Source organism: Myxocyprinus asiaticus, chromosome 31 (assembly GCF_019703515.2).
Source record: "Myxocyprinus asiaticus isolate MX2 ecotype Aquarium Trade chromosome 31, UBuf_Myxa_2, whole genome shotgun sequence".
Lineage (NCBI taxonomy): Eukaryota > Metazoa > Chordata > Actinopteri > Cypriniformes > Catostomidae > Myxocyprinus > Myxocyprinus asiaticus.
This window is the reverse complement of record NC_059374.1, coordinates 4,084,486-4,156,574: the sequence shown is the minus strand read 5'-3', so window position 1 is coordinate 4,156,574 and position 72,089 is coordinate 4,084,486. Positions and strand designations below refer to the sequence as shown.

At 38.6% G+C, this 72,089-nt stretch overlaps 5 protein-coding genes across 5 annotated transcripts; 1 reads left to right on the top strand and 4 right to left on the bottom strand.

Moving 5' to 3' along the window:
• Positions 1-8,678: 8,678 nt before the first annotated feature.
• LOC127421794 (serine/threonine-protein kinase pim-3-like) lies at positions 8,679-11,596 on the top strand. The gene is made up of 7 exons (XM_051664922.1): positions 8,679-8,692; positions 10,043-10,269; positions 10,361-10,437; positions 10,540-10,912; positions 11,011-11,181; positions 11,295-11,418; positions 11,578-11,596. Exons 1-7 carry the CDS (start codon positions 8,679-8,681, stop codon positions 11,594-11,596), a joined length of 1,005 nt encoding a protein of 334 aa, XP_051520882.1.
• A 28,716-nt stretch (positions 11,597-40,312) lies between these two features.
• Positions 40,313-42,129, bottom strand: LOC127422302 (claudin-like protein ZF-A89). The gene has a single exon (XM_051665727.1). The coding sequence runs from the start codon at positions 42,043-42,045 to the stop codon at positions 41,416-41,418; it is 630 nt and encodes a 209-aa protein (XP_051521687.1). The 5' UTR covers positions 42,046-42,129; the 3' UTR covers positions 40,313-41,415.
• Positions 42,130-42,675: 546 nt separating this feature from the next.
• Positions 42,676-44,007, bottom strand: LOC127422293 (claudin-4-like). Its single transcript, XM_051665715.1, has one exon. The coding sequence runs from the start codon at positions 43,997-43,999 to the stop codon at positions 43,247-43,249; it is 753 nt and encodes a 250-aa protein (XP_051521675.1). The 5' UTR covers positions 44,000-44,007; the 3' UTR covers positions 42,676-43,246.
• A 2,372-nt stretch (positions 44,008-46,379) lies between these two features.
• LOC127422301 (claudin-4-like) lies at positions 46,380-48,846 on the bottom strand. The gene has a single exon (XM_051665725.1). The coding sequence runs from the start codon at positions 48,821-48,823 to the stop codon at positions 48,191-48,193; it is 633 nt and encodes a 210-aa protein (XP_051521685.1). The 5' UTR covers positions 48,824-48,846; the 3' UTR covers positions 46,380-48,190.
• Positions 48,847-57,495: 8,649 nt separating this feature from the next.
• LOC127422303 (claudin-4-like) lies at positions 57,496-58,617 on the bottom strand. Its single transcript, XM_051665728.1, has one exon. It carries the CDS (start codon positions 58,551-58,553, stop codon positions 57,933-57,935), a length of 621 nt encoding a protein of 206 aa, XP_051521688.1. The 5' UTR covers positions 58,554-58,617; the 3' UTR covers positions 57,496-57,932.
• Between the last annotated feature and the right edge of the window lie 13,472 nt (positions 58,618-72,089).

Sequence of the window (72,089 nt, the reverse complement as noted above, 5' to 3'; positions counted from 1 at the left end):
TATTTTTTCATGTTCAACTATGAAAGCTGTTTTGAAAAGTGAGACGTCAGCGATGGTCTAATGTATATGAGTTTAAACGTCAGGTTTAGTCAATCTGTGATCTCATCAAGAGATGCCCTAACACAAACCTCTTGGGTCTTACTATACACAGAATGAATGATCTTTCTCTCATTATTCTATCAAACATCAAACTGAATGTTGGCAGTCGGTAAATTTTACGATCTCTTGGCTTTTTAAATTTATTTTTACACTTGTTTCAGATGACATATTTCAGAATGTTTTAGGATGTTAGGAATAGGAAACTATTCAGAGTATCATCAATCAATTATTCACGGAACTACGGAAAGAGAAGAACATGTTGTGAAATCTGCACAGTGATGAACCGCAATTGCAAAAATAATGATGGATTTCAAACAGGTTTCCTAAAACACTCCCCTCATCTGTCATTGGACTCATTGTCTATGTTTACATGCACATCAAATTCTGTTTAAATTCAGGTTGCAGCCTTCTGCATATATGTTTATATGCAAACAGGCATCTGAATATTCCTGTAAACTTGCTTGTTTTAAGTCTGCACGTGAATGCTTCCTTTCCCGCTGTTATTTCCCCAGAGATTAAAGATGCCGCCGTTGGTTATACAGTAAGTGCTCAGTTATTAGTTTTATTACTACTTTATCACAAAATGCAATTAAGAAATGTCCAAAAACACCGCCACCAAATGGAAAGGTATGGCGATATTTAATAACAATAATAATAATAATGATAATAATAATAATAATAATAATAATAATTTTATATATTATAATTATTATTAATAATAACAATAATAATACTATTGTAATAATAATAACAATAATAAAATAATTATTATCATTATAAAATAATAATTATGAGTATTATTGTTTTTATAATAATAATAATAATAACAATAATAAAGGTTAATGTCATTTTGTTTTAAATAATTCTATAAAATTGTTCTCCATTTAGCCTCAGTTGCCATTTCTAAATATCTAGCCTACAGCGAAGCATCTGTTAGCACCCACAATTCCTTGTGGTCTGAGCATGTGCATATATCTGCTTTCAGTGGATTCTCTGAAAAAAGTGTTTACATGCAACAGATTTCCCATTAAAACAGGCATATATAAAACATTAAAACAGGCATATTCTAGAGGTGGGAATCAGAATTTGGGGAATCAGAATATTGTCTTATACTGAGTCAGGCAATCGGATTGCGCTATTTACATGACTCAATACTTATCATAATATTTGCTAAATTCCAAATTAATATCAGAATATTGATGTGCATGTAAACGTAGTCATTGGTTGAGTCAGAAGTTGTCATGTCGGGCCGCTCAGACAAAAAAGCTTCATGTTTTGAAAATGTCACAGTGTTTCAAACAGGAAGTCAAACAACCAATGAATGTAGCTTTTCAGATCAGAACACACATTTTTTATTTTTTTTTACATTTCTGTGCCGTTTATGTTCCTCTGTTGATCCAAGATTACTTACAATGTTACTGCTCAACATGTTTGATCTATCTGAGGAGACCATCAGCAATGAAAACATCAGCGCTTGGATCAGTCATTTGAACTACACTCATCCTGAGAGGTTTGTGGCCATCGCTTCAAAGATCGAAGACTGCAATCTGGAGGCTGAACTAGATTAATTTATTACCCATCACTGTTAAGATCATTGTACACATTACTACACAGCAATAGTAATCAAAGACTGACCAATTTACCATCAAAATGTTATATACAGTAGGTTATCTGTTTTGTTTTGCTTGTAGAGCCTGTTTCTGCTATATTGTATACATACATTTTTTTGCTTGGATTTTTGTACTTGCTCTATATTTGTATTTTTGTTTCCAATCTCTGTTTACTTTTGTCCACTTTTTCTATGTTTATTTTTCTTTTCTCCTATTCCCTTGTATAGCGACCTTGCCCATACAGCAAAAAATTATATTTTCAGATATATTTTTAAATATATTCCAAAATATACAAGAAAGGTCAATATGGATGGTAAAATATTTGTATAAATATATTTTTCCAAGCAAAAAATAAATAAATAAATAAATAAATAAAAATTATGTAATGTAGCAGAAATGGAGTGTACAAGCAAAACAAAACAGATATACAAAAAAATAACCTATAAACTTTCTATGGTAAACTGGTCAGTCTTTTGACTGTGTAACATTTGCTGTGTAGCAATATTTGTATAAATATATTTTGGATACATTTACCTATATTTCCTCATACATATTTGGCAATATTTGCAATATTTATATTTTTCATTATATTATATATTTTTATATATACTTTCTCCTATTCATTTGTAAAGTGACCTTACCCATACAGCAAAAACATATATTTTCAGATATATTTTTAAATATATTCCAAAATATACAAAAAAGACTAATTGATGGTAAAATATATTTTTGATAAGTTTCACTATATTTTTCTCATATATTTTTTGGCCATTATTTTTTATATATTTTCAACGTAAATATACTTATAGTGTCCAAAATATATTTTAAAAATACAGCTGTGCTCAAAAGTTTGCATACCCTGGCAGAAATGTAAAAATATGACTGATCATGCAAAGAAACTGCAAGTCTTTCATTTAAGGATAGTGATCATATGAAGCCATTTATTATCACATAGTTGTTTGGCTCCTTTTTAAATCATAATGATAACAGAAATCACCCAAATGGCCCTGATCAAAAGTTTACATACCCTTGAATGTTTGGCCTTGTTACAGACACACAAGGTGACACACACAGGTTTAAATGGCAATTGAAGGTTAATTTCCCACACCTGTGGCTTTTTAAATTGCAATTAGTGTCTGTGTATAAATAGTCAATGAGTTTGTTAGCTCTCACGTGGATGCACTGAGCAGGCTAGATACTGAGTCATGGGGTGCAGAAAAGAACTGTTAAAAGACCTGCGTAACAAGGTAATGGAACTTTATAAAGATGGAAAAGGATATAAAAAGATATCCAAAGCCTTGAAAATGCCAGTGAGTACTGTTCAATCACTTATTAAGAAGTGGAAAATTCAGGGATCTCTTGATACCAAGCCAAGGTCAGGTAGACCAAGAAAGATTTCAGCCACAACTGCCAGAAGAATTGTTCAGGATACAAAGAAAAACCCACAGGTAACCTCAGGAGAAATACAGGCTGCTCTGGAAAAAGACAGTGTGGTTGTTTCAAGGAGCACAATACGAAGATACTTGAACAAAAATGAGCTGCATGGTCGAGTTGCAAGAAAGAAGCTTTTACTGTGGCAATGCCACAAAAAAGCCCGGTTATAATATGCCCGACAACACCTTGACACACCTCACAGCTTCTGGCACACTGTAATTTGGAGTGACGAGACCAAAATAGAGCCTTATGGTCACAACCATAAGCGCTATGTTTGGACAGGGGTCAACAAGGCCTATAGTGAAAAGAATATCATCCCCAGTGTGAAGCATGGTGGTGGCTCACTGATGTTTTGGGGGTGTGTGAGCTCTAAAGGCATGGGGAATCTTGAGAAAATCGATGACAAGATGAATGCAGCATGTTATCAGAAATTACTGGCAGACAATTTGCATTCTTCTGCACGAAAGCTGCGCATGGGACGCTCTTGGACATTCCAGCACGACAATGACCCTAAGCACAAGGCCAAGTTGACCCTCCAGTGGTTACAGCAGATAAAGGTGAAGGTTCTGGAGTGGCCATCACAGTCTCCTGACCTTAATATCATCGAGCCACTCTGGGGAGATCTCAAACGTGCGGTTCATGCAAGACGAACAAAAACTTTGCATGACCTGGAGGCATTTTGCCAAGACGAATGGGCAGCTATACCACCTGCAAGAATTTGGGGCCTCATAGACAACTATTACAAAAGACTGCACGCTGTCATTGATGCTAAAGGGGGCAATACACAGTATTAAGAACTAAGGGTATGCAGACTTTTGAACAAGGGTCATTTAATTTTCTTTCTTTGTTGCCATGTTTTGTTTTATGATTGTGCCATTCTGTTATAACCTACAGTTGAATATGAATCCCATAAGAAATAAAAGAAATGTGTTTTGCCTGCTCACTCATGTTTTCTTTAAAAATGGTACATATATTACCAATTCTCCAAGGGTATGCAAACTTTTGAGCACAACTGTACATTGCATTTACCCAAAATATATATTTAATATTGAAAATGTATTTTCTTGCCACTTGAAGTACATTTTATAATATATTTTGGCATTTGAAGGTTTAAATGAAATATATTAAAAAAATATATATATTTTTTTAAGCCATGCTGTTTACAACATGTATTTAGCATATATTCTACATATATTTTGTCCAGAAAAATATATATTTATGAGTGAGGTCCTATATAATTAAAAATAAAAATGATTATTATTATTACCTATCAGTATTTTTTGAGAAGTGTGTCTTTGTGCATGCAGGCGGTGGAGGGCACCAGTCTGGCATTCATTGTGTACGGCGAGGCCATTAAGAACATGCTGCCGTCTCAGCTCTGGTTTGTGCTCTACTTCATTATGCTGCTGTTGTTCGGGATGGGGAGCATGCTGGGAAACATCATGGCCATCATCACCCCGCTTGGAGACCACAAGCTTCTGTCACGCACCCTCAGCAATGAGACCATCAACGGTAAGAAGGACACGTCAGTCTTCTGTTTAGACCAGCTTAAATTTCAAGATTAATGCTAGTCTGTTACTGGAACAAGCTGGTTAAGATGTTTATCATTGCAGGTAGACCAGCTAAACCCAGCATGAAAGTGCCCTAAACACGCCTTGTACTGGTCAATTATATAGTTTTAACTAGTTTAACATCAGCTATGCTGATAAATCGGCTGATATTTGGCCACTTTCAGATTACCGTCAGGTGAAAACCTTGTCTGCTTGGCTGATTATCAATGTCAATAGAAAATGGATGATTTTATGTTATTATTTTTTTTTCAAATATTTATAAATTTGAGTTAAATATTGTATAAAAAATTTTCATTTAATTTCCATGCATATGTGCACATCTCAGTTGCCATAATTAAATTGTATTAGACTGCATCACAAAACCATCCCAATATTCTTGATGTTGCTTAATTGTTTATTCATTCATTTGTTCATTTATTTATTTGTTTTTTCATGTGTTTTTATATTTATTTATTTATTTATTTGACAGGGACATTACAGAATAACTTTATTGCACAATTTTGATCAGCAGATGCTCTTTATATTAATGCTTCTTTCTAATACCTGAGTGAAATCTTGTATGTTTTGCAGTTTATGCATTTCATGAGTGATTCTCTCAGGTCTAGTCTGGTTTCTGACTGTAGTTTTCCTCTGGTTTTAGGCAGGTGGATCTCAATCGACCTTGAGTCGAGCGGCCATCTAGGACCGCACCCCAGCCCGTGAGGGAGGCATCTGTCCTTAGCATTTTGCGACAACAAGAGGCTCCCAGCACGGGACCTTGGGCAAGGAACCAAGGTTTCTTCCACATCACAAGCATACGAAGACATTTGCGTGTAACCCTGATGATGCGGAATCGGTTGCCCCTCGGGGAGAACCCCTTGTTCTTGAGCCACCACTGCAATGGTCTCATGTACAAAAGGCCAAAAGGAATGACATTGGATGCAGCTGCCATGAGTCCCAATAGTCTTTGAAACTGTTTTACAGTAATGGCTTGGCCTAGCTTGAGCTTGCCTACAGCTGACAGGATTGACTTGATATGAGCAGGAGACAGATGTGCCTGCATCGTAGTCGAATCCCATATTACTCCTAGAAAGGTGGTTCTCTGAAGTGGAGAAAGAACACTCTTCTTGGAATTTAGTCTTAACCCAGACACCTCATGTTCGCGAGAACGACATCTTGATGTTGAACCGCCGTCTCCTTGGACTGAGCTAGAATAAGCCAGTCGTTGATATAATTTAGTACACTAATGCTCTGGAATCGCAGAAGAGCCAGAGCTGCATCCATGCACTTTGTGAAGGTGCGGGGTGACAACGCTAGGCCGAACAGAAGAACCCGATATTGGTGCACTTTGCCCCCGAAAGTGAACCTCAGGAACTTCCTGTGCTGAGGAAGGATGGAAATATGGTAGTAAGCATCCTTTAGATCTATTGTCACAAACCAGTCCTCAGACTTGATTTGGGAGACAATAAGTTTCAGCATTAACATCCTGAACCTGTAAGTCCGCAGAGTACGGATCAGATGGCGCAGATCTAAAATCGGATGAAACCCCCCATCCTTCTTTGGCACTATAAAGCACCAGCTGTAAAAACCGGAGTCTCTCTCTGAAAGAGGAACATTTTCTATGGCCTCTTTTGCCAAGAGAGACTAGACTTCTTTTTCCAACACCTGAGCCTGCTCGGAGTTGACCACTGTGGATAGTACTCCGTTGAAACGAGGTGGGGGAGAACTAAACTGAATTCTGTACCCCCTCGCTATGATCTGCAGGACCCATGGAGACATGTTTGGCAGAAGTTGCCACACTGCCAGATAGTCTGAAAGGGGTATCAGTCTCTCAAGACTGACCTCTGGTGAAGGGAGAACAATACGCACGGTGCACCGAAACGGCTCGCCGGCAGGGAACACCCAAACATAGTCACCCAATATCCTCCTCGGAGGGAGCGAGCCACCCAGTTCCGTGACTTTTAAGGGTGAAGACTGAGCGAGGAGCTCACTGGAGATCGCCGCGCCCTGAAACACCTTCAGTGGCGGGGTCTTATTTAGAGAGATTTGCACTGCATTACTGTAAAACAAAATTTTACAGGCATATTTTTAAGGACATCTCAGGATAAAAGTGCATGACATTTACCTTTATTTAAAGAAAGCCTATTTTTTTGTTTTTTTTTCTCAGTAACATATAATCAGTTAAATTGCGTGAAAAAATTGGTGTATATATATATGTATCTTTAGGAGAATTTAACAATTGTTACATTATACTGTATTTTCTCTGTTAAAATACCTAAATACTAAAAAAAACAAAAACATGCAGAGGTTTTTTTTTTACACATACAGTATCTTAGGTTAACGTTACATTTTTTTGCACATGAAAATCATGAAGTTCAGTAAAAAGGCCTGTTTTTTCCGATAGCACACATAATCAGTAAATTACTGGAAAATGTAAATTTGGTGTGAATGTATGAATTTTCATGGAATTTCGCGCTTCTAATAAAAGTGTAAAAAGTAATATTACATTCTATTGCATTTTTTTTTTTTCAGCTCTGGAAACTATATATATATATATTTTTTTTTTAACACACATCTCAGGTTAACGTTACATTTTCGCACATCTAAATCATGACAGTTACCTTAAGGAAAATGCCTGTTTTTTTTTCCAGTAACACATATAATTGGTTAAATAACTGGAACAATTTACATTATGTGAATGTATGCATTTTATTGAATTTCTTAATTCTAATAAAAATGTGAAATTAATGTTCAATTTTACTGCATTTTCTCTGTAAAAACTTTTTTTTTAAAAGTGAACAAAAATATAATAAATAAAAACAATGACAGGGGAATGATTAAAATAAGACTTAAGCCATTAAATTTGGTACATTAAAGTCATAATTAAATGTGAATAAGCAGCAAAATCTAGTACGGCATGCATTTTAATACGTGCCCTAAATCGACAACATAACCACATAAATTATGGTCATTTATTTACTGTCACTGTTGCCACAGAGTCCATCCTTGTAATGAAACATGACTATTAAGCACGCGTACTGTATGTAGACAAAATTAACTTGTGCATGCGCATTAAAACCCATACATTTTAAAACCTTACCATCCTTACAAACATGTCACTAGTCAGCATACATTTGTGAAGCATGTGATATGTTCCTCTGTTACTCTTGTACATGCTATTTGTTGATAATAGAGCATAAAAAAAAAAAAAACATTTGTCAGCATACATGACGTCACCAAAACACACGACGTCATAGCGCTACAGTCTGCAGCGCAGGCATGAATATGCGTAAAGCCCCGTTCACACAGCCAGCGACTTTGTGGCTTGGTGTCGCTAGACTCTGTGATCTGTGTTGCTAGTGGGCATTCCTGCTGTTTGTCACTGTAACGTTATTGGAGGACTGCACGTCTGGCAATAACGTTTAAAAATTTGATCACGGATGAGACCTAATACTAGTTAAATTAAAATATAATTACAGTTTGACAAGGACTCAGTTCTCTTGTCTCTAAAATTTTACATTCAGCAGCGTAGAGTGTTTTCTAAAACGTGCAGCAGTGTTCAGTGCATTAAATCATTAACAAGATGATCGATTTATCATGAATGAATGAATCAAACTCACTCGGAATGCAGACCATTTCTGATACGCTTTTCCACGCGTCATTGTTTTATTATATACATGCATGTAGATACAGACAAATTATATAGAACAATAAAAATCCCTCACGACGCTGAAACTTCTCCTCCGTCTTGCATGCACTCGTCCCCAGTCTGCCAGGAGACAGATGACGTGAACTCTGCTGTCTTCGCTCTCATTGGCAGTCGCTCGTGAATGTCGCTCGTCATTTGCATAAAGTTGACATTTTCTCAACTTGTCTTGTCGCTCTCCACGGTGATCTCTGTCGCCAACGGCCATGGTAGCTCATGTCGCCGGAAGTCCCTGTGCTCTCATTGAAAATGAATAGGATCGTGTTGCCGTCTCGCACGATGTCGCTGGCAGTGTGAATGCAGCTTAAATCGAATTTTCGAATTTTAGCGACGCGTAGTATGACGTGAATTCTAACAGCAGCTATATAAGCTTCAACTCATCGATTTCTGATTGTTGGGTTGATTGCAAGACTTTTGGAGACAGACTTTTATGTGCGGAGAAAGTGATTTTTAAGGAGTCCGGACCATTTCTGTGAGGATAGTTTGGAGGATATTTGTGTTTGTAGTTTGGAGAGTATTTTTGAAGAGTTTTATTTCATTTATTTGTTTTTGTTTTAAAAAAGGTTGGAAGGGGTTCTTTTACTTTTGTTTTCTTCTTGTAAAGGAGAGATTTTTTATTTTTGAAAAATTAAAACACTTACCTCGTCTTTCACCAATGTGAGCCATCGAAAATATTTTTAATTTGTTTATTATTGGTATGTTATGGTATGATTTTGTACAATGTAATAATGAACAAATGTGTGCAAGTTAACCAATTTAACCTCAAATTGTCCCAGCTAAATAAGCACATATTGTACTCCTTAGATATATATATTGAAAAAAACGGCATGTCTTTAAAAGTGAAATATACACTAGTTCATATTTTACACTGTATTTTTATTTTTATCTTTTATTTCACTATTTAATTTTGCGCTACTTTTTCTTTGTAAACATTAAGTATTTGCACTAATGTTTTTGTACTTTACATTGCACACATTTTATACACAGCCTAACTGCCATTGCTTTGGCAATACAAATGTACAGTTTTTGTCATGCCAATAAAGCACACTTAAACTGAAATTGACAGAGAGAGATCAAGTGTGTGTGAATTACCTGAGTGTGTGTGTGTCTCTCAATGGTGTTCGACAGCTGCATCTCTACTAAATAGCGAAGCTGTAAATTTAACTGCTTCAAGAACAGTCACGTTACTACCTCGCTACTGGGAAATGTCATGCAGCTTTTCAGTTGCGAACTACATTATCGACAAGTTTCTATGCGCGTGTTTGTTCCCATCTGTGTGCTTGTGTGTCTGTACAGTATGTGTATGCGTGCAGAGAGAGGGAAAGAGCGGGAGAAAGAAAGCGTGCTTTCCATAGATAATAAAATGTAATTTAATTGGAAAAACATGTAAATTGTTTGTTATTTTTATCCTATTCTTTGTCATATATGTTTGCTTGGTCAGTGTCTTTGTGGGTTTTGGTTCTTTTGCCGTTGTAGTCTGTAAGGACCTGTGAAATAACTGAAATAATGTGTCAAAATGATATGGACCAACCAGAATCAAGCATTCAACAGCCCTGTGTTATAATGATGATGTCAAAAATAACAACAACAATGTAAAACTGTGTGAAATAGATTCTTAACTGCTGTTGCTCTTTCAACCTCAGGCCTCTCCAGATCCAGTGCAGCTTTCACCCAGATGGCTGGCCAGGAGGTTGGGTTTTGGTGACCACATTCAGAAACCACTGTCAAACCCAGCCATGGAGTCAAGAGCTGCCTGGCAATATCGCTCCCCTGCATTCTGAGTCGATTCAGAGGAAGAGGAAGCGGCAGAGCTCGGAGGATGAAGATCTCTCCACTTCATACGAGAGACCTGCCAAACGCTCTCATAAAGGTCAGGGTTATTCTTAAGACATTGCTGAATTATTACATGATTTGCCAGAGCATGAGGTTATTGTCAAAATTAGCAGGTGTCATTTAACTGTGGTTTATCTGTCTGCAGGTTGCCATCAAGTACGTCTCTAAAGATGAGGAGCACGAGGAGATGGAAGTTGAAAGTTCAGTCTTGAATCTTTTGTGGCTATTTGACGTCCTATTGGTTTGCAACTGCATTCAGCCCTCCGCCAATGATTAAAGAATGTCATGTCCTCCTCTGCCACTGCAGGATGGTCAGGGTCTGCTGCCGCTGGAGGTGGCATTGATGACCCGGGTCAATTCAACTCCTGCCTGTCCCAATGTCCTGCAGCTGGTGGAGTGGTTTGATCATCCTGGCCACTATGTCATGATCCTGGAACGCCCAGATCCTTACCAAGATCTCCACAGATTCTGTGAGGATAACGGCTGTCTAGATGAGAGCCAAGCCAAGAAGGTGCTGTTGCAGCTCAATAATGCCTTTAAACACTGCGAGAGCAGTGGGGTTTTCGACCGGGACGTCAAGCCACAAAACCTGCTCATTTGCACCGATTCACACGAGATCAAGCTGCTGGACTTTGGCTGCGGACACCTGCTGAAGCACTCGGAGTACAAATCATTTGCAGGTGGACGTTCTTTTACGTGGATATGTTTGTGTTCATCAAAAGGGAGTCTCTGTTTTGGACCTTTCCAGCTGATTTCTTCCTCTTCTCGGGTCTCTCAGGCACTTTTTCATATGCCCCTCTTGAGTGGTTTCGTTCCCACAGCTATCGTGCAGGACCAGCTACTGTTTGGTCACTGGGTGTGACGCTCTACAACCTCCTGAGCGGTTCTTTACCTTTCAAAAGCGCACAGAGGGTTCACAGACTGCAGCTCCCTAGTCACCTGTCTGCAGGCAAGAGATAGCAAACATTCAGTTGTTCGCGAAGAGGAGACAGAAATCGTGGCCAGAGCAAGGAGAAGTTCATGTTGTGTTATTGAAGTCAAGTACTGTGTTCTATGTAACAGATTGCCGTCAGTTGATTAGATGGTGTCTTAGAGCAGCAGAGGACGACCGTCCCAGCTTACAGGACATTGACCACCTGTTCAGTGTAACCAGGGATGCTGCTCAATCACATATTCCCCTTGATTGGTTAGTCTAGTCTGTTATACCTGTTTGTTTACATTCCCTGTTTTTGCAAGTTTTATTTCTGTTCTAGTTTTGCCCTACTACGGGTCTTTTGTTTTCCAGCCCTGTTGGCTGAAGTCTGGGCTTTTTGTTGTAAGACCTGTTTTGTGTTACTTTTTACAGTTTTGTCAATAACATTTAAAAAAAAACGTAATTGCTATTCTGTGCTTGGGTTCTGTCCGCAAAACCTGACACTATCTGTAGTGCCCTGTAGAAAAATTATTTGACAATTAACTTTTGCTTAAAATACTTTGCGCTTCAAATGCATACTTCACATGTGTGCCCTCAATTACAGAGAGATAGAAATTATCCTAAAGTCTGTCCTAAATATATGGTCACTTCTGCACAGCTTTCAAGATACAGGGGGTGGCTCTACTTACCCCATTCATTTTTCAGTAATCTGTTATTAGGTCAGATCCACTGCAACCATTTAAAGTACATATATTAATGTGTCATAATTTATTAGTTAACTTCATCCTTTCTCTATAGCTAAAACTCTCAGATATACAAAGTTCTGTCATGAAACTCTAAATGGCACAGGCTGAAAGGTCCTTAATCTACAAGCAATCACATCATTCTCTACATGGTGCAGCTGATTGGTTCCTGTTGCATCAGCAGCCAATGAGCCTGCTGCTCTACATTCAAATACTTGGTCAGTATTTGCTGTTGCAGTTTACAGCACGCATTCAGAAACCCTCCACTTTCCCCAGCTCCACCTGTATAGATTTGCTACTGTTAATTCACATATGCTATATTGTGCAGCAGCATGTCTTACATGCTCACAGCAGCGTGTCTGTGTACGTATTGGCAGTAGCAGCAGCAATAATCAACAGCAGCAGTGTAGCAGAACAATTCCGCCAAGACCAAATATATTAACATTGTCATGCCCATTATGATGCTAAACAGTATTCATGATAGAACTAAAGTTTGCTGGTACTTTATACATTCGTCCAGGGAATTTGTGTCATACATTTTGACACTTATGCCACACTTGATATTTCATACAGTTTTCATTTCAAATACATGGCCAGTAAGTGCTTTATCCTTCAGTAACAGTTCTTTTGAAGGATCCTTAGGCTGTTGATGGTGTCAATGCCTAAAGGGCCCAGCAGAGGGTATTTATAGACTGTATTCCAAACTACATTGGAGCCCATTGACTTTCATTGTATGGACAAAAAAACATTTGTTCAAAAGATCTTTTGATATCTTTTTTGAAGTCATACAGCTTTGGAACGACACAAGGGTAAGTAAATGAAATAATTTTTATTTTTGGGTGAACTATGTCTCTAAGAATCACCTCACAGTTTATTTCAAATGATGTAAAACTGAATTTTTATTTAAAATGAAAATAGTTTACATTCATCATACATCAAAAAGGCAATGCACTTTTTAACCCCCCTCCCAACCCCCCCCCCCCCCCAAGATAATTAATAAAGATTTAAAAACTTTTTCATCTTATTTGCACTAGTTACAGTTCACAAGATTTTATCTGTATTTATTCCATATTAGAGAGCTCTACTTTTAGAATGAATATAGTAATGTAGCCGAGGCAAAATATTCATTCAGTACATCAAATTAATTCATATTACTTGAAAACATCGCCTTTGATTTTTTTTAATTTAAATGCCGTGTTGTAAATATAACAGACACTTCACACTGCCAGTGAATATTTAACGAGAGTTGGTGACTTCTGGTGACATGAGTGACAGCGATCAACCAGTACACAGCGAGAGCACTTCTTGAGGGATCATCTTCGGGGTGTGTTTGGGGTCTTTAATGAGGCGATATTTCTTCAGTGTCAGCGCCACTTTATTAGGTGTTTACCTATAACTGTTATAAACACCATTTCTTTCTTTTAATGAACACAATTTCTTTTTCTATCTGAAGCAAATATGTTTGCACTAGTACTGACCAGTAAACATTCAGAACAATTTGTTCACAAATCAGACAACACTATTTTGGGTATAGTAGCACAATGTACTGGGCAGTTTTATAGCAGTTAATTCAATCACAGTCATAGGAGTTCAGAAATCATTATATTTCACATAATATATACTAACTGCAGAGACAGTCATAGTCTTAATAGTGATAGTATTTGTCTAACTGGGGCCCAGGTCAGGAAGCAGACAAACTGGTTAATGCGAACATCTGCTAGCTGCCTTGAGACGTCACACAGGTCGCATAAACTACAACACATAGAGACTGTATCAACTAGATATCATATAGAGACTGTGTCTGTTCCCCAAACTACCAAACACAAACCCCTCACTAAAGCATTTACAAAAAATCTGATTAAGGTGAAACTTATTAAATTATTACAGATCATAGTTTGGATGTGCTCTGTTTGACTGAAACCTGGCATAAACCGGATACATATATTAGTTTAAATGAATGTACTCCCCCAGGTTATTGTTATAAACATGAGCCTCGTCTGAAGGATCGAGGAGGAGGTGTTGCTACAGTGATATTTTTGGTGTTACTCAGAGGACAGGATATAAATGTAAATCTTTTGAACTAATAATGCTTAATGTGACACCGTCAGATATAGATACAGTATAAATAAAAAAAACTATGTCATCTTTTACCCTTGCTACAGTATATAGATCACTTGGGCCTTATTCTGATTCCCTTGATGACTTTTGCAAATTTTCTATCAGATTTAGTAGTTACTGTAGATAGAGCTTTAATTGTTGGTGACTTCAACATTCACATAGATAATGAAAATGACACATTGGGATCAGCATTTATTGATATTCTCAACTCTGCTGGAGTCAGACAATATGTGACAGGACCAGTTCATCACCATAATCATACACTAGATTTAATTCTGTCATATGGAGTTGATATTGATACTATAGAAATTCTGCCATCAGAGCGATGACATTTCAGATCATTACCTCGTCTCTTGTATGCTGCGATCAGCTAATGTTACTCAGTTCTACCTGAATGATAGTGTGGTGTAGATTATTCTTTCGACCACTAAAGATAGCTTCACTAATAAACTTCCAGATCTATCTCATACACTCCGTAAACCCCAAAGCCTAGAAGAACTTGATGAAATAACAGAAAATATAAATACAGTCATCTCTTGCACTCTTGATAGTGTCACCCCCCTTCGATTAAAGAAAATTAAAGAAAAAAGCCCCGCACCATGATACAATGATGACACTCATACTTTCAAGAGAGCAGCTCGGAAAATGGAGTGCAAGTGGAAGAATACAAAATTAGAGGTATTTCGCGGTGCATGAAGGATAGTGTCTGTAGCTACAGACAGGCACTAAAAGCTGCCAAGTAGCATATTTTAGCAAACTCATAGAAAATAACCACAACAATCCTAGGTGTTTATTCAGTACTGTGGCTAAATTGGTTAGGAATAAAGCCTCAACAGAACCTGATATTATGTTGCAGCACAAGAGTAATATTAAAATATTAAAAGAGATAAAATTGAAATAATCAGAAATAAAATTGGAATTATGCAATCATCTGTCACAGTACCTCAGAAAACAGTGTCTCATAATTTTCCTCACGTGCAACTTCAATCCTTTGCTGTCATAGGTCATGAAGAGCTAACAAAACTTATCAAAACATCAAAAGCCACAGCATGTATGTTAGATCCAATACCAACCAAGCTCTTAAAAGAGGTATTCCCTGTAATCTTAGAACCTCTTCTTAATATTATTGACTCCTTGCTTGTGTTAGGGAGACTATTCCATAATTTAGGAGCCAAATATGAAAAGGATCTACCTCCTTTTGTGGATTTTGATATTCTAGGAACTATTAACAGGCCAGAATTGTGTGATCATAATGAACGTGATGGAATATAGCGTGGTAGAAGGTCACTTAAGTATTGCGGAGCTAGACCATTTAAAGCTTTGTTCGTAGTTAACAGAATTTTAAAATTAATACGAAATTTAACAGGTAGCCAATGTAACGATGATAAAATGGGGCTAACATGATCATATTTCTTGGTTCAGCACTCTGGCTGCTGCATTTTGAACCAATTGAAGTTTATTTATTGATCTTGCTGGACATCCTCCCAGTAATGCATTACAATAATCTAGTCTTGAGGTCATGAACGCATGAATTAGTTTTTCGGCATCAGCAACAGAGAGCATGTGTCGTAACTTAGCAATATTTCTTAGGTGGAAAAATGCTGTTCTACAAACATAGGTGTTATATTTGATACCAATCTATCCTTTGAAAATCAAATTACCAAAGTTCTTCACTGTTGAAGACAATGTAACAGTACATCCATCGAGAGTCAAATTATATTTTAGCAGCTTAATTTTAGAGGTTTTTGGTCCAATAATTAGTACCTCTGTTTTGTCAGAATTGAGTAGAAGGAAATTTCTGACCATCCAATCTTTTATTTCATTGATACCCAACTTTATATTTCTTCAAAACCTGATGAGATTTCACAATTCTCCAAATTAGCAGAGTGTATCGTCGGCATAACAGTGGAAACTTATTCCACGATTCCTGATAATATCTCCCAGGGGAAGCATATACAAGAAGAAAAGCAGAGGCCCTAAAACTGATCCCTGTGGCACTCCATACTTTACTTTTGTTTGTTTTGTCAAGTCCTCATTTACATAGACAAAGTGGTAGCAGTCTGCTAAATAGGACCTAAACCATGCTAATGCCTATTCAAGAGAATGTCGTGATCTATCATGTCGAAGGCAGCACTAAGATCTAAAAGCACTAGAAGAGAAATGCAGCCGCGATCAGATGATAAGAGCAAGTCATTTGTAACTCTGATAAGTACAGTCTCTGTACTGTGATGAGGCCTAAATCCTGACTGAAATTGTTCATATATACTATTTCTCTGTAGAAATGAAAAGGTAGTATCCTCCCAAATATGTTCTAGTATTTCCGACATAAACGGGAGATTTGAAATCGGTCTATAATTGGCCAGTTCTCCAGGATCAAGTTGTGGCTTCTTAATAAGCAGTTTGATCACTGCCATTCAAAGTTTCTAAGGATAGAAAGGTCATGGCTAAAAGTACATTTCCAAGGCACTTCAATTTCCAATAGACAAAGCTGGCAGCACCATTCATAAATTTTTTAAATATGGTACAACAGCAACCTTCTTGGGGTGTGGAAGAAAGCAAAACTTCACCAAGGGAAATGTTGACTCCAGTTGACTGAATATTCAAGAAGTAATTAGGAAAGACCTGTGGAGTCCTGGAAGAAGGTTTTATAGATGTATGACACTAAACTGAAAATGAGTTTCAGGCTCAATGGTCAGCAGTACGTCTGGAGTAAGATGACAAGGTGATGACAAGAACAACACCATCTCCACAGTCAAGCATGGAGGTGGGTCAGTCCTGTTATGGGGTGTTTTGCGGCTGCAGGAAATGGCTATCCTGACTTTGTGATTGACACCATGGATTCTTTCAGGTATCAGGCCATTTTGGCATGAAAAATGTGATGCCTTCAGTGTGTAAATTGAAGCTCGGTGATCACTGGACATTCCAGCAAGACAAGAACACCAAGGATACATCCAAGTTGTCCAAAATCTGGTTCAGGGATAGGTCGTGGAATGTCCTTAAATGGCCCTTTCAGTCCATCATTAAAATCCCATTGCAAACCTTTGTTGGGATTTCAAGGAAGCAGTGGCAGCACAGAAACCAAAGAATGTCAATGAGCTGGAAGCTTTTGCTCATGAGAAATGTGTAAAAATTCTAATAGAGAGGTGTCCAAAGCCTGAGAACACTTACCTGAATCATTTATTTGCTGTTATTAAAGATAAAGGATGCACCACAAAAATATTCAACCCCCAAAGTCAATCATTTGACATGACATTTGTGGAGAGAAAATTTGGGTAAACTGAACTCTTTGTTCTCAAAATCACTCAAATGTGTATTAAAAACTTACTTTGACTGTTTACTGAGGTTTTAGTAGATGTGTTTTAATTCACATCACCAGAATGTATTGCTGGTCAGAGGGTTGAATCATTTTGATTGCAACTGTACTTCATGTCATTTCTGAAACTTATATGTCATGTATTTAAATATATTTTAAATATGCTTGAAATTACACATTTGTAATTATGAAGTTGCAATTTAGCATAAGTAAGGGATAACCCATGGCTAGCTGTGCATTATACTATTTTAATGCATGACGTGGAGGCAAATTACCACCAGATGCAAAGCCTCCACGTGCATTAAAATCGTGTAATGCACACCTGGCCATGGATTATCCCACTTATACCATGGTCATTTGCTAGCATTGACAAGTTAAAGCTGTTGATGTTTGCAGTGCAAAATTTGACTGGACGGGATAAAATGACGGAGTGTCTATTTACACAAAGTGCTAATAGCCCGCCTTGTTGGCAGAGGATATTTACACAAACTCAGCCCACCGTCTGATTGGGCCAGACAAAATTACAAAAGAAATCTATATGATAACAGGATCAGTGGATGCAACCAACCAGAGTTCGAATCTGCCATTTTCCAAACTCATTCTTCTCCCTTTTCCCATTGCATATCAGCTCAGAGAGGAGTTTATTTTAAATAAAAATTAAGAAAATATTTGAAAAGTGGAAATAAAGTGTCTAACGGGCTCTTAATAGCGGGAATAAAGTGTTAAACGGGTAGGGTTAGGGGTAGGTGTAGGGGTGGGACAAGTAATGTCTCATTAAAGCAGCATCCATTTATGATTTTAATAAATATAATCATATACACTGAATATTGTCACATTTGGTTGCTGTTTATTGGACTTATTAGTATGTACTTGTTTTGCCTGTGTTATTTTCCTGTTTCCTTTGTTCCCTATTTTCCCGCTTCTCATTTGTCTCCATGGTTTCCGATTAGATTCACCTGCCCCTCCTCGTTATTCTCTGTGTATATAAGCCCTCAGTTTCCTCAGTTTGTTTTTCGGTGTCGTCAATGTTGAGTTGGTTTGCTTTATTCCTGCGGTCCCTTGTTCTCCTGTGCACCTGCATATGTTTTTGTTTTGTTCTCCTGTGCGCCTGCATATGTTTTTGTTTTGTTCATTGTTAAATAAAAGTGACTGCTATATAAATAGATCCTGCCTCAACTCTCCCTCGCTGCAACCCAACCATGACAAATATGGTGTTATTATTGCATACTGTTTTATAATATACTACAATACACAGAGGTGCAAATATTTTCTGCCAATATTTGCACTAAGGGCAAATAGCATTTAACTACTATTTATACTAAGGGTAAATAGTAGTTAGATAGTATTTACACTGTGAAAATAGCAGTATATTTTTCTTTACACTAAGTGTAAATAGCATTTAACGTTATTTGCACTGTGTAAATAGCAACAAAAAGTATTTTCTTTGCACTAAGTGTAGTGTAAATAGCATCTATAGTACTTTACATGTGCTTTAGTATGTTAGTCAACACATCAAAATAAGTGTACAACAAAAGGTTGTTAAAACATAATTAAAAGTGCACGTTTTTTAAAAAAAGTGTATTTACATGAGTTAAGAAACAGTCAGGAAAGTGTACTCTCTTTGAGTACACTTAAGTGGCCTTTTATTTCATTAATATTATATTATCTGCAAGTACAGTTTTTCTTTTGAGATTTGAAGTACACTACAAGTGCATATTCAATACAATTAAGCACACTTCTTTTAGTGGCTTAGCCAACTTAGTAAATCTTTTCGAACAAAATCACTGTCAAAATGACCTGCATTATCAGTAGCTTTATTGCTATTTGCTCTCATCAGGGTTGAATTGAGGTCAGAGACACAAACGCTCCAAAGTGCAGACATTTAAAGAAAAGTTCACACAAGTTCTGTTCTTCATGCAATTCTTTTCCAAACAACAGCAGTTTATAGTGACGTGTGTCAAGCTGTTAGAAGGACAAAAACACCATGCATTTATCATAAATGTAGTCCATATGATCTGCATGCTACATTCCAATACTTGTGAAGATTTTTAGTTAATAAAAACGTTTGCTGCGTTCCCCACTGAAAACTTATAATATTCCATGTTCCATTTGCATCTCTGTTCAGGCTCCAAAACAGTGTGCTAAGGCAGTATGTCAGGATAGGACACCACTGATTGCAAATGCTATTGCTTTTTGCAATTGTTTAAATATGCATAATGAAGAATGACATTTGAAGGCTGCAGCAGAGGGGAAGATTTTTTGTGAATAATGACTTAAATTTCAGTTTGTTCCTCTACTATATGTGTTCAGAATTCTTGGAATATAGTGCAGGAGTCAATAGGCTACTTTTATGGTAATTTTATGTTTTTTTTTTTTTTTTAACTTGACAGACGTGGTTACTATGAACTGTTATTGTACAGAAAAAAGAGCTCCCTGAAGAATCTTCCTTTTCTGTTCAACAGAAAATTCAGCATGCAGGTTTTGAACTTAAATATAGAATAGTTCACTCAAAAAAACAAACAAACAAACAAACAAACAAAAAAAAAACAGCATTACTAAGCATCTCATTGCTATTTGCTCTCATGAGGGTTGAAATGAGGTCAGAGACCCAGACGCTCCAAACTCCAAACCAAAAAACAGCTCTGTTATGTGTGACTGAAATGTGAGTGAATGGCCCACTTGCTAAACCAGTCATGTCTCTTCAACACTCGCTGGGTTACAAACCTGGGTCCAGCAGAGAAGGGCATAAAAGCATGACCTCTTAGCAAAGTTCTCAGGCAGAAATCTCAATGGATTAAATACCTGTGGACAACACAGTATTTAAAATACATTTACAGACTTTTAAAATAGGTCAAAAGTTTTGAAACACTTGACTGAAATGTTTCTCTTGATCTTAAAAATCTTCTGATCTGAAGGCGTATGCTTAAATGTTTGAAATTAGTTTTGTAGACAAAAATATAATTGTGCCACCATATTAATTTATTTCATTATAAAACTAAAATTTAATAAAAAAAAATAAAAAAAACGTTTTTGAAATTGATGACTTGGACCAAATAATAAATAAAAGCAGCCAATAAGTGCCCAACATAGATGGGAACTCCTTCAGTACTGTTTAAAAGCATCCCAGGGTGATACCTCAAGAAGTTGGTTGAGAAAATGTCAAGAGTACATGTCTGCAAATTCTAGGCAAAGGATGACTATTTTGAAGATGCTAAAATATAACACAGTTTTGATTTATTTTGGATTTTGTTTAGTCACAACATAATTCCCATAGTTCCATTTCTGTTATTCCATAGTTTTGATGACTTTATTATTTTTTTTTTTCACATTTTAGAATAATAGTAAAGGTTGGGTTAGAGTGGAACCCTCTGCTCTCCCCTGAACCCTCGCGGCTTGATGATTGGTTTCTGGGCTCGCGGTGCCGCTCAAAGCAGCCACGCCCCGCTCCAGTGCCATTCTTCCCGGAAGTGCATGAGGAGCTGACGAAGTCATGGGAGGCACCTTTTACTGCCCGGCCCCGACTCCGCAGTTCCCCCGCTCTCACTACCCTCGATGGCGGGGCGGCCAGGGGCTATACGGCAATTCCCCCTGTGGATAAGGCGCTCACGGTGCACCTATGCCCGCAGAGCGCCGCCACCTGGCGCAGACACCCTAAGCTCCCGTCCAAGCCCTGTAGGCTCACGTCGTCGCTGATGGCTAAAGCCTACAGTGCTGCTGGACAAGCCGCCTCTGCCCTGCACGCCATGGCTCTCCTGCAGGTCCACCAAACCAAGGCACTGAAAGAACTGCACGAGGATAGTTCCGCCCCAGATTTGATGCAGGAACTGCGCTCGGCAACTGACCTCGCTCTCTGAGCGACGAAGGTCACGGCGTGGTCTCTCGGGTGGACGATGTCCACACTAGTGGTCCAGGAGCGCCACCTTTGACTCAACCTGGTCGAGATGGGCGAGGCCGACAAGACACGGTTCCTTGCTGCCCCCATTTCCCAGACGGACCTATTCGGCGACACCGTCGAGGCCCACCACAGGAAGCCGACACCACCCGTCTCGCAGCCGGCGCCGAAGAACCCACGGAGGTCCTCGAAGCACCCCTGAGACGGGCGACCCAGCGATGAAGGAACCCACTCACGTGGAGCTGGTAAGAAGACCACTCCACCCCCCGGTGGAGGGCCAGGTGGAAAATCTTTTGTTGCATTTTTGTTTGATTTTGCCGCATGCCCAAGTGGCTGCGGTACCCAACAGTTCAGCAAAAAAGCGGCTTCCTTCCTCCCTGGGTCACATACCCGGTGTGTATGATCGTCACCACGACTATCATCCACGGGCTTTTTCTTGCAGGATTGGCGCTCCAGCGGTGGCCATTCCACCCAAGCGCCCAGCTGTGGCACACAGCTGCCCCCGATGCGGCAATCTCCACGGGTTACGAAGACAAGCCTCTTCCTCCCCTGTCCCAGGCTGTTCCGGGGGTGGTCACAAGGAGCCAGGTAAGTGCTTCGATGTCCCTAGACTCAGCACGGCCACGATGTGGTGTGGCACCTCGCGCACCACCCCGCCATGAGGCCCCACCTGCCGGTACGTCCGATGACGTTGTCCCCTTGGTCCCCCTCACGTGGAACTTGGACACGTGGCTCGCGCTTTCCAATCCGTCGCGATGGCGGATCCGGACTGTCCGGACTACGCGATTCAGTTCGCCAGGTACCCGCCCAGGTTCAGCGGTATTCACTTCACCTTGGTCAAGGGCAAAAACGCTGCCACCCTGCACGCGGAGATCGCTACCCGCCTACGGAAGGACGCGATAGAACCTGTCCCTCCAGCCGAGATGAAGAAAGGGTTTTACAGCCCCTACTTCATCGTGCCGAAAAAAGGCAGTGGATTAAGGCCAATCTTGGACCTGTGAGTACTGAACCGGGCTTTACACAGACTCCCGTTCAAGATGCTGACGCAAAAATGCATTCTGGCGAGCGTCCAGCATCAAGATCGGTTTGGGGCGGTAGACCTGAAGGATGCGTACTTCCACGTCTCGATCCTTCCTCGACACAGACCCTTCCTGCGGTTTGCGTTCGAGGGTCAGGTGTATCAGTACAAAGTCCTTCCTTTCGGCCTGTCCCTGTCTCCTCGCGTCTTTACGAAGAGCGCAGAGGCTGCCCTTGCCCCGTTAAGGGAGGTGGGTATTCGTATTCTCAACTATGTCGACTACTGACTAATCCTAGCTCACTCTCGAGACATGTTGTGTGCACACAGGGACCTGGTGCTCTCACAACTCAGCCGACTAGGGCTTCGGGTCAACTGGGAAAAGAACAAGCTCCTCCCGGTTCAGAGCATCTCTTTTCTCGGATTGGAGTTGGACTCAGTCTCCTTGACGGCGCGCCTTACGAACGAGCGTGCCCAGTCGGTGCTGGCCTGTTTGAAGGTGTTCAAACAGAGAACAGCGGTTCCACTGAAACTTTTTCAGAGGTTCTTGGGGCATATGGCGTCCTCGGCGGTGGCCACCCTGCTTGGGTTGATGCATATGAGGCCACTTCAGCACTGGCTCCAGACTCGAGTCCCGAGATGGTCATGACGCCACGGGAGACATCGCGTGGCCATCATGCCGGTCTGTCACCATCTTTTCAGCCCTTGGACCGACTTCTCGTTTCTACGAGCAGGTGTTCCTTTAGAACTGGTCTCCAGGCACGTCATGGTCATGACAGGCACCTCCAAGACGGGCTGGGGCACTGTTTACAACGGGCACGCAGCCGCCGGCCTCTGGATGGGCCCGTGACTGCACTGGCACATCAACTGCCTCGAGTTGTTGACAATTCTGCACGCCTTGCGGAGGTTCCAGCCGTTGATCCAGGGCAAGCACATGTTAGTTCGGACAGACAGCATGGCAACGGTAGCATATGTCAACCGCCAAGGCGGTCTGTGCTCTCATTGTATGCCACAACTCGCCCGCCGTCTCCTCCTCTGGAGTCAGCAGCACTTCAAGTCGCTGCTAGCCACTCACACCCCGGGCAACCTCAACACTACAGTGGACGTGCTGTCAAGGCAGGTTACCCTCAGGGGAGAGTGGAGACTCCACCCTCAGGTGGTCCAGCTGATTTGGAGTCGATTCGGATGGGCACAGGTGGACCTGTTCGCCTCCCAAGAATCCTGCCATTGCCCGCTCTGGTATGCCCTCACCGAGGCTCCCCTCAGCATAGACGCGCTGGCCCCCTGGCCTACGCAAATATGCGTTTCCCCCAGTGAGCCTGCTTGCACAGACCCTGTGCAAGGTCAGGGAGGACGAGGAGCAGGTTGTCCTGGTAGCACCCTACTGGCCCACCCAGACGTGGTTCTCGGTCCTCACGCTCCTCGCGACAGCTCCCCCCATGCGAATTCCCCTGAGGAAGGACCTTCTTTTTCAGGGACGGGGCACCCTCTGGCACCTGCGCCCAGACCTCTGGAATCTCTATGTCTGGCCCCTGGACGGGATGCGTAAGACCTAAGCGGTCTACCACCCGCGGTGGTAGACACGATCACTCAGGCTAGGGCCCCCTCTACGAAGTGCGAGTATGCCTTTGAGTGGCATCTGTTCGCTAAGTGATGTTCTTCCCGACGCGAAGACCTCCAGAAATGCACAGTCGGATCAGTGCTTTCCTTCCTGCAGGAGAGGCTGGAAGGGAGTCTGTCCCCTTCCACTTTGAAGGTGTATGTTGCCGCCATAGCAGCACACCACGACGCAGTCGACGGTAAGTCCTTAGGGAAGCACGACCTGATCATCAGGTTCCTGAATCCCTCCAACCGCACCTCGTTCCCTCATGGGACCTCTCCGTAGTTCTTCAGGGTCTACAGAGAGCCCCCTTTGAGCCTTTGCAGTCAGCTGAGCTTAAGGCACTCTCCTTGAAGACTGCCCTCCTGACTGCGCTCACTTCCATCAAGAGGGTAGTGACTTGAAAGCGTTCTCTGTCAGCGAAACGTGCCTGGAGTTCGGTCTGGGTTACTCTCACGTGATCCTGAGACCCCGACCGGGCTATGTGCCCAAGGTTCCCACCACCCCTTTTAGGGACCAGGTGGTGAACCTGCAAGCGCTGCCCCAGGAGGAGGCAGACCCAGCCCTGTCATTGCTGTGTCCGGTGTGCACTTTACGCATCTATTTGGATCGCACGCAGAGCTTTAGAATCTCTGAGCAGCTCTTTGTCTGCTTTGGTGCACAGCGGAAAGGAAGCGCTGTCTCCAAGCAGAGGATCGCCCACTGGCTCATTGATGCCATAACTATGGCATATCTCGCCCAGGATATGCTGCCCCCAGTAGGGCTACGAGTCCATCCTACCAGAAGTGTAGCGGCTTCCTGGGCCCTGGCCAGAGGTGCCTCTCTAACAGACATTTGCAGAGCAGCGGGCTGGGCAACACCCAACACCTTTGCAAGGTTCTACAACCTCCGGGTGGAACCGGTTTCGTCCCAGGTAGTGGCACGCAACACAAGCAGATAAGCCCGGGATAGCTGGCTGGGTTACTCGCTTGCACATTGCGCCTTCCACCTCCCTTGGAGCTGAAGACGTGCGCCATTAATTCCCAGTAGTGTTCACAAACTTTGTTCCCTGGTTGACTTCCTCCAAGCCCTGTGGCAGTCGAGTTTTCAGAGAGACTCGCTGCCGGCCCAGTACACATGCTAATTAAGAGTCCTGTTCTGGGGTAGGTGCTCCGCATGTGGTGGTTCCCTGTAAGGTTAACCCCATGCGATTATATATCTTCCGCTAGTTCGTTTCCCTGTTTGAAAACTGCGTCTTCCTTGGGAAGAGCCCCTCTGCCCCAGTCTCCATGTTTGTAGTAACTCCTCCCCCATTGGGCAGGATCTACCTTGAAGACTCTCCACATGGTTGGAAAGACCATGTGACATATTCTTCCTCTTATATATCCCCCCCCTTTGGGCGAGGTGTGGTCTCCGCAGTGTCTTCCCCTTGGGAGGGACACCCCCCGACTAGACCTGGCGGCCCAGTCGGATAATCCCCCTTCTTTTTTAGGGAGTGGAAAAAAAGAAGGGGAAAAGAGGCCACGACTGGGTTAAGCCTGTCTCTATCTTTTGGGTAGTCGGCTTGTCCCCAAAAAGGGCCGTTTGACACTCATAACTATGTTGGGGGAGGTTATGTGTCGACCTGGTGTGCTGGCTATGAGGCACACAGTAGTCTGTCCACCACACACTGCCAGATCACATAACACAGTTCAGCCAATTGTGGCGTTTCGTATAGGGACCCCTAGTGTCACTACATTGACACAACATCGAGTGAGTGACAGATAGGGAACGTCATGGTTACTTGTGTAACCTCCATTCCCTGATGGAGGGAATGAGACGTTGTGCCCCTCCTGCCACAATGCTGAACTACCCGCTGAAATGGCCGGACCTTATATCGGCTCCTCAGCATAAAACCTGAATGAGTGGTTGCATACCAGCTCCTTTTATACCCATATGTCCAGAGGAGTGGCATGCAAATACCACTCGCCAATTTTCATTGGCCTTTTATCAAAGACCAGAGGTGTCTCGGGCTCCCAAGTGTGACCCCTAGTGTCACTATATCAACACAACGTCTCATTCCCTCCATCAGGGAACGGAGGTACACAAGTAACCATGACGTTTTGCATCGATTCTATTGGACCCCCTCTAGATTGTATAGGCTTGGTCTTAAAGACACACCCACCAGCTGGCAATGCCATTCAGAAGACAGGGACACATCCCATGTTTTTTGGGGATGTGTTAAGATCCAAGAGTTTTGGTTGAGGGTTCAGAGCTTCATGTGTGAAGTGGTTGACACTTAGTTTTCATTTTGCCCCAGATTGTGTGTTTTGGGGGATGGGGTGGTCCTCACTGTGGATGAAAAAACAGTATATGGAGAGCTGGGTCCTGACCGGAGTGATGATTGGCAGGTGGTTAATCCTCAGGGGATGGAGGTCATCTGGTGCGTCCTCGTTTTGTGAGTGGTGCGTCGAATTGGGCAGGGTGGCGGCATTTGAGGAGATGGTGTGTGGGCAACATAGATATTTACATTAGAAAGTGGGGCAGCTATCTGGCCTTTTTGGAGGGCTCTCGGGGAGGGGCAGTGGAGAGGGACTAGTGTTTTTTTTAATTAATTTTAATTTTATTCTTTATTTTTTCTTTAATTTTTATGTCTCTAAATATTTTCTGGGGGGGTGATTTCATGTGGTTTGATGTTGCATTTTATGTTATGTCTATGTGATTTGCTGCATGGAATCAACAAAAATTTAAAAAAAAAAAGAAAAAAATGAAATATCACATTGACATAAGTATTCAGACCCTTAACTCAGTACTCAGTTGAAGCACCTTTGGCAGCGGTTATAGCCTCAAGTCTTTTCGGGTATGATTCGACAAGCTTTGCACACATGGATTTGGGGATTTTCTGCCATTCTTCTCTGCAGATCCTTTCAAGCTCTGTCAGATTTAATGGGGACTGTCGGTGGACAGCCATTTTCAGGTTTCAAGATTGAGTTGAAGTCCGAGCTCTGGCTGGGCCACTCAAGGACATTCAGAGTTGTCCCTAAGCCACTCTTGCATTATCTTGGCTGTGTGCTTAGGGTCATTGTCCTGTTGGAAGGTGAACCTTTGGCCTAGTCTGAGGTCCTGAGCATTCTGGACCAGGTTTTCATTAAGGATATCTCTGTATTTTGCTGCATTCAGCTTTTCTTCAACCTTGACCAGTCCCCCAGTCCCTGCCACTAAAAAACACTACCACCATGCTTCACCATTGGGATGGTATTGGACAGGTGATGAGCAGTGTCTGGCTTCCTCCAGACATGATGCTTGGAATTGAGGCCAAACAGTTCAATCTTCGTTTCATCAGACCAGAGAATCTTGTTTCTCACAGTCTGAGAGTTCTTTAGGTGCTTTTTATGTGTCTTGCACTGAGGAGAGGCTTCCGTCTGGCCACTCTGCCATAAAGCCCAGATCGGTGGAGTGTTGCAGTGATGTTTGTCCTTCTGCAAGTTTCTACCATCTCCACATATGATCTCTGGAGCTCATCCAGAGTGACCATCGGGTTCTTAGTCACCTCTCTTACCAAAGAGAGGCCCTTCTCCCCTGATTGCTCAGTTTGGCCGGGAGACCAGCTCTAGAAAAATGGAAGAAGTTTGGAACAACCAGAACTCTAAGAATTATGGAGGTCACTGTGCTCTTGGGAACCTTCAATGCAGCCGAATTTTTTTGTAGCCTTCCCCAGATCTGTGCCTTGACACAATCCTGTCTTTGAGCTCTGCAGGCAGTTCCTTTGACCTCATGGCTTGGTTTTTGCTCTGATATGTATTTTCAGCTGTGAGACCTTATATTGACAGGTGTGTGCCTTTCCAAATCATGTCCAATCAATTGAATTTGCCACAGGTGGACTCCAGTCAAAGTGTAAAAACATCTCAAAGATGATCCAGAGAAATGGGATGCACCTGAGCTAAATTTCAAGTGTCATAGCAAAGGGTCTGAATACTTATGTCAATGTGATATTTCAGTTTTTTCTTTTTTTCCAATTAACATTTTTTATTGATTCATAAATACACAACAAAGAAAAACACAACACATATACATCGAATCAACATTTAACATTTAACCCCCACTAATATCCCTCCCCAATCACCAACCCCACCCTGACCCCCAACAAACACCCCTATAGTCACATATTATAATACACACACACACATAAAAAAGTACATAATTATATTAAACTTCTCTCTCCACATCCCCTCCCAGAGAGTCCCCCAAAAATGGTAAATAATTGCCCCATTTCCTAACAAACATGTCCCAAAACCCCAGCCATCTACTTGCCACCTCCTCGAAATTTGCCACCCTCCCCTATCTCTGCACACCACTCTGGAAATCAGGGCACTCCTTCCGACTTTCATCCCCTTCAAATAATTTGCCTGCCAATCGTGATACTGGTCAGAACCCAATTTTTTTATGTGTTTATCCCCCAAACTTATGACCACCCCATCACCCAAAATACAGAGTATGGGGCAAAGTAAAATTTGAGTGGCCAAAATGTCACACATACAACTCTGAACCTTCAACCAGAATTCTTGGATCTTAACAACAACCCCCCCCCCCCAAAAAAAAAAAAAAAAAACGTGGGTTGTGTCTCCATCTTCTGATTGGCATCACCAGCAGGTGGGTGTGTCTTTAAGACCAAGCCTATACAATCTAGAAGTGGTCCAATAGAATCTATGTAAAATCTTGAATTGCATAAGGCACACCCTTGCATCTCTAGATGCAGACTTGACATTTTTTAGAATCCTAGCCCACACTCCCTCCTCCAATACCAAGTTTAAATCTTTCTCCCATAATCTTTTGAAAGAAGTTAAAGCTCCAACCCCCAGACTCTGAATTAGCAGGGAGTAATACACTGATGCCTCATGACCTTTTCCAAAAGCGTGTGCTACTCCCAAAAACAATACAGAGCAGGTGGCGCAGCTGTAAATACCTATAGAACTAAGATCTGGGAATCTTAAAATGTTGAACCAAATTTTCAAAAGATCTCCACACTCCACTCTCATATAGGTCACCGAGCATATTAACCTCCATCACAATCCACTCTGACCAGCAGAAAGGGGACTTATTAATACATAAATTAGGGTTCATGCTTGAGGCAACATTTAAATAAATGTCAGAACTAAAAACTCTGGACACTTCTTTCCATACCGAGTGCAAATGCAGGATAATGGTGTAACTTAACTTCTCCGATCAGTTTGATAGAAAGGCTTTGCAATGACAAAATAGGGGCAAGAAATTCCTGTTCAATACAAAACCTAATGCATAATAATAAAACAAAATCTTGGGCCTAGCCCACCTTTGTCAATCGGCCTATGTAACTTATTAAAATGTAATCTAGGACGTTTACCATTCCAAATGATGGACTTCACTATGCTATCAAACTGCTTGAAATAAGAGGGGGATATCTACAGGGAGAGATTGTAACCAGTGATGTAGTGGTAAAAAAAAGGTGGGTTAACTATGAATTTCTCCGGATAATTTTGATACGACAAATCATTCATCAATGTAATCGAAAACGTATTACATTTTTAAACAGTATCAATTAATTGCATTTGATGCAAGTCTACTAAAAAGGAAGGCCTAGTGTAGTATTAATTAACTAAACACAAATAGACAATAAATTAATTAATAAGTATTAATTAATCAGGTTATTAATAAAATAAAAAAAATATCATCTGGACTGAACACACATCCCACCAAACATATGATTTGCATATGTTGATATTAAAATATTTTTATTCACATTAATAATTATCTGATATGAGCTACACTGCAAATACAGTAAGTATTTTGAAGCGCTAAAGAGCACTAGTGTGGATACAATATGTGATCATAAACAATGTATTAATGTACAATACATAACTGTTACACATGAAACCGGTGACAACTAATATTTGCAGTTCATCCCATTTGCTTGCAGACCTCATTGTCTGAACACTTGCCGGAAAACCAAATAAAACTAATAATTTTGACTAATTGAAGTCAGTATTTTGGCCACATTCAAAATCCTTGTCTGCATGTGTGTGTGTTTTTAATCACAGATTTCAATGGCTAACTACTGTAGGTGGCTAGCCAACTAACTGAAATATCAGAAACTACAGTATTTTATTTACCATTTGATACCTCCTTATTCAAGAGCCTGGGTTTTTTCGGGGGAGGTGAAGACAAGGAAGTCGCAGGAGATAATGGACATTTAAAAAAGTTTCGTATGTCTGTCATCTCTGTCTGAGTGAGACCGATTGTTGCCACCAGCGCTCGCTGGTTCTAAGCCGAGGTTAGGTAGTTCTACATCGTCAGTGTATAGCGTGCATGTGGATGAGCGGAGTTTTCTGTTGGATAGATGAATCAGTGCACATTTGCAAGGCAAATCAAGCATGCGCAGGCGAACATAACGAGCATACTTCACCTGCATGAGCAATGCTGGGAATGCGGTAATAAGTAGGTAAATGATAATTAATTAAATTAAAATGTGAGTAAATGCTATTTCACAAATAAAAAGGTGCGTAAACGGCGTTTACCTGATACAATCAGGGTTGTAGTGGAGGGTAACCACACGTAGTTACATTTTGGAATACAATTCATTTTAATAACATTACCCTTCCCAATCATAAATAAATGTAATGAAGCCCACCTGCCCACATCGCTCGAAAACCTTTTTATTAAGGGGTCAAAATTAACTCTAAATCAGACAAATTTGCTAGGAATAAAATGCCCAAACACTTAATGCCCTGTTTGGGCCACTGGAAGGCACCTGGCTGGAAAGCCGTTACTGGGCAGTACACTGTCAAAGCCAAAGCTTTAGATTTGTATCCTGAGAATTTAGAAAATTGATTGATAATTCTATGGAGGCAAGGCATAGATCTAATGGGGTCGGAGGCGAATAATAAAATATAATCTGCATAAAGCAAAAGCTTATGCGCCAAACATCCTGCCACCACCCCTGGAAAATCATCTTCCCTTCTTATCGCGGCTGCTAATGGTTCCAGTGCAAGACCTGCCGGTTGCCCATATCCAGAGTAAAATCTGAAATTAATCCATTTGTTTGTACCACCGCTACCGGGTGTCTATAAAGTAACTTAATCCATCCAATAAAAGTATTCCCGATCCCATATATTTCCAAAATCGTAAAAAAAAAACAATCTGATTCTACCATAACATACGCCTTTTCGGTGTCAAGTGAGATGGCAGCGACCGGAGTCTGATCGTTTGCCACTGACCACATGATATTGATGAAACGCCTAATGTTATCAGAAGAGATGGGGCCCCGAATAAACCCCACCTGATCTATATGTATAAGAGATGTCATAACTTTACTTAATCGGTTAGCCAGAATTTTTTGACAATATTTTTACATCTAGCTGGATCAGGGAAATTGGACGGTAACTCTTACACTCGCTTGGATCTTTTCCTTTTTAAGAATCAGACTGATCCATGCTTGTGTCGTGGTTGGCGGTTGCTTTCCATTCTTTAATGATTCCATCTAAACTTCGATCAAAACTGGAGCCAGTTCTGTAGCATAAGATCTTAAAAATTCAGCAGCAAAGCCATCTGGCCCCAGAGCCTTGCCTGTAGGCAAGGCCTTAATAACCTTGGAGGAGCTTGGTGAGGTAATCTCAGAATCAAGAGAATTTTTTTGCTCAGTCATCAGTTTAGGAAGTTCTAATGGTTCCACAAAGTTTCTAATATCTTCATCAGTAGACGATGATGTGGAACTATAGAGATCAAAATAGAATTCTTTATAAGCATTTCTAATATCAATGGCTGAGGTAAATATTTCACCACCAGCAGATTTCACTGAGGGAATGGTAGAAAAACACTCTCTCTGCTTTACATATCTAGCCAAAAGCTTCCCTGTTTTGGACTCAAAATATGACTGTCTTGCCCTGAATAGCCAAAACTCCACCTTCCGCAACAAAACAATATTATATCTGTATTTCAGTTGGGCCATCAGACGACATTCGGTGCTTCAGCTCTGCCTTGGCACTTTTAATATTCCCTTCCAACTCCACAAGTTCTCGTGCTTTGGATTTTTTGTTGAATGAGGCATACTGTATGATCCGACCCCTAAGAACCACCTTAAGTGCCTCCCAAGACACGCCCACAGAGGATACTGAGGACCAGTTGGTCTTCATATAGACACTGATTTCAGCCTTTAGCATTTGTTGGAATTCAAGATTTTGCAAAAGGGATACATTAAAGCATCAACTATATGATTTCTTTTTCTCTGTATGTGGCAACACCTCTAAACTCTCCAGAGCTTGATCTGACATATTTTGCTTTTCTATTTCCCATAAAAGAGCGTGAGCTGCAGAAAAAACTGCTGACACTAAACGACACTGATAACAGCCACAACGAACATTTATCATAAAATTAAAAATAACACATTCCAGCGCCGGATCACCAATCAAAACATACACAGATCAGATGAAATAGAAAGTCCTACTCAAGGACTGGAGATGTTTCATCTGGATTATATACACACCTGACGAAAGCTATTTCAGAAAGTGCTGTGTCTCAACTGACGGCAATATATCGAATAATAATTCAGTGAAGTCTTGGAGAAAACAGAGGTAAGCGATTCATTTCTCATGTTTTTTTCATGTATTTGTCCATATTGTCATATTGTTGTTGTGGTTGAGGAAATAAGCTCAATAAACCTAAACCCGTGAGTACCCAAACACTGCACATGTGCTGCAGTAGCAAGTACGCGATTGGCTACTGCTGATACCCATCACACCATTGGCAACTTCTTTAACCCATCATGCAATTGACCACTGATATACATTCATGTGATTGGTTGCCTCTGTAATAAATCACATGATCAGTCTGTTTAGTCATTTGTGTGTCCGTGAGAGTTGAGGCAATTTGACATGAATAAACCCCTAAACAATGTCAACATCTTACATTTATATTTTATACATTTGTATACTTATACTGGGGTGGCAGATGAGATGGCAATGCCTTTTCTTAGGGTGGCATTTGCCACCGTTTGCCACCCCAGTACATCTGCCCCTGGTCTATGCTCAAACTCGGTCTTTGCGATCTATGAACAAGTGGTGCCTGGTGGTCCCATCATAAAGAGGCTCAAAGTCTATTTCATGATCTTTCACTTTCTCTGTTCCACTGTGGTGGAATGAGCTTCCAACATCCACACGATCTGCTGATACAATCTTATACATTCAAGAACCAGCTGAAATCACATCTGTTTCATGAGCTCTTAACCAGTCCACACTAATTGCACTTACCATTGAACTTGCTATTAATGTACAAAAAATAAAATAAGTCTCTTTCTTCTGCGCTTATGACTATACTACTCCAGCCACTTTGAAAACCTGGCAGTACAACACTGCAGATGTTGTTGAACTTTGTATGACACATTGCTTGCTATGTTCCTCATTTGTAAGTCACTTTGGATAAAAGTGTCTGCTAAATGACTAAATGTAAAAGTAAAAAAGGTTATCTGGAGCCTGGTGTGCATTTGGGTAACAGGGTGGTTTCTCTCATATTTTTGAAAAGTAATTATTCCCTTTCAAGACATGAAGTTATAGTAGAGTACGACTGTACATTTTTCTACAACTGCACTATTATATTCCATCCATTGCAAGCCAAGTAAGCATTTCTGATATACAAAATAAACACATTAAAAGGAAAGGTTTCGGTTCACTTACTGCATTAACAGTTTACATTTAGTACATTATTTTTAATTTTTTAATTTTAGTTATAGTACAGTAATACTGAATTTTATGTAGCAGAACAGTTTACTTGATTTACAGTGTATGGAATAATAATAATAGTACACTTAAGCTGGTAACCTTAAGCACCTTGCACCTTTAATTTGAGTTTTTTACTGAGATATTGTTAACACTGACATGTCATAACTGCATTAAAATCATGTTCACTTAACCTAGGATATGGCATTTATTTCATTTTTATTCTGTTAATATTGTTTAAAACAACATTATCATAAGCAAATAATATGAGGTATATTTGATAGCCTATATGATGAGCTTAGAGTCCATTTAGTTGTTTCTGGTGTACATTTAACACATTCATTAATATTTCATTAAGTCGATATGAGTCTTGTCTCAGTATGAGCCTCTTCAGGTCTCGGTCTTAACTCGGACTCGGATGAGCTGGTCTCGACTACAACACTTCCCTCAAGTTCACACAGTTGTCCTAACAGAGTAACCACACATGTAGTTTAATTTGGAAATGTTCTACTAAAATTTCACAAACGGAAAGTGTCTAAACACGTTTTTTGAACAACATAGGCCTATCTATTTTATTATCTTTTAAAATCTGACACATTTATTTTCTAATTAGTTATATAATGCAATGACAATTATCAATAATAATCAATAATCAAAACAAACAAGTACAACCCCCCAATATTTATATCATGACCAATGGAAACATGTAGAGGCATCATGCTGCAACCCCCCCAATATTCAAGCCAAATCTATGCCCTTGGACATTTATACATTTTTAATGTATGTGTGCACTGTAGAACAGAAAGAATGATTGTCGTTCTCATTCAGATTTTTAGTAGAGCACACCATGCTTCATAGGTGAGCAACAGTGACGTTAAGGTGGAATTTGTTCAACTGAGGGAAGGGGGTTTTGCATGGATGAAACAGATACTGACTGAGAAACAGATTTCTCAACAGAGAAAGAAAAGTATGATTACCATGCCTAAACCAGCTCTCTGTGACATCACTTTGCACCTTGTTTAGATTTCTTAACTCATCACATGATCTGGCGACAAAGAACTTATGTATGCTTTGTTGTCAAAAAAAAAAAAAAAAAAATATCAAGGAAATTACGTTTGATTTAAGAGCTCATTTGAAATAACAGTTTCACTCTTGTCTCAGATACTTTACGTAAAGCTCTGAGAAATGATGTCAGTTATGTCAGTTCTCAGTATAAGGAGATGCTGGTTGTTTGTTTAAACAATGTAATATGACTCCTATAAGGAAGGGTAATGGCGGGAGAACAGGTTTTTAGTTGGACTCAGGGGCAGGGCCAGAAGGGTGGTACGGCGTGGCGTGTCACGCATGGTCCATAACAATGTTACACTCGTGTCTGGCAGGACACAGCATTCCACCTCAGCAGAAAAAAAATGTGTAATCTAATGTCATCTAAAATTCACTTGTTTGTGTGCATACAAACTGCATGTGACGTTCCAGATCACACATGGTGTGTTTGCATAGCTGCTGGTGTCAGTGGGTAATCCTGAACAACAGGTTTTCCTAGTGCTGTGTATGTTTACATACTCCGACACTCAGAAAACAGAATAAGGATGAAGGCAACAAATCAAGCTAAAAAAAAAAAAAGGAGAAATGTAAGTAACCGGTTTAATTGATGTGAAACTGTACTTAGAAATAAGTGCCTTTACTCAAGTATTTACAAAAGAGAATTAATTCATTATTAACACAGAAAATAAAAGTAGCACAAAACAATTAGCAATACTGTAAAACTATTATTAAGACAATTCTGTATATGTTTTAATTCAACTTTTCACTTCAACTTTTTTATGGTGATAATGCAATTTGTAATGAAAATGTATTAAATTACAAAACATTGCAAAATAGCATTTTTGCATTAATGGTGTCAGACTTTTGGACCTTTTAAAAGACCTTATTTTGTACCTCTCGGACTGTACCTAATAGAACAAAATTACTCTACCTACAGTTTTGCTAAATTATTGTACATGCCTCTGTACGTATCGCAGCAGTTTGGTGAAATGAACACTAGAGGCGCTACAACAACGACATTTGTTCTCACTCACACAATTCATGGCAGATTATCATTCATAAACACAAACTTCTACCCTGTTCCTCACACAATGCTATCTTATGACCTCAAAACACTTTTATAAGTTTGTTCGAATTTAATTAAATTGATATCGCATTGCAATTTGTGACTCAAAGAACCAGAGTACTAGTTCCACAGAGAACACGACTCGACACGTGAATCTAAAGTGTCATAGAAACACCACCAAATGTCGTGGTTGCTTGCTTCAGCAATTGCGTTTTTCACTCACATTTGCTTTTTATGACACTATAGGTCAGGTTTAGGTTTAAACGAATATTCCGGGTTCAATACAAGTTAAGATCAATCGACAGGATTTGTGGCATAATGTTGATTACCATAAAAAGTTATTTCAACTCATTTCCCCATTTCTTTAAAAACCGCAAAAATCTGGAAAAAAAGCTAAAATTACGGTTTAAGTGAGGCACTTACAATGGAAATGAATGGGGCCAATCTGTAAACATTGAAATACTTTGTTTCAAAAGTTTAGCCACAAGATGTAAACAATATGTGGGTTTAACATTTAACATTTTAGTGTAAAGGAATTGCTTGACAACATATGACAACATAACGCTATTCACACTAAAACGTCATATAAATGACTATTTGAACAACTATACAGCTCAAATAATACACAAGTTTCAAAATAATTAATGTAAATGATTTTATACAGTGCTTCACATTTCCGCCTTTAAACCCTCCAAAAATTGGCCCCATTTATTTCCACTGTAAGTGCCTCACTTTAACTTTTTTGTAAAAAGCTAACATTACAGTTAATTAGGAATGACTTTTGAAAAATGTTTAGTGGAAATCAGCATTGTCACAAATGCTGTCGATCAAGCTTAACTTGTAATGAACCTGAAATTTTACTGTAAGGTTTAGGGTAGGGAGGAAGGTTTTGTTGATTTAAAACTCGACAGACCATTAAAGCTGAAGTATGTAATTTCTGCGACACTAGCACCACCGAACGGAATTGCAAAACCAAAAATGTTTTTAAAACAGCTTTCTGAATATGCCCCTCGTCTTATTATAGTTAACTGAAACTGAAACTAAAATGATATATACAATTTAAATTTGTCAAAAAAACTAAAACTAAACTGAAACTGTCTTGCATTGCTTCGAAACGAACTAAAATGAAATAAAAATGATCACAAAATTTGACAGTTGTCATTTTTAAAACCTTGACTTGTGCTTGTTACAAATTAGTTTGATTTATTTACTTATTTTATTTTTTTCTCCCCAATCTGGAATGCCCAATTCCCAATGTGCTCTAAGTCCTCATGGTGGCATAGTGACTCACATCAATCTGGGCGGCAGAGGACGAATCTCAGTTGCCTCCGCGTCCGAGACCGTCAATCCATGCATCTTATCACGTGGCTTGTTGAGTGCGTTACCGCGGAGACCTAGCGTGTGTGGAGGCTTCACGCTATTCTCTGCGGCATCCACGCACAACTCACCATGTGCCCCACCGAGAGCGAACCACATTATAGCGACCACGAGGAGGTTACCCCATGTGACTCTATGCTCCCTAGCAACTGGGCCAATTTGGTTGCTTAGGAGACCTGGCTGGAGTCACTCAGCACGCCCTGGATTCGAACTTGCGACTCCAGGGGTGGTAGTCAGCATCAATACTCGCTGAGCTACCCAGGCCCCCCAGTTTTATTTGTTTTTTCACGTCTTTTAATATCTGTTGCATTGCCAAAATGCCATTGACTGGCCATAATTCTCTAGCAAGAGAAACATCATGGTGCGAAGGACACGTAAGGAGACGTCTGGGAGTTCTTTGATATGCTGTGTGCCCACTCTTGGTTATGTGCTTTGTGTGTTTGTGTGCAAACATAACAAAAACATACACACACACACACACACACACACACACACACACACACAGCGCGTTGATGCGGCTATCCTTATGAGGCTCTCCATAGACATAATGATTTTTATTATGTATGAACTATAGATTCTATCCCCTAACCCTAAACCTACCCCTAAACATAACCCTCACAAAAAAACTTTCTGCATTTTTACATTTTCAATAAAAAAAATAAAAATAAAAAAAACATACTAAACGATGTTTTAAGCGATTTGAAATATGGGGACTCTAGAAATATCCTTATAAACCACATTTATAGCATAATTGCCAGTTTGTAACCTATAAAAAGTCCTCGTAAACCACCCAAACCCACCCACCCACACACGTTTGTTTTTGTATCTTAGTGGGGACTTTCAATTGACTTCTATTGTTTTTATAATGAGCTACTGATATTTCCTATCCCCTATCACTAAACCGACAGTAATCAAAAATGTGTGTGCCATTGTGCATGCTTTATGTGCGCGTGTGCTCCGAGAGTGCTCATGCTAAATACACCAAAACATTTAGCCAAACTGCCCTTCTTGGCAAGGTATTAATGCAATCGCAGTCAGTTATGTCTAAAGTGAACGAGAACAGAGGGACAAAAAAGTGGATTTGTATCGGACAAAACATCGCAGCCCAACAGATCTGCCACTAGTAGTCGTTAATATTAATCAAACAACAATAAACGAGAAAACAAGAAAACCACTCACTGTTATAGTGATATCGTGTATAGATAGTGGCAATAGTTAGTGTTAAATCTGTCAACTAATACAAATAATTTTGAGTGACAAATTAAGATAATGTTACTTAAAATAACTACTTCAGAAAAGGGTGCACGATTTCTTGTTAATTTCAAACACTATGGCATTTTATAAAATCTCGAGTATTCTATAAACAAATTAATCTCCACTGTGATTGGATCAGTCAATGTGAGCCCACTTTGAACAATTTTCAGGACAAATCTATTCCCTCAACTTAAAAAAAGAAAAGTGTTTTATAGGGGCCTTTAGACCCTGCAACAGGGGGGCTTTTTATTCCAAATATTAACCTTTCACCTGTTGGACAGTTATAAAAATAACTTCTGATTTATTGAACAAAACTGAAAATGATGAATAAGTATTTGTCTCAAAATAAATGTGTTAATTTCAGGGATATTCATTAGCTACATAAATTTGCAACATTTTAAAAAATATTAAAAATTCGATCAAATTGCCCCAAAATCCACCTTTAGACACCACATGTGAAGATCACCTGGATCAGGAAAGTTGTGCAGTTCATAGTGACAAACAGGTGTTTAGGAAAGTGCAGAGGTAGTTTTTGTTGCCATTTAGCATTTTGGGAGAAAATAAAATCAAAGGAGCCTTTTACTCCGTGGGGCCTTTAGCCCCATTGTACCATACTTATTATTCATGCAACAATACTTATTAATAGTTTTTATATTAAGTATTGTTGCATGAATGATAAGTAAATATACTGTAGTACATGAATTCTCCACACCTAGCTTATAATCAACAAATTGTAATGCAGTTAATAAGGTCTAATTTAAAAATGTCCATCCCCTATAGAAAACAGAAAGAACAGAGAGGCACACAGCGTAAAATGTCAAAAAGGTAAAATTCTTGACAACACGGACCTCACTCATTTGAAAAATCTCTGCATATTAAGCTGGGATAAGAGAAATTATTCCAACACTGAAAAAGTTACATACTTCAACTTTAACCTTAAAACCTCATCTGTTTGGGAGAACGTTTCACTCGCTTTAAGCACCACACAGTCGGACCTGCCAAAATACGTGTAATGATCCTGACAACAAGTAGTTCTCTTTTTGTGGGCAAGAACTGCAAGGAAGCAGTCGTAGACTTTACACTGCATCTGTCTGGTATTCTCCACCATGCAGCTCAGAAAATCTGAGGTCACAATGTTGGTACAAATGTATGCTATTACTCTCCACATGCATAAGGCACACGCAATTATTACCCCAATTCAACTAAACAGGGCCAGGATGCAACCCAGTAACTGCATGCCCATAGACGCCATAGGCTCCAGTCTTTTCCAATACAGAATCTATATGCAAACAGGCTGGATTGAAAGAAAAGTGTATGCTATTCCAAGAGAGATTCTAACCAGACTGAAGGAATAGTAGCCTTGTGAGGTTTTGAGTTTGTGGCAATAAAGGGATGTAAAAATATGAGATACATCCCTTTTGTTAAATCCCATAAGGGAGGGATAACACTCATTTAAATACTCTTGCTTGAAGTATACTGTCAACAAGAACACTTGTTACAGATTGAGGTCAAACTTGCTTTATTTGTCTTGGTCAGCTTTAAGTATATAGTACTTTATTTTAGGATGAGAGAAAAAAAGAAATATGTTCCAAATGTGCAATAAATATGCAACCTAGATAGCACAAGTACATCTCCAAGATGTCTATTTAAGATTTTCACCTGGGAAGCATCGCATTCTACTTAACATCTGCTAAACATCTTAAAAAGATCAGATTTTCAAACATTCTTAATAACAGACATCTCAAAGACATCTGATGAATGTCTTATTGACATATGATGGGAAACATCTTATAGACGTATTGCAGATGAGCAAAAATAGACATCTACAGTATGCAATGTATGTGGCTATCATAGAAGCAAATACCTTTGCTAGTATTATCATTGATGCCTGGTCTAACCAGTTTGGGAGGATTTGAACAAAAGGGCACGGTTTCAGCCAAACTACTTTTGAGGTTTGAGGTTTAGAGGAATGTTTCAGTTGCAATGTTTAAAATGGTCAGATGTCATTTTGATGTACGATTTTGCCCAAAATTGCTTTGAATAAAATGGAAACAGATTAAACATGCTTGACAGTTTTTTGTTTTATTATTGAAGCTTATTGAATCTTTCACAAGGTGCCACAGAAAAATTGCTGAAATAAAAACACTGAAATAAATCATATTGTTACTGAGGATTTTTGTCTTGTTATCAAGTAAAACTACGCGTTCTTTAAACAAAAAGATAGAGAAATAGAGAAAGACAATAAAGTTAAGGATATCCAACACAATTTTATAACGTTTATGCCCATAAAAAGAGAAATAGGGTAAGAAAAAAAAACTTGATTCAAAGGGCAAACAAGTTTATTTTTCTTACCTTGTTGGCAAATATTTTTTTCTTGCTGCAAGCTTAAACCCCACCAAATTTTGTTAGATTTCCCTGAAAGCAATACTTAATATCTTATGTCATTCTGTTTCCCAAGGAACTGATTGTGTTTTAAGGAAGTTTAGATATTTTTTCCAGAAAAAAGGACAAAAATACTCACAATGAAAATATTTTTCCCCATGCACCTCTATTGATATTTTCAACAGTTAAGTCCATGTCAGAGGTGAGCATGATCTGTAATATTTTCTTTAATGTGTGAATCCTCAATACTGTTAATCTTCTATCATGAAAGGTAAAGTTAAATATTTATTTTCATAAACAAATAGTGAGACAAATCAAGACATTTCTGTGCAAAAATGCTAATTTATGTAAATTAAAAAAGACAGCTTGATAAGTATGATATTGAACATTGTATAAAATTGTATCCATTTGTGTTTTACGCACATTTACATTTCTTAGATTTTTCCATTACAGAAACATTGCTATGGTCAGATCAAACATAAATTATAACAACTGCTTTTTTCATATTATAGTCGTGATTTCAGATCCCTGTCACTTCCCTGAATTTGATTTCTCTCGTCACATTATAAACATACATCGATTTTGAACCTCCCAGAGATCTCTGTATAATCACGGCACAAAATCTCAGTAAATAACTTATGCCATCAGACACTGTCCTTCTCGTGTTTCTCCATGGAACAGAGAAAAAGCCAGAGGTGGGAACAAAGAGGCTTTACGAATGAAGAGTCTTTGCATATAAATAGTCTTTGCACAGCATATGTCCTTTTAGACGTAGGCTCTGCTGGTGGCAACGGACCGTGGTTGAGAGTACTTGACCCCGTAGTTGTCTTCCTTGGGTGGGCAGGAGCTACATAGTATACCTCCTCCAAGGATCAACAATGCAGCTGCACCCCAGCCGATGTAAAGCGAAGCCCCCATCTCCCTCCTCTGGGCATCGGAGAGCATGGAATTGTAGAAGTCCCTGATGATGGTGTTAGCCGACCAACAGACGGGGACCAGGACCAGCACTCCTGCCACAATGAAGATGACACCACTGGCGATCGCCACCTTTGCCTTTGTGTCTTCCTTCTCCACAAAGTTGGTGCATTTCCCACCGGCAATTCCCAGGATGATTGCAAAGAAGCAGACGATGATGGCGATGATCAAGAGCGCCCGAGCGGCCTGTAGGTCCTGGGGCAAGGCCAAGAGCGAGTCATAGATCTTGCACTGCATCTGTCCAGTGCTCTGCATCACACAGTTCATCCACAAGCCCTCCCAGATGATCTGCGCGGTCACGATATTGGCCCCGATGAATGCCGTCACCTTCCACATAGGAAGGGCACAAATCACGATAGCTCCGAGGAAGCCAATTAAACCTAGAGACAGGCCGAGAATCTGCCGACACATGGACACCATTTTCTTCTCTTCGGTTTGGCTTCACCTGCTTAGAGGTGTTTGCTCTGCTGTTAATTTGAATAATGACTGCTGTACTGTACCTTCAGAGTTTTAAGATGCTCTCGGGAGGGAGGAGCCAATGACCAAATGAGATAGACCTGAAACCAGGTTAAGTTTATGTTTCAGGCCTGACCAGATTCCTCAGTAGGGAATGTTGATTCGGCAGCAAGTTTCGATGAGATGCGCATCAACAAGGCACTAAATGACAAACATATCAAATGAAAGTATTGGGTAAATGTCCACCCAGAGGCTTGTTGAGAGTCAAAATAATAAATAGAGGTCTTAAGATGGAGCTAATAGAGCCAAAATATAAGCAATGGAATCCATGTTTTCATAAGTTATGGCCGGACGAATTAAAGACAGCAAGCTTCTTAACCGTTTTTATGAAACCTGTGCTACACTGTAATAATAAACCACATGACCGACTGCAGTAACTTTCAGTTACTTTTTTTAACTAGTTGGCAGCTGATTGAAAAAAGTTTCATGCTCAGGTCTCAGTTAATAAACTAATGAAGGTAATATAAATAAAGACAATTAAAATATATAAAAGACCATTTTAATGACATTGCAAATAAAAAAATTAAAAAAATAAAAATAGAGAGAGAGATATTTATTGACAAAATATTCCCCTTCTGTGGTGCAATAATCAATGTTACATTCTCAATACAGAAATCTGATATATTGTATAAAGTATAAAGTTCATATGGTTGAGCATATACTGTATGTACATATTCAAATCTGACTAGTTTTTCTTGTGGAAAATATTTTTTAAAATACTACAAAATATATTTAACATATATGTTGCATATATACAGTATACAAGAATGTGATCTTATATAACCACATATGAACATATATTTCATGTTTTTTTTTTTTTTTTTTAAATTAATTTCCATCAAAGAAGCTTGATGAGCAGAAAGTGAAGACCACAACTGTACACACACACACAAATCACCTAATCACTATATACATTGGATTAGAGCAACTTGTATGATAGGAAAAGAGAACAAACAAAATCATCTCTATTCAAAGGCAAGCAAAGAATAAGATATCACTGTTGGGTGTATACATTTTACAAAACAAAGCACTGATGTAAATCCAGATTTCATTCAAAATAAGTTTGGAAGCAGTATGGTATCAGTCCAAAACATTGGTCAGTTTGTTAAAGATATTGTCCTGGAACAGCTGAGTAAGCAGCCGGTGCTGGATAAGGTTTGTTAGGAACATATGTCCCTGTTCCAGTGTATACAACACTAGGTGCGTATGTTTTGGGAGGCATATAAGATCCAGGAGGCCCATACATAGGCCCTTGGTAGGGGTACATGCCTGGGTAATTTGGGTACATATCTTCTGTTGGTGGACAGGAAGTACACAGAATGATCCCTCCCAACATAAGACACCCTGAGGCGCCCCAGCCAATGTATATGGATGCTCCAAGCTCTCTCTTCTGGGTCTCGATGGTGAGAACGTTCTGGAAATCGGAAATGGTATAGCTTGCGGACCACGCAGTTGGGATAAGACAGATTACTCCAGCTATGATGCAGAGGATGCCACCCAGGATCAGCACTTTGGCCATGGAGGATTCCCTCTTCAGGCAACTACTGCACTGCCCCCCAACAAATGTCAAAAGCACCCCAACGATGCCGATCACTATTGCGATGATGATCAGCGCTCGTGCCGCTTGCAAGTCCTGGGTCAGTCGCATGATTGAGTCTTGAACTTTACACTGCATCTGTCCCGTGCTCTGCATGACGCAGTTCATCCACAAGCCGTCCCAGACGATCTGACCTGTAACAATGTTGGCACCAATGTAGGAAGTGACACGCCACATGGGAATGCCACAACAGATGCATATGCCAACAAAACCAATGAAGCATAGGGTCTGTCCGGACACTTCTTTAGCAATCCTCCCCATGTTGTAGCTGTCGGTGTCTGAGAAACAAGCAGGAAGTGATGGCCTGTTAGACATGGATCCTAATTGGGAGGAGTTTTGCATATCAGAGTATTTGCCTGGTTATTCCTGCTGAACGAGATTTCTAAGAATCTCAAAATAGTCAACAGCCTGCTCTTCTTGAAGACACATTCACAACTACTTTTCATTGATGCATGTCTCCTCAATTCTTCTATTAAACTCTGTCAAAGATAAGACATGTCATTGATTTCATCCTAGTCAACAAAAAGTTCTGTCAGAATAGCTTGAGTGGAAATTAGTTGTCATTAGCAGTAGAGGTGGAATGTTGTACACTCTTCTATAGAACAGGTAATATTCAATACGATCAATCGGGAAGTCAGCAGGTTGCTACCGGATGTTCCAGTACACTGATATCAGCCACATTCTGCCGAGTTACGGACAAGCACCATCTCCCATCAAACATTTCTGCATCAATTCAAGTGTATTTAATTGTGAGCTCCAGTTTCTGGGTGAAAAGCTAGCTGTTTTTAGCTGTAAATGGTGTAATACTGTGAAGTGGAATGCATATTTTGGTAACTTTACACCCCTACCCTAAACCTAACCATCAGTGCAGTAAAAATGTATTATTTTAGAGAAAATAAAACCTCTGAATCATGCTTGTCACTCTAAATGCAAAAACAAGTACTTCCTGGTTCCAGTGCGGTAGAGGAAATCGGGTCTTCCACGCTACTGACAACACGCTATCGGTGCCCAGATGTTCAAAAACACTTCCTGATTTGGCCACTGGGGGCAGTGCTTTGAAATTCGGTAAGCATACTGAGTTTAGTTCAAGAAATGCCAACCTACTGTTTCCGAATTCACAGTAAGTCTTTTAGGTTATAGACTTTTTTTTTTTTTTTTTTAGCATAATACCTCTTAAGTACCTTTTGAAGGAACTTTAATCCTCTATTTCACTGTGTTGCCTCTGGGTAATAAATCCATTTTCATCACTTTGCAAGCATGTGATGTATATAAAATGGGAAAAAATGCTAATGATGGATGGCTAAATTAAATAACAAAATGCCTTGGTGATTTTAATACATTTTTCTGTTGTGTAAGCTAGGAGACAATTCTATTAAAATGTGTTGTATATCAGAAAGTGTAAAGTCTATTCAATTGATAAAAAATGAACAACAGTTGTTGCTGTTTTTAGTATTCTGACATCCACAAAATGTATAGTCACACATTTTCATTCAGAATTTATAAAAAAAATAAAAAATAAAAAATACTGTACCTGTCTTTGATTCATTTCTATCCATTGTTTAACAATGTTGCCTCCAAGCAACATGCCTAAAATTATCATATTAAATTATTATTTTTTTAATTTCCATTTTGATGTTATTATTAAGGTCCATTTTATGCAGAAAATTGAATCAGAATTTTTTTTGTAAACAAAGATTTTACAATGTGCACAATAAAGGGTTAAACATTTTTCAACCAGCCAAAATTGTAAAATTATGATTGAGATACAAAGTTGTATTGATATACATTTATTGTGAATTCTATCAGGAAAGTAGCAGGAATTATGCCAGGAACTTGTGAAAGATTTGAAGGGTATGACTGATGCAGTATCAAAAATGAACTAACTCTTTTTTTTAAATGTTGATTAGCATACAAATATCACAAGTTTCAGCACAAATAAGTTAGTTTTATGGATGATTCTTTATCATTTTAGGACAGAATCCATAACACAATTTTTAAGTACCTTCTGGAAAATACCTTAAAGGGATAGTTCACCCAAAAATGAAAATTCTCTCATCATTCACTCACCCTCATGCCATCCCCGGTATGTATGACTTTCTATCTTCTGCAAAACACAAATTAAGATTTTTAGAAGAATATTTCAACTCTGTAGGTCCTCACAATTCAAGTGAATGGGTGCCAAAATTTTGATGCTCCAAAAAGTACATAAAGGCAGCATAAAAGTAATCCACAAGACTCCAGTGGTTAAATCCATGTATTCAGAAGTGATATGATAGGTGTGGGTTAGATCAATATATCAGTCAATTTTTTCTAGAAATTCTGCCTTCCCAGTAGGGGGCGTATGCATGAAGAATGTGAATCACCAACAACACAAGAAGAATGTGAAAGTTAAAGTGGAGATTGACTGAGCAGGGAGGAGAATTTATAGTAAAAATTTACTTAAATATTGATCTGTTTCTCACCCACACCTATCAGATTGCTTCTGAAGACATTGATTTAACCACTGGAGTCATATGGATTACTTTTATGCAGACTTGTGTGATTTTTGGAGCTTAAAAATATTGGCGTCCATTCACTTGCATCGTAAGGACCTATAGAGCTGAAATATTCTTCTAAAAATCTTAATTTGTGTTCTGCTGAAGAAAGAAAGTCATACACATCTGGGATGGTGTAAGGGTGAGTAAATGATGAGAGAATTTCCATTTTTGGGTGAACTATTCCTTTAACAGAGCATTTATTCATAATCTCGACTCATTAATGATTACACAACATTCCACAAGTTTCCAGTGCCAAAAGACCATCACTGAAATAAAAAAACTACCCTCACAAGCTCTGAACCCATAAACTGATTAATATCAATACTTGTCATGAGATTGGGTTTGATGTTATCTCATTATTACAAATTTGAAGAAATTGTACGAGTTGGCTCATACAAAACCTGACTTGTACTGTTGTGTAGAACTGAAGGAAGAGAAACAGCTGGGTTTTGAAACAGTATTCTGATAATTTTCCCATAAGTTTAACCCCGAACCTAAACCTAACCAAACCATTAAAGTGTAATAAAGTACCCAAAACCTTAACTTAACCATGATTTTAAGAGTAAAATCATCATTGTGTACCACAGAAGAAAACATGGTGGTTTGGAAGGAGACTAGGGAGGTGTATTACAGGTTATTCACAAACCATTTTTTTTAATTGCACAATGAGTAACAAAATGTGATCATAGACGTGTCCTCTATTAAAAGAAAGTGTTGGATAGGAGGTTAACAAAAATTTGAGGTGTACTGTATCGATTTGAAATTGTGTTTGAGGATCATTTTCGTACAAGGCAAGTCGTACGATATTGTACTTTTTCACAATCTTGTACTATTCTCACGAATTGTCATGAAACTGTGAGCGTGTTTACATATATGTTCATACACCGATTATGTTTAATAAGCCAACTATGTGTGTGGTCATGTAAAAGCATTAAATGGCATTCCTTATTCGGTGTAAGGTCATAAACTGCGTAAAAATAAACCATTCGACACTGGTAGATTTTGGCCCAGTACTCCGTTTTCAAGTTGCATGTAACCGGGCCTTAACGCGGCACCTTAACTGCCATTCTAACTGGCTTAACCAATGTACGCACATGTTGTGTGCCTGCCTCTTCGTAGTTTTATTTCAAATGCATAAAATAACTTGATTATTTCAAATGTCATGTAAACACAGATTTCCTACTCTGTTGTATTTTTTAAATATAAGATGATTTTTTAGGAGTAATCAGCATATTGGTGTGCATGTAAACGTGCTCTGTGTTACGATATCTCTAAATCAGTGGTTGTGAAAAGTACACTGGTCTGAACCAAATATTTTAGTGTATATTCTCTTCAGGTATCTTCTCTCTTCTCTTCACATCTCAAACATAAATCTTGTTTTTTCCTTCTTACTGTGGACATTATGAAGTATAATAGGCATGCACTGTTGCCCAAGAGTTTTTAAACTTGGATGGACAAGTGATTTCTCCATTGACTGATACCTTACACCACAGTCTTTGGATGTGATGGTAATGTTATATTGATGCCAATGCTTTATGAAAAAAAAAAACAACAACAAAAAAACACACAATGCAATAAAAAATTACAGAATAATACAATATGTGTGTTCTTATTTTGAACACAAGTACAAAAAAAATCTATATTTTGAATACCACCATACTTGCACTTTTTCAAAACTTTCACTGTTTTATATATATATATATATATATATATATATATATATAGAAAACATATTTAATCTCTTCAAAATAAAAGTTTTCATAATTCTATGTAAATAGGAAGATTATATATGTTGCACTATTAAATGTAAAAAAAATGTCACTAATAATTCTACAGATAAATTGTTGATTTACATAAAGTTGCTGAATTACACTAAGTAATTTGATTTAAGCTCATTCACATGTTTTTTTTTCTCTCAGACGAATTCTCTCGGTGTAGAACTGGACCTCACTGCAGAGAACTTGGGGTTGTAGATGCGCTCATGCTTTGGTGGGCAGTTCCAACAGAGTATTCCTCCAGCCAGTAACAGCAGCCCAGCAGATCCCCAGCCGACATACAGCGCTGCACCCAACTCCCTCCGCTGAGCTTCCCCCATTAACGGATTATAGAAGTTCTGTATGATCGTGTTCGCCGACCATGACACTGGGATCAAACAAAGGAGTCCAGAGACAATGAAGAGAATGCCTGCAACGATGCATGCCTTTGCTTTGGATCCTGAGTCCTCGATACAGTTGGTGCACTTTCCTCCAGCCACAGAAACGACGATTCCAAAGAGTCCAGTCAAAATGGAGATGATGATCATGGCCCGGCCTGCCTGAAGGTCAGAGCTGAGTGCCAGCATGGAGTCGTACACTTTACACTGCATTTGTCCAGTGCTCTGTACCACACAGTTCATCCACATGCCTTCCCAGATGATCTGTGCTGTGACTATATTGGCTCCGATGAATGCCGACACCTTCCACTGGGGCAAGGCACACACGACAATGACCCCCAGCCAACCCAACATGCCTGTGATTATGCCCATCATCTGGAGTCCTTGGGAAACCATTTTTAAGAAGAAATGTCAAACCTTTAAAGTGACAAAGTGTCCAAAGGTATGCCAGCAACAGATGTATTTATAGAAAAAGTCTGAAAAGGCGGAGTTTGGCTCTCATGAGCTAATGATTTCTATGGAGAACCCCTATGACTTCTCATTTGGCTGCGTACACTATAAACAACATGGATGACCTTCAGAGGAACCGACAGACAAAACACAACAATACTTCAACAAGGTCATCTAGCTAAAATAATGTCAAAGTTTTCCTTCCATATTTACAAGCATTGACAAATAAAAGCTTTTCTGGAAAAAATTTTTTTCAGAGTGTCAAAAAAGGGAATATGCTGCAAGCAGCTTCCAAATCCAATATGCTTTTAAAAATCATTAAAAATTACCTTGTGCTGACACTAGAAAGCATTGTGAAAACATAAAGATCTGGCCTTTAATATGAAATATTTTCAGACATAATCACCTATCTAGACAAAATATCCTATTCTTACTCAGCATTTTTGTCTTGTTTTTCAGTAAAAATAAATATGTAATTTTGCTTGTCCAGTAAATAAGATGAGTCTTGTTTTAAGAATGATTTTTTAATGTAGTTTAGTTTAGTATTAGGTTTATATTTAAAGCAAGAAAAAACAATTTTCCAATAGAGAAATAAAATTAAACTTATCTGAAAGGAAAAACAACAAGTTATTTTCCTTACAGCATTGGCAGATTGCATAAAGTTAACTACATTTTGTTAGATTTCTCTAAAAACAGTGGGGTGGGGGGACCTGGGTAGCTCGGCGAGTAAAGACGCTGACTACCACCCCTGGAATTGCAAGTTCGAATCCAGGGTGTGCTGAGTGACTCCAGCCAGGTCTCCTAAGCAACCAAATTGGCCTGGTTGCTAGGGAGGGTAGAGTCACATGGGGAAACCTCCTCATGGTCGCTATAATGTGGTTCTTGCTCTCGGTGGGGCACATGGTGAGTTGTGCATGGATGCTGTGGAGAAAAGCATGAAGCCTCCATACGCGCTATGTCTCCTTGGTAATGCGCTCAACAAGCCTCAACAAGTGATAAGATGCGTGGATTGTCGGTCTCAAACGCAAAGGCAACTGAGATTCGTCCTCCGCCACCCGGATTGAGGCGAGTTACTACGCCACCATGAGGTCTTACAACACATTGGGAATCGGGCATTCCAAATTGAAGAAAAAAAACAAAAACAAAACAGGACTTAGGGCTTTATTTTCATGACCGTGCTAGGTGCAATGCTATGTGCAATGACCGTGCGCTGTGTCTTATCCAATTTTCGTGAGAGCACTAATTCCAAGAGCATTTTCCTTGACAGTGCAAAGTGCAAGTGGGCACGGGTGGGAGTGTTTGCACTATTTGTGGGTGTATGCATGCAAATTGTGGGTGCATTGTATGTTAATGAAGTGGTGCAAATTGCAGTTTGCTATTTTCCTGAGAAATAGAATGCGTCTCAATCAGCTCCCTAGCTCCCTATGTTGTGAATCAGTATATCGTGAACACAAATTCGGGCACTGGCAAGGGTGTTGATCCTCTGAACATTGGTACATTTTTTAATTAATCATCTGCGACACGATAATGAGCTTGCACATCAAAACACAGCTAGTATTAATCAAAAACATTGCTGTATAAAGTGTCATTATGAAAGATAAATGAACCCAAAAATATATATAAAGGAGTGCATTTTTAACCTTCTTCTAACAATTACTATTTAAAAGTTTGTTTCCCATTCATGGTTGTTATGGATGAAAGACATTGCATCTCTTTTAAACAGGAAAAAAAGGCAAAAAACTATATTCATAGCTTTACACTTGTGCTTGTCTTCTAATGACTTGAGAGACTTCAAAAGTCATGACTGCATTTTCGGTAAGGGAACATTGTGAGCATGGATGCTCCCTGGTTTTAAGGTTCATTCTGGAATTTTTAGGGAGTGAATGTTTCAATGCATTGGAATGATTTTGTGATTGATACAGCCCTAGAAATGTCCGACTCCCTCATCAGTGCCCTGACTACTGAGCTAGGGCTCTGACTGAAACACGCTCATAGGTTGTTGCGCTAAAGACGCAGTCACACACGCCTTTGCACGGCGAAAATCTGCTGGCGAAATACAGTCATCTCAATGGGAATCCACGCGAAATTGAACTTCCGGTGGTAAAGAATTTCCTAGCGCTGATTTCGCCTCGAGTTCAAGTTTAGTGAACATTGCGCGAACTTTCTCCGCGTTGACCAATGGGAAGTTGCTTGGTTTGGTGGTGACCTCTGTGTGGGCGTTGCTTTGTAAAGAGCTACACTGAAAATTCATAATGGACAAGGATATAATTTTAGCAGCGAGTTTCTTTTTAACTATATTTCATTACATTTTTGCTGGATTTACATGCGTCCATGACGTCTGAGAACCACATCAATTCTCGACGCAAAGTCTAAATTTAGTTCATAAATTTATTTGGGGGATTCCACCAGCAGATGATATCAAAGAGCTATCCAACACTTTTAATAATTGCCATGTACATCCTTTATAATTCCACACAGCCTACGTCCAATTAGTCCTGACGAGGACCTCACTGTCATAGAAATATGCCTGACATTTAACAAGGACGACGTTAATGCGAAAAAGAAAATTTCTATTTTTCGAATGCATTGCAAACAGCCCATTTACACTACCAAATTCTAATGAATGGGCTGTTTTCATTTATATTGATGTTGCTTGACAGGGAATGGAATATATTGTAGGATGCACTGGAGAAGAACCTCGGAAATAAATTGCACTTAACCAAACCCATACACGCTTTGCGTGCGCTATTTCGCAAATCCACTAACGCCTCTGACTTAAGCCTTGTTCAAACATACAGCAACTTTATTGCTCAGTGTCACTCATCCTTGTACTATGAAGTCGTTAGTAGGCGTTCCTACTGCTGTCACTTGAACATTGCTGGCCATATTTTTTCAAAATATTATTAGAGATAAGACATATTGCTGGTAAAACTAATATATTTTTCTATTTTGAGAAGGAATTAGTTGTCTTGTTGTTGCTAAAAATTCACATTTTGCTGTGGAGAAAGTTTTTATAGAGTTTCTTTTATAGAAACTACAGCAGTGCTCAGTGCATTAATTCGTACATTGATAGATTGTTCATCTGGTTAATGATTTAAACTCACTCAGAATGCCAACAATTTCTAAAACGTCATTCTAATTTGACAAGGAATCACTTTTGTTGTCCCTAAAAATGAACATTCTGCAGGGGAGAGTGTTTTTATTAGGGATACATCGATCGTGATCGGCCGATCATGCCTCGATACAGGGCCAATCTTTTTTAATTGCAGCAGGCACAAAATCACATATGGACTGAGTTCGGAATGGCATACTACCCATACTACTCTTACTACTACTTCCATGTCTGTCTATGGCAGAAACAGTACGAGTAGTATGTTAGTATGACATTCCATACTCAGCCATACACTGCTATTCTAATGAATCAGCACTTGCTCAGCCCTCATAGCATGACACTGCGGCCACTGGAGAGTGAATTATTGGCAATTCTAAGTATTTGTGAATGTACACTTTCAGAAATGCTGTAATTCAGATGAATATACAGTGCATAATGACAACGTGAAAGAAGTTTGCAAATTTATTAAAAATAAAAAACGATAAAAATCACATGTACATAAGTATTCACAGCCTTTGCCATGACACTCAAAATTGAGCTCAGGTGCATCCTGTTTCCACTGATCATCCTTGAGCTGTTTCTACAACTTGATTGGAGTCCACCTGTGGTAAATTCAGTTGATTGGACATGATTTGGGAAGGCACACACCTGTCTATATAAGGTCCCACAGTTAACAGTGCATGTCAGAGCACAAACCAAGCCATGAAGTCCAAGGAATTTTCTGTAGACCTCCGAGACAGGATTGTATCGATGCACAGATCTGGGGAAGGGTACAGAAACATTTCTGCAGCATTGAAGGTCCCAATGAGCACAGTGGCCTCCATCATCCGTTTGGAACCACCAGGACTCTTCCTAGACCTGGCCACCTGGCCAAACTGAGCGATCGGGGGAGAAGGGCCTTAGTCAGGGAGGTGACCAAGAACCCGATGGTCACTCTGACAGAGCTCCAGCATTTCTCTGTGGAGAGAGGAGAACCTTCCAGAAGAACAACCATTTCTGCAGCACTCCACCAATCAGGCCTGTATGGTAGAGTGGCCAGACGGAAGCCACTCCTCAGTAAAAGGCACATGACAGCCCGCCTGGAGTTTGCCAAAAGGCACCTGAAGGACTCTCAGACCATGGGAAACAAAGATTGAACTCTTTGGCCTGAATGGCAAGCGTCATGTCTGGAGGAAACCAGGCACCGATCATCACCTGGCCAATACCATCCCTACAGTGAAGCATGGTGGTGGCAGCATCATGCTGTGGGGATGTTTTTCAGCGGCAGGAACTGGGAGACTAGTCAGGATCGAGGGAAAGATGAATGCAGCAATGTACAGAGACATCCTTGATGAAAACCTGCTCCAGAGCGCTCTGGACCTCAGACTGGGGCGAAGGTTCATCTTCCATCAGGACAACGACCCTAAGCACACAGCCAAGATAACAAAGGAGTTGCTCCGGGACAACTCTGTGAATGTCCTTGAGTGGCCCAGCCAGAGCCCAGACTTGAACCCGATTGAACATCTCTGGAGAGATCTGAAAATGGCTGTGCACCGACGCTCCCCATCCAACCTGATGGAGCTTGAGAGGTCTTGCAAAGAAGAATGGGAGAAACTGCCCAAAAATAGGTGTGCCAAGCTTGTAGCATCATACTCAAAAAGACTTGAGGCTGTAATTGGTGCCAAAGGTGCTTCAACAAAGTATTGAGCAAAGGTTGTGAATACTTATGTACTTGTTTTTTTTTTCTTTTTTTTTCTTTTTTTCTTTTTAATAAATTTGCAAAGATTTCAAACAAACTTCTTTCACGTTGTCATTATGGGGTATTATTTGTCGAATTTTGAGGAAAATAATGAATTGAATCCATTTTGGAATAAGGCTGTAACATAACAAAATGTGGAAAAAGTGAAGCGCTGTGAATACTTTCCAGATACACTGTATGGTTTAAAAATTTTCTATAACTTACACGCGTTTGAATATTTTGGTGCCCATTTTCAAGAGTCATTACTGTAGTAATTCTGACTTGCTTTACAGTTAGAGATGAAAGAGGACAAAGATACTGCAAATGGATGTAAAATAAAATTAAACAACAAATAAAGATGAAAATGACACTATATATGGCCTTAGTATAAGTGATGTAACGTGAGTGGCGACAAGGGCTGCACGATTTGGACAAAAAGCCATATTGCGATTATTTAGAAAAATATAGCGATTGCGACTCTGAACTGCGATTATGCTATCACAAAAAAAATAAATAAAAAAAATAATGTTTTTCACATGTTCAATTGCCAAAAGGCTACTGGGGATTTCACATTTGAGTTCTCTTAAAAATAACCAAACTGAGACCTTTTTTTTTTTTTTTTTCTTCAGTGAAACTGAATATTTTTCATATTCAAAAGTATTCTTCATATTCAAATTGTACCCATCCACTCTGTTCCTGCTTTTGTCCATTTTGTGATGTGGATCATTGAACTTTTTATCAGCAGCTCTGTTCAAAACTGGTTATATGTAAGATTTCTGCTCAATGTCACTGTTAACTGAATTTCCCTGTTGGTTGTAAGTTGTTGCCTAATTTTTGCTTAGTTAGTCACAATTATTTGTATTAATTATTTTATTACATTTCATTTAACAATACATTATATTATAGTATCTACATTTTTTATTATATGTAAGTTCCTTTTCATTTTGTTGGATGTTGGTAATATTAGTTCCGCTTTCACTTGTTGCTGCTGGGAGTGTAATAAGGGCGACACGCTCTCTTGTGAGGTAAACAAATGAGAGGAGAATGAAGGAAGAGCACATGTTTCTGGATTATACAGGTGCTGCTCTTAATGCTGTTTGCTCAGTAATCATTTAATAAAGATTTATACCTGTTATTATTATGATACCTGTGCCCGGCGGAGTCTGAGATGCTGCTACCACAGATGATAATATAAACCGCTTCACGCAGGATGCACCGGTTTAGTGTAAATAAACACTTACCATACGTAAGCAAATGGAACTGAACTCTGAGCACTTCTGTTACTCTAAGCATGAGATGGAGTTGTGGAGCACAGAACCACTCTGAAAACACTGTAATAATGCTCTAACTTAATATAGACTGGACAGAGCAGTGCAGATAAACTTTGAATTGAGAAGACTATTTATATAATTAATTAAATCGCAGCCCTATATTGCAATTTCGATTTTATTTCGATTAATTGTGAAGCCCTAGTCGTGACAGTCAGATCAGTTTCAGTGATTATGCACGCTCTCAATTTCACTCACTCTAACATGCGCTCTACAGGTGCTCTCAATCTCTCAATAGGCCACGTCGACACTCATACGTTTTCGTTTGAAAACACATATTTTTCTTTACGTTTTGGCCTTCCGTCCACACTGAGACGGCATTTTTTAATGACGTATCGCAAACCACTGTGCTTCATACTTGCCTTAATATTGCAAGTAGACAATTTCAACTCAAAAAAGGGGCGTCACTTCCACTCACGGTTAGGGTTAGGGAAAGGGTTAGGTTAGGGGCTCCCTGTATCTTTACTGGCAGTTTGGAGCTCCCGCCCCTCTTTGGAGCTCTGCCTGCAGGTATATCCTTCTCTAAAATTGTGCCCTTAATAGCTTGTCATTTTGCTTGTCAAGTAAATATATTTTCAGTAGTATTGTGAAATATAAATGATATATATATATATATATATATATATATATATATATATATATATATATATATATATAATTATTATTTTTTTTTTTTTTTTTTTTTTGCAGTGTGTGCAGAGTGAGGTAGTTTTTTTTTTTTTTTTGTATATATATTTTAAATCAGTAAATATTTCTTAAGTTTATTTTTTAAAGTCAATTCCTGCAAAGTATTGGGTACAAAATAGCTTTTGGACATTTTCACCATTATTGTCCAGGAAATACATTTCAGTTCATTGAACATGAGTTGAACTTTTGCGACAACTTGACCCAATTGTTGTGGTAAATGAGGGACACCCTCCCCTGCCATCCTATCACCACCACCAAAACAACATATACAGCTCTTTTTAAATGTACGCCTGCATTAAATAGTCTATTATAGGCATTTCAGACAATTATAAACAGGAAATAATTATGAAGCACAAAAAAATTCATGACACAACAAAAAAGGTCACCGTGCCCCCTCATGATTTTCTTTAAAAATGCTTTCTGTAAAAATATACTTTCATAAATGTTATGTATGCTTGTTTATCAAAGCGCTGTAACAAAATATGATGATATTGAAAAATTACTCCGGAGGGTAGAATTCACACATATTATTCTAATTTAAGAGGGTTTTGAGGGGCGTTACCCAAGGTGTATTTTAAAACAAAATAACTGTCACATACTCATTCAGGCACTCATGTTTAAGGATAGTGTATTTTACTTACATTTATGCTGAGAGATAGTTAACCAATGTGCTTCTGACAATGTTGTAAGCTGTTCTGTTATCAGTTGTATTTCAAAGGCATATTCAACTGAAGCATATTTTCACAGACAGCAGAGGAACATATAACGGTTATGACGTCACAAGCAGCCCCTTCAAACTTGTACCTGCACCTCTGCTCAGGTTGTTACTTCCAAACACTAATGGCCACACACATTTGAGCCTATGCTCATATCAGCATCAATTATTTGATGATCACATCTGTGTATCCCACTAAAGATGACGTCATTCATGTGAATCCACATTATGAGACTTGCCCGCATCTTTGCTCCCCCTGCTGGTGAGCTACTTTTCAAGTGTTGATGAAACTAGATGGTCTTTTCTTTCTCCTCCAAATATAATGATTAGGTGATGGGTTTTACTTATGTGGGACAAAATGGAAAAGAAAAGGAAAAAAAAATCTTGCTACAGTACCTTCTCAATTTTCAAAATGTATTTCATACTTTATATGTACCCCTCCTTATGAAACTGGTCATTTTGGCACAGAAAAAATGACCAGTTCTGGGGGATATATGTTTTCACCTAAAACATTTCATGCAAAAAATAAAAATAATTCTAAATACTAACATGGCAGCCCCCATGTGCTCTCCATGTAGAATAAATCAGCTTTCATAAGGTTACTGATATGACTGGAGTCTTCATTTTAATGTGAGTGCTCATCATTTTTTTTTTTTTTAAACAATTACAATTCGTGTCTTTAGGAATTAAACTTTTTTAATGAGGAACAAATTACTGAGTACACCTTTAAGTTTGAACACAGCCCACACTTGTTTGTACAGTAGCTGTATACCCTAGTTGTGACACCTCTCACACAATACATTATATTATGATATAATTCTGTATCAGATAATTATTAACAACCCCACCCTCTCTCTAAACAGAGAGAGAACTAAGTTTTTTGAAAATGTTTGAAATAAAAAATAAAATAATAATAAAATAAAATAATTATTTGTTTAACTTTCCAAAAAAATATGCTGAATTGTGATGTCAGACATTATTAAAGACCAAGGAGAAGACTTTATATATATATATATATACACACACTACTTTTGTTGTGATTGATGGACCAAAAGCAACTTTTGTGTGTGTTGATAAAAAAGTTTATTATTTGAAATGCATGTAGTTGAAATGTTTTGCAGCAGCACAAATATCTATTTATCACAATTTAAACAGTTAAACCTCAATCTGTTTACATTAACATTTTATACAAATCCATAACAGTTTGAACACTTCTGAAGAGGGTGTGCTGATTGTGCATCCAAATGACAAAATTAATAAGTTGTATTAATAGTTCCCATCAAAAGTGTGACCAGCACTGTTCTATTCAGCTCTGTGACCTGATACATTATTTCAACATCATCCCTGTATGTTTGCAGCTGACAGGCAATTGAGCTTTTTGGCCAGTGATACAACATTCACAAATGTTCAGTTGTTACTGACCAACTGACTAAAGAACAACGTACATTGAATATGCCATGATAATGTCACTATTTACATCGCTCCTTGGTTCCTCTTCACACATAGCCTTTGGTTCCACCAGGTCGAGCAGTGTACTTTGCAGAGTAGTGGTCTTTGGGAGGGCAGTTGGCACAAAGTAATGCACCGCCAATAATCAGCAACGCAGAGGCAGCCCAACCAATAAACAGCGAAGCTCCCAACTCTTTCTTCTGTGCGAAGTTAGTTTGAGGGTTGTAGAAGTCCCTTATAACTGTGTTGGCAGTCCAACACACAGGAATCAAGCAGAGAAGTCCAGCGATAATGAAGACTGCTCCAGCAATAATGCCTACTTTGGCCTTGGCATTCTCATCCTCGATGCAGTTGGTGCATTTCCCTCCAGCCGCCGCTAGCAGGATGCCAAAAACACCCACCAGGATGGAGATGATGCAGAGGGCACGAGCTGCCTGCATATCTGAGCTGAGGGCTAGCATTGAGTCATAGACTTTACACTGCATCTGTCCGGTGCTCTGAACCACACAAGTCATCCAGATTCCTTCCCAGGTGATTTGCGCAGTGACTATGTTCTGCCCGGTGAACGCTGTGACGAGCCACATGGGAAGAATGCACACCACTATCACCCCGATCCAGCCGATGATAGCCAGGGCAATGCCCACCATCTGTAACCCTGCAGATACCATGCTAGAATGATGCTTCACTCGTGTGTTGATGGTAAAGAGAGTGTGAGAATGAATATCCTCCTGTCTGTAGAGCTGCTTTAATGAACATTTGGGGTAAAGCAGGTCCTTTTATGCACCTAAAACAAGGAGGGGCTGCATGGAGTGCTCAGGTACACCTTTATTGTGATTTCCCCCTGGCTGTGGTGACATCACTCAAAGTCTCAACTCATCTGTTTCGATGAGATACTATTTAGCCATTCATTGTTATTCATAGTTTTTGTCAAATAAAAAAGAAGTATGATTCATCATATGGACATCATGGTTCAATAAAAGTAAAATGTGCAATACATGGGTAAAACTAATAAAATAGTTTTGGATTACTACTATTTTCTGTACTATTCTTACTACTACTATATAGTAGTAATCCAAATATGATCTAGATAAAGTATCTAGGTAAAGTTTGTCGAGACAAACTTTGATGTTAGCATTAAAAGCCAGATAGACAGACAGACAGACAGATAGATAGATAGATAGATAGATAGATAGATAGATATTGATAAAGGCAACAGCACAAATATAAAAACATGGGTGTCCCAAGTCACAAGAAGTGTTTTAAAAGATGAACAATTAACTGTAAACAATCATCACAAATGATATTATAGGTTGTTAAAATATAATTAAAATGATTCACCCTGTGATATCACACCCAAAAGAAGCTGAATTTCATTCACCCTATTTTGTTTCTGCTAATTGTTGTTAATGTTTGAGCTTAGGAGGAGGACTTTACATAATGCAAATTATATCACACATCTGATCTCTACTTAATTACATGACAATATGCATGATTTTAGGAATGGGTTTTACTAAATTAGTCATTTCCAGAAAGCATTTCACTTAGCATTTCACATGCACTCAAGGTTTCATCAACAGTGAAAGCAATTGTTTAAATGAGATGGACAGTACTGGAACTCCATAATCTTCTATTCCAACAATCCAAATACATACAATATTATGTTGACCTTTTCACAGGTAAGACCCTCCAAAACAAGCCAAACCACACTTGGTAAACTTTTTGCATCAATTTCTGCAACTCACACACATATAACCCATTTAAAATTCTTACTCCATTTAATATCTATTCTAGCATTTCTAAGGAAATAAGAAGTAACAAGTAGTAGAATGCTCACCTTGTGTCCGATGTCCAGAGAAAGGGATGCAATCTTTCCCAAAGGCACTGCAACTCTACAGTATATCTTAAAATGTATTTTTGTGTTCACTGTCCAAGGGTATGCAGAGAAACAGATTAGAGGAATATAGTGAAACTGGAAAAAAAGAGTGACAGTGTAAGGGATACTGATTGTTTCATATATGAAAGAGAGCTCTGTTTGTTGGCCAAAAGTACCGTTAGGACAATAATGGCTCTATTTTACATGGCAGCTCATTAAAATCTCCTTGGCAAGAGGAGAGAGGATTGGGTTCCACACACACATACACAGGTAAGGAATGTCTACAATTAAGGAATTGAAGAAAGATGGCTTACCAGAAATTAACGTCTCAGAAGGATTATTTGGATCACTACAAAAGCATATGTGAGGCTTTCAAGCACTCAAATGCAAACTTGGATAAAATGGTATAAAAAAAATTAACATTTGGGTAACACCTAACATTAATGTTCCCTTTGTCATGGCTTTATAAAGGGGTTCATTAATGACTAATAAGTCATTTAAAATTATATTAGGGGGGACTTTCAAGCAACACTAGCCAAATGTTATAAATTGTTAATAAACCTGTTGTGAGGCCTGGGAATCTCAGCGAGTATTGACGCTGACTACCACCCCTGGAGTCGTGAGTTCGGATCTAGGTCGTGCTGAGTGACTCCAGCCAGGTCTCCTAAGCAACCAAATTGACCCGGTTGTTAGGGAGGGTAGAGTCATATTGGGTTAACCTCCTCGTGGTCGCTATAATGTGGTTCGCTCTCGGTGGGGCACGTGGTGAGTTGTGCATGGATGCCACCGAGAACAGCGTGAAGCCTCCACATGCGCTACGTCTCCGCAGTAACGCGCGCAACAAGCCACGTGATAAGATGCACGGATTGACGGTCTCAGACGCAGAGGCAACTGAGATTCGTCCTCTGCCGCCCGGATCGAGGTGAGTCACTATGCCACCACGAGGACTTAGAGTGCATTGGGAATTGGGCATTCCAAATTGGGGAGAAAAAGGGGAGAATTAAATAAATAAACATGTTATAAATACTTAATAAAACACTTATTCATACTTAAATCATGAATTAGGGGATTTTATATTTTTGAAATAATTTATGTCACAATGCAGCAAAAATAGTATATTATCCACAATATTCCTAAATCCCATGATGGTTTGTGGGCTGAATTTCCAGTTCAACATAAACATTATGTTATTATGTCATTATGTTATTTACAAACAGGCATTAAAAATGACAGAAATTTGGGAACAAAAGAATACAGAATTACTACAAGGCAATATTGTTTTCCCCCACCCATCTGTTATTTATAACGGGTGGGAGGATGATGGCAGTTTAGTTACTTTGTTGAGTGTTTGTCTATCAATGGAGAAGCTATGAGTAGACTAACCTGAAACAAAACTTTTATTGTTCTTGTGTAGGAAATCATGATGCATTTGCGGCCACACAAAAAAACTGTACAGTACAGGAAGAACCAACTTTAATACAAATTAATACATTCATTTGGACATACACTCACTGAGCACTTTATTAGGAACAATATACTAATACAAGGCCGATTAGATAATCGCATGAATAAGTAGGTGTGCAGGTGTTCGTAACAAAGTGCTCTGTTAGTACACATTCTAAACATTGTACACAAAATGTTAAAAATTCTCTGTAAAGCAACTTAAAAAAAAAAGATACAGGTATATTATGAAAAACTCTATAAAAATAAATTCAGCTGATACTGAATTGATGTCTACATTACATTTCCAAGTTACTGTTTTTTTTCCCTTAAGGGAAGACCTAGACTTCCATATAAGACCCTCAAAATGGGTTGCAGGCAGGAAAAATTCAGTGCAGAGAAAAATCTAAATACAATTAATTAATTTCAAATGCCATAAAGCATCTCACTAAAGTATCTCATAATTATAGTCTTCCAATGTAGAATTTATTAATTGGGCTTGAACATCACAGCATGGAACAGTTGAAACTTAGTAACTACTCATTTCATACAGTTTTTATACTGGGTACATTTACATTTAGTAATTTAGCAGATGCTTTTATCCAAAGTGACTTACAAATGAGACACATAGCAAGCAATTTGCATACAAAGTTTAACAACATCTGCAGTATAAGACTGCCAAGTTCTCACAGCGGCTGGAGTAGTAAAGATGCTAACACAGAAGAAAGAGATGGTCAAGGATATTTTTTGTACATTAAGTGCAGGTTAAGTGCAGTATTAAGTGCAATTAGTGTGGACTGGTTAAGTGCTCGTGGAAAAGATGTGATTTCAGCTGGTTCTTGAATGTTGAGAAGGTAACAGCAGATCGTGGGAAGGTTGGAAGTTCATTCCACCACAGTGGAACAGAGAAAGTGAAAGATTATGAAATATACTTTCAGCCTCTTTGTGATGGGACCACCAGGCTTCACTCATTAATAGACCGCAGAGGGAGAGATTTGGAGAATAGACCTGAAGAAGTGAACTGAGAGGGTGTGGTTCCATTGGCTGTCCTGAAAATTAAAGCCTTGAATTGATGCAGGCAGTTACAGGTAGCCAGTGAATTGAAATCAAGAGTGGGGTGATGAGCCCTTTTTGGCTCATTGAAGACCAGATGTGCTGCTGCATTCTGGACCATCTGCAGTGGCTTAATTGTATTAGCTGGAAGGCTAGCCAACAGAGCAATGCAGTAGTCCAGTCTTGAAATGACCAGAGCTTGGACCAGGAGCTGTGTAGCATATTCAGACAGGAAAGGTCTGATTTTCCTGATGTTGTAAAGTGCGAATATGCAAGGCCAGGCAGTTGATAAGGTGTGTGCAGTGAAATTAAGCTGGTCATCTACCACCACTCCCAGGTTCCGAGCTGTTCTGGTTGGTGTTAGTGTAGTTGAACCAAGATGAAATGTGAGGTTGTGGTCAACAGATGGGTTGGCTGGGATCACGAGGAGTTCTGTCTTGGCAAGGTTGAGCTGAAGGTGTCGTTCCTTCATCCAGGCCAAAATGTCCAGGAGGCAGGCAGAGATACGAGCTGAGACAGTAGGGTCATCAGGATGGAACGACAGGTAGCGCTGCGTATCATCTGCGTAGCAGTGGTAGGAAAAGCCATGTGCCTCAATGACTGGTCCGAGTGATGTTGTGTACATCGAGAAGAGGAGGGGTCCAAGCACTGATCCTTGAGGAACCTTGTCTTGGACACCTCTCCTCTCCAGGAGACCTTGAATGATCTGCCAGAGAGATATGACTCAAACCATCCAAGTGATGCCCAGGCCAGAGAGGGTGGACAGGAGGATCTTGTAGTTCGATGTGTCAAAGGCAGCAGACAAGTCAAGGAGGATGAGGACGGACAATTGAGGGTAACAATGTCACTTCAAAACATGTAAGAGAATTGCACAGGCCGATACTGAAATAATTTGTTCAAACTTCCCAGGACACCCTTTAATAAGTGCATTTAATTGTGATGTGGACAGAAACTCTTAAAATCAACAAGGCTCTTTTCAAAACTATCTAAAAATCTTATCATAACTGACTTGTCTAGTTCTTATGCAAATGAGTATAAGGGAAATATTACACAGAAGGTTTGAACAGCTCAGACTATCTAACTTCAACTTTTGAATCAAACTAAAATTGTTTGATTTACTAAACAAAATATCATTACAGTTTTGGATAACACTTTACACAAATGTTAGCTTTGTTAAGGGATTATAATGGAGTTCATTAATGACTAATAATTCATTTAGAAAGGCATTATAAATCACTGATATGCTGTTGCATAAAGAGGGTGACTTTCATGCAATACCTGCCAAATAGTGAGGCATTTTACCTCACATGTTACAGTATAAATGCTTAATAACACTTATTTCATATTAATAACCTATGTAAAATGTAAAGTGGACACATATGAAGCATTTATTAAGGACTTGCCAGTATTAGAAACCTAAGTACATAAAGTCCAGTATGGTTTAATTTTTATCAGGTACTGTACATGCTGTGAATGAGCATTTTAGCAGAGTACTTTAGGTAACTAGGACTAGGTAAAACCTTCTTTTGACATCACTGTGATGAGGAAAGTGACAACACAAGTGAGACAAGACATTATGGTAGTATGCATAAACACAAAGCAGACAGCAGCAAAATGACATAATCCCTCCTTTTAATCTCTCAATAACAGTAATTTCTTTCTGCATTGTGACATAAATCATAAATTTGGGCATTTTAGATTTTAGATTAAATATGAAAAAGTGTATTTATTAAGCATTTACATGTAACATGTAAGGTAAAATGCTCACTATTTGGCAAGTATTGGATGGAAGTTGCCCTTTTTATACATGTTGCTATAACCGCATATAAATTATTTACAATGCATTTGTAAACGACTTATTAGTCATTAATGAACCCCTTTATAAATCCTTTACAAAAGGAACATTAATTTAAAGTGTTACCGAGTTTGAAGGAGGCTTTAATTGGTCAAAATGTGTATAAACTGAATTAAAATAAAATAATGCAAAGATATATAGGAACTATATGAGCTACAGGAAAATACATTGAATATATTTTATATATTCATTACTATTATTTTCTGCATTTTTGAATAACAGTAAAGACATCAGTCAACAGTAAAGTGAGGTGTTTCCAAACTTTTTGACTGGTGATGTAGAACAAATATAGTTCCTGAAATGGGAAATATGTTCACATCTTCATTCAGCAGTGAGTCATTTGTCTCAACACTGCGTTTACCTATTTATAATGACTAATGAAACTCATTTAAGGCAGTTTCCGTCTCGAGCGCAGGGGGAGGAGTAGTATGCATGACATCAGAGAGTTTTGCCCCTGGGCTCTTGGGTTGGGTAGACTGAGTTTCTATGGATGGTCGAAGCCAGTGATAGAGATCTTGAAGAATGAAAAGACTGATGAATCATTAGTGCTTTCCAATGATCAAGCAAGACCACATGACACTGGGGCACTTTAAGCTTGACCCAATTATGTAATTAAAGACTGCTGAGTTTATAAACACATTATAGAAATGACAACAGAAAAGGAACAGTGCTCTACACATCTTTGTAAAGCTATAAAGAAGAAGTTTAAATTTTCCTAAGAAGTAATTAACCATTTAAAATCTAAAAATCAACCAAATAGTTTTTCCTAATAAGCAGTCAGGAAATGGATCCTTCTCAGGAAACTCAGTCATTTGTGCCAAACAAATAAAATAAAAATGGTAACACTTTACATGTTCTATTTGTTAACATTAGTAGATGCATTAGGTACTGTATCATTAACTAACAATGAATAATATAATTTTTAGCATTTATTAATTTTGGTTGTTAATTCATAAAAATACAATTGTTCATTTTTTATTCATGTTAATCCATACTGCATCAACTAATGTTAACATATATTAAGGCATTTTTCTTTATATTAAAAGTTGAATATGTCAAAAATTAACATTAACCAAGATTAATAAATGCTGTAAAAGTTGTTAACTAATAGTAATGAATACAATCATATTTAAAGTGTTACCAAACAAACAAATAAATAAATAGATAAAAACACATGAACAAATAAACAAACTAATTAAAAAAAACAACATTATTTTCATTTAATTTTAAAATGTTACTGCTGAACTTTTAAGAAATCATATATTTTTATTCTTTTCACCATAAAAGGATTATGAGAATGATTGAGCTTGACAAGGCCATTAACTGACTAACATTAACTGAGATTTGACTATGGGATTTACCATGTGATCAAAACACATGAATGAAAATCAAAATGTAGGTATAATTGGATTTTTAAATTTCTATGTAACCCATTAAAATGGCTAATACTCAAATGAAAAAAAAAAATGTATTTCTCAAAAAAACATTTTGCACAATCCTACATTTTAACTCTTGCACGTTTACGTTTCACTCTACTAACATTCCTTTGTAAATAAACCACTTGTTGTTGCACCACATTGTGGAGGCGAGGGCGTGGTCGAGCGTTCGTCCGGGGAGAGAGGAAACGGTAAGGGTTTTCACCTGAGATGAATTGTTGGTAACTGCTTTTTCCATGTTCGCAGTGAGAGACGGGGGAAATAAAATGGGGTGAGACCTCAGAGTGAGAGAGAGAGAACCCAGCTGACAAGCTACGTGTGTGTTGGCCGCTGCCGTTTCCATAAAAGAACCTACTGAGTGATTTATCTGAAGCTACACCATTGCGCATTCAAGCGAACGTGTTTTGTGTTATGAATAAATGTACTTTTTGAGTTGGATTCTGCGTCTCCCGCTTCCTCATTCCTTGAAACTGTTACACGCATCATTGTTGTTTGTGATAGCTGTTTGCAAAGCACAAACATTAATAAAAAACATTAATCTTTAATGTTACACCATTATACCCTTGAAATCCATATGGGGTCATGACAACCATAGGTGAATTATGGACCGGGCCAACAGGGTCAGTGCCTAGGGGCCCTTGACTACCAGGGGCCCGGGCTGCAAGGTCTCACGGTCCATCAACGTAATTTTAATTTTATTTTATATATACACGCTTAAATATGTGGGCCCCAAAGCCTAGACAAGGCCCCTTAAATAGGGCCATGTGACTGTGAGGGCCTCCAGACATCTTATAGGGCCACTCTGCATCCCTGTTTCTAATTAAAATATTTTGAGTCACTCCTTAACAGCACTTGACTTTCTAGAGCCTCCATATCATTATCATAATCAAAACTTGCTGAAAAACCTGTTGTATGCAATGCACTAGATGCCTCCTGGTGAAAGTTTCCGTGCTGTTCTGGAAGTAGAAGACCTTGTAATTTCATTTCCAACATTTCTGCCTTCATGTTGTGATGCACTTATTGTTTTGATGTGAAATCTTTCCTGAGTTTTATAGAGTAAAAGTACAATAACATTTATATTGCTAATGATATTTCGAATTGAGTATTTACTGAAACGAAGCAACATGTGCTAACTTTTTTCTACATTATTTAATAGAAAAATCGTGTTGAAAATGTGTATTTAAAACGTAATACAACAGGGCTTTGAGGTATATCTTCTAATGATCATTAATTTACATCCATGCCCACCATAATAATAAAAAAAGAATTTTATAAGATAGGCCTATATTAAAAGTATGAACAGCTAGTTATTTTACATATGCAGCTTGCTCATTATAAAGATCTCATGGTTTTATATTACAAGCTATTATGATGCAATTTTACTATAAACTCCTGAGACTGCAAATGTCAATATAGTGTTTGTTATATGAAAAACATGATAATAATTGATTTTATTAAAAAACATAATATTGTATTTGATGTGCTGAATTGTAATGTCATACATTTATATAGAGCAAGGAGAGGAAGTTTCATGGCCAAACTCACTAATATTTAGTATCACTGAAAATCCCAGGGTGTTCTCTAAACATGCCATATCTGCATGTTTGCCCTACATTATAAACAAATAACTTGCCTTAAGTGGTTGGGGAAAATAACATACTGATATTTTATTTTCACACACAAAAGTGTGTAGAAAAGTATTAATTAAACTAGATACGTAAGGTTTGTCGAGACAACACACATTTTGTTACATACTTTTTTTTAAATTCATTATTTGCAGCATTTACTAGTATTTAAATTGATATGTATAACAAGTGCTAAAATGGTATACTGTCTCTTTAGGAACAGGGCCTGCTCAGCAAATGTATTTCAGTTGAGCGCCGCACCCTCCGCCCCCCCCACCCCCCCCCCCCCCCCCCCCCCCCCACACACATCTGCCCTGTGTGTGATTGGAAATAATCTGACTGTAAATAACAGAAAGAGTATTAAAAAGAGACTTAAATCAATAAATCAATGAAAATGGATTGTGTGGATCTCAACTTTAAAAGATAATTCAATCTTATAGATAACTGATCCGGTGGAACCCTAAAAGAAAATTAGCCCCCAGGGCCCTCACTAGTCATAATCTGCCCCCGGTGACAACTACACATCTGTCAAATTATGTGATAAATTTTAATATCACACACATAGCACACAAAAGCACATACTGTAGCACCTTTCCAGAGAATAACCCAAATGCTGAAGCGTTTGTTGTCTTGACCTGTCTCAGTGAGTGTGAAGAAAACAGGACAGATTTGTCCTTAGGCACTCTCGGGCACAAAGAATAGTTCTAAGAAATTCTAAGTGTTCTAAGAAGGGAACACTTTTTTATTTATTCCCAAACAATTTCTTATTAATTGTAATAAATATCATATCTAGAGTACACTTAAAATAAAAATGTGGAACAGTGAGTTAGTGAATGGTAGTGATTTCTGAAAGAAATGGCACTTTCTTTTTGTAAAATGATTCAAAACACTGAATTATAAACACTATTGATAATGGTAGTTATTATCTATGGTGGTCTTTTTGGGAAAAACAATGAACAGAAACCCTGGTAACATTTTATAATAACTACATGATTCAAAGTATTCATAAAGCATTAGTTAATAGTTAGTTAATTATTTATAAATCATTGTTCCTATATTGTTAATACATTAATAGTATATACAAATAAAATGTTATTCATTTATATTTTCTCTTGCAAATTATTTATTATTGTTTAATACATTCATATATAAGCAGTTTGATAATGGTTTTTCATCCTTAGTATACAGCTTGTTACCAAACCCAACTCATTTATTTCATCTGATGCAAACCAATGGTAAAGCAGTGTTTACGAAGACATTAAAATTGAATAAATCCTTAATTAATAAATAAATGATTTATTTATTTCTATATGTAATGAAGTGGACATATAAATGCTTAATTAAAGGAATATTCCAGGTTCAGTACAAGTTAAGCTCAATCGACAGCATTTGTGGCATAATTACCACAAAAAATATGTCTGAAATGTCCATCCTTTTCTTAAAAACAAAAAACCTTGAAACCTGGGTTCCAGTGAGGCACTTAAATGGAAGTGAATAGGGCCAATCTTTTAACATTAAAATACACATAGTCTCAAAAGTGTAGCCACAAGATGTAAACAATATGCAAGTTAACATGATTTTAGGGTGATAAAATCGCTTACTAATCTTTTAGTGTAAAGTTATGTCCAATTTCACAACTTTTTTGCTACGACAATGTAAAGCTGTTAACCCTAAAACCCTAAATTGTTAGTAAAACAACTATTTAAACAACTTTACAGCTAAAATAATACACAAATCTTAACAGAAGAACTAATCTAAATGCTTTTATACAATTAAAAGCTTCTAATTTCTGTCTTTAAACCCTCCAAAATTTGGCCCCATTCACTTCCATTATCCAATTCATATATATGTAGTTCGTTATATATTCAAATGCATTTATCATTTCTTTATTAACTATGAATTTATGCCTTATTAATGTTTGCAAACACTTCTTTACCACTAGTTTGCATCAACTAAAATACATCATTTAGGTGTGATTAACAAATTGTTTACTAAGGATGAAAACCCATTATCAAACTGCTTATAAATGAATAACATACTATTTGTATGTAGCCTATAATGTATTAATAATTTAGGAACAATAATATATAAATGATCAATTAACTATAAATTCATGCTTTACAAATACTTTATAGCATGTAGTTATTATAGTGTTACCAAAACCCCATGCACCTGTATTCTCTCTCAATCTGGAGCTGGAAGTCTTGCAGGTATATACCTGCCAGTAAGAGATTAATGATGTGCATGTGATCATGAGAAACTACAGTGGAACAGGTTCACACTCCCACATTGATAGGTGTAAACACAACACTTAAACAAGCCAGAGCATGCTCGACTCTTCTTTAAAAAACACACTGTGCTGATCCTACAGGCTGGTTGCTTAACTGAAGTTACTCTTCTTGTCTAATGTTATAAACATCACAACCTGTATTCATAAAAATACTGCGGCTCATGTGTCACGAGTTTTGCTTAATGAACTGTTTTTCGACAAGCTGCTCCAGGCACACACCAAGGAGCATTGCATATTATAACCGTGACATTCATGCAAATGTTTCCCCTCTTTTTATGTTTAACACATTTTCACAAATGTAATCCTCACAGTATACAGTATATAATAGGCTATAGCCCACCTTGTACTAATAAGAATAAGATCTTCAGTACAAACTCGAGAGAACTTTAAGCAATACCCTTACAAAAACCTAGAGTTCTACAATGCTACAATTTGCCACTTTTTATTTTCACATTCAAATGAGCTTTGCAGTTTGGTGCAAATTATTGTCAGAAGTTTGCAGCTCTTCACCATAGGGCTGGGTGATATGACCAAAAAAAATTATCACAATATTTTTTTATATCTTTCAATATCGATGTTATCACGATACTGCATTCCACGTTTGTTAGACCTCAAGAATGAATTAAACATAATATGACTGTTTACAAGTAAACTCCAGAGGGTAAGCTATAAAGGGTATTTTGGATTTTTTAGTCACAGCATAATTCACATAATTCCATTTCTGTTATTCTATAGTTTTGATGACTTCACTATTATTCTAAAATGTGATGAAAAAATAATAAAGAAGAATGAGTAAGTGACCCCAAACTTTTGAACGGCAGTGTATATAAAAAAATGTAAGTAATAATAAAGTTATTCATTTTATCCAAAGAATTCGTAAAAATTCAATTTAACAGAGGTATCGGTATTGGTAACGATATCAGAGAAACTGGCCTAAAAGTACTTGGTATCAGATCAAAAAGAAAACAAGTGGTATCGCTCATCCCTAGTGCTTACAGGTGTGCGTTTACTGTCAAGTTACAACTGCTTCGAACATGGCTCATCTAATCAGAATTTAGAGTTTGTGTTTAATGAGGAGACACAACACTTATTTCAGCTTTAAAAAGTGACTGGAGATTTAGTTTTTTTTTTTTTTATTTGAAAGTATATTAGGGTACAACGGTGCTAGAGGACCCTCGAGATAAAAGGCACTTATTATCTTATTTTCTTGCTAAACACTAAATTGCAACATATACTACCAATAGCACTTTCCTAAACACATGTTTGTCAGTATGCAATTTTCTTGATCCATGAGGTTATCATATGCAATATCTAAAGATTGATTTTGAGGTAATTTGATCTAACATTTAATAACTTCTATAATGTTGGAAATTTGTGTAGCTAATGAAAATGCCTAAAATTATTACATGTATTTTGAGCCAAAGGTGAGTTTTATTAAAGATGATTACAGTACATCAAAAGTAATTTTTAATAATTGTCCAATAAGTGAAAGGATTGTATTTGGGGTAAAAAGGCCCCTTGTTGCAGGGGCTGAAGGCCCCCATAAAACACACAAGCTGTGTTTCCACTATCAGGCCAGTGCAAGCCAGGGCTATTAACTGGTCAGTCGGGCCAATAGCCTCAGACCTTGAGCCGTGAGACCAAATCAATCTGCATTTCCACAATCAGACCAATAGCCCCGCAGCGTTGCCCTAAAACCCGGACTTAATACGGCGCCCTGGTGCAAACGTCTCACACACCCCACCCATATCACAAGCAAGTGGGAAAATCAAGCTGAGGTATCAGACTCTGGTGACTAGCTTGCCCTCCAAATGAACATGTTGGAGACTGAAGCTGAAGTTTGTTTGCTTATTTTGGTCTTTGCTTGGTGGAAAGAAAGACCTGACTCAGCTAAACTCTGCCTATGACATTGACCCCTCCTTCTTTTGGCCAAATGTGCTTGGACACTGGCCCCGAGGAAGCCACGAGGTGGAACAATGAAGCCCCGGAAGTGACAGTGGGAACGCAACTGGCCCCTCATAAGGCCCAACAGTGGAAATGTGGCTATTGTTTTTCTTGAGTGGAAGGAATAGTTTTGTTATGAAGAATGTTCAAAATGGGCACACATTGACTGATCCAAACAAAATTGAGATTAATTTGTTTATAGAATACTTGGCATGTTATTAAATGCCAAATGAGATTAAAATTAACAGGAAATGGTTAACCTTTTTCTTAAATATGTATTCAGTAACTTTTGTCTTTGTGTCATCTTGGACTTACACTGACACCTAGCGGCTTGGATGCAGCATCATTTAAAATCAATAGTTTTCAGTTTCAGATGCCATTGTAGAAATGTAGTATTCACAGTCAGTCATGATTACTTTAATCAATGAGTGAAAGTGTCCAAGAACAGGATGGTTACTGAGATTAAGCGAGTAGTATTCGGCTGGTCATGTGATTCTAACATGGCAGCCCCCATGTTTGGACCCTCTCCATTTAGAATAAAACAGCTTTTATAAGGTTACTGATATGACTGGAGTCTTCATTTTAATGTGAGTGGTCACAGTTTCCTACATACATTGAAAAATTACTAATCATGTCTTTAGGAGTTATTTTTTAATGAAGAAAAAAATACTGAGTGCACCTTTAATAG

Coding starts and splice junctions, on each gene's coding strand:
- LOC127421794 (XM_051664922.1), top strand. Junction 10,270..10,360: donor TGCCAAACGCTCTCATAAAG/GTCAGGGTTATT, acceptor TCATTTAACTGT/GGTTTATCTGTCTGCAGGTT. Junction 11,182..11,294: donor CCCTAGTCACCTGTCTGCAG/GCAAGAGATAGC, acceptor TCTATGTAACAG/ATTGCCGTCAGTTGATTAGA.
- LOC127422302 (XM_051665727.1), bottom strand. CDS start 42,045: ATGGTGTCCATGTGTCGGCAGATTCTCGGCCTGTCTCTAGGTTTAATT.
- LOC127422293 (XM_051665715.1), bottom strand. CDS start 43,999: ATGGGGAGGATTGCTAAAGAAGTGTCCGGACAGACCCTATGCTTCATT.
- LOC127422301 (XM_051665725.1), bottom strand. CDS start 48,823: ATGGTTTCCCAAGGACTCCAGATGATGGGCATAATCACAGGCATGTTG.
- LOC127422303 (XM_051665728.1), bottom strand. CDS start 58,553: ATGGTATCTGCAGGGTTACAGATGGTGGGCATTGCCCTGGCTATCATC.